The sequence below is a fragment of the Aristolochia californica genome, unplaced genomic scaffold (assembly GCF_029961685.1).
Source record: "Aristolochia californica isolate CCGP_79_NKW_82.1479 unplaced genomic scaffold, dmAriCali1.0.hap1 SCAF_1, whole genome shotgun sequence".
Classification (NCBI taxonomy): Eukaryota; Viridiplantae; Streptophyta; class Magnoliopsida; order Piperales; family Aristolochiaceae; genus Aristolochia; species Aristolochia californica.
The window spans coordinates 7,900,569-7,952,968 of NW_027181770.1; the positions used below are offsets into that span (position 1 = coordinate 7,900,569).

At 38.7% G+C, this 52,400-nt stretch overlaps 2 protein-coding genes across 4 annotated transcripts; one reads left to right on the top strand and one right to left on the bottom strand.

Annotated features, from left to right (window-relative positions):
• Nucleotides 1-29,426: 29,426 nt before the first annotated feature.
• Nucleotides 29,427-31,401, bottom strand: LOC137958318 (peptide-N4-(N-acetyl-beta-glucosaminyl)asparagine amidase A-like). The gene has a single exon (XM_068805291.1). It carries the CDS (start codon nucleotides 31,284-31,286, stop codon nucleotides 29,505-29,507), a length of 1,782 nt encoding a protein of 593 aa, XP_068661392.1. The 5' UTR covers nucleotides 31,287-31,401; the 3' UTR covers nucleotides 29,427-29,504.
• A 13,195-nt stretch (nucleotides 31,402-44,596) lies between these two features.
• LOC137958323 (protein TIME FOR COFFEE-like) lies at nucleotides 44,597-51,985 on the top strand. Of its 3 annotated transcripts, XR_011113969.1 has the most exons (16): nucleotides 44,597-45,280; nucleotides 45,381-45,613; nucleotides 45,692-45,740; nucleotides 45,820-45,974; nucleotides 46,638-46,679; nucleotides 46,781-47,051; nucleotides 47,185-47,680; nucleotides 47,775-47,838; nucleotides 47,919-48,002; nucleotides 48,121-48,403; nucleotides 48,517-48,598; nucleotides 48,925-48,991; nucleotides 49,072-49,428; nucleotides 49,721-51,260; nucleotides 51,581-51,675; nucleotides 51,909-51,985. XR_011113969.1 is itself a non-coding variant. In XM_068805293.1 (15 exons), exons 1-15 carry the CDS (start codon nucleotides 45,181-45,183, stop codon nucleotides 51,583-51,585), a joined length of 3,828 nt encoding a protein of 1,275 aa, XP_068661394.1. In that variant the 5' UTR covers nucleotides 44,597-45,180; the 3' UTR covers nucleotides 51,586-51,816. The 3 variants fall into 3 exon arrangements, 2 of the variants coding, with proteins under 2 accessions (XP_068661394.1, XP_068661393.1); XM_068805293.1 differs by lacking the exon at nucleotides 51,909-51,985 and having other exon boundaries at nucleotides 51,581-51,816; XM_068805292.1 differs by lacking the exons at nucleotides 46,638-46,679; nucleotides 51,909-51,985 and having other exon boundaries at nucleotides 51,581-51,816.
• The last annotated feature ends 415 nt before the right edge of the window (nucleotides 51,986-52,400 follow it).

A 52,400-nucleotide genomic window follows, 5' to 3' on the forward strand; every position in this document is an offset into this window, starting at 1 on the left:
TTATTTTTTTCAGTCTCTCTCCCACACTCTTCCCTCTCTTGGTCTCCTTCTCTCGTCTCTTCTTCCTCCGAAATTTTTTTCCTCTCCCTCAGCCTCCATCTCCCTTCTCCCTTCTCCCTTCTCCCTTCTCCCTCTCGCTTCTCCCTTCTCCTCTCGCTGTGAACGTCCTCTTGGCCTCCCTCTCTCTCTCTCTCTCTCTCTCTCTCTCTCTCTCTCTCTCTCTCTCTACCTCTAGGCCTCCCGCTCGCTTCTACCTCTCTCTTATCCCTCTTTGCCTCCCTCTCTTCTCCCTCTCAACCTCCCACTCCTTTCTCCCTATCACTTTTCTCTTTTCCTTCAAAATCCCTCCCGATTTAGTTCAATTTCCCCCATTTTGATTTCGATTTTCTTTGATTTCCTCCATGTTGATAAATCGGATGAACCCGAAAAATCATCTCCATGGTTTAAATTTGGTACCTCGCTTCTTAATCTCAATTTTTTTTTATCCACATATGCATTAATCGTAGTAAAATTAGTTGTTTAAAAAGAAGTAAGATATATCTCATTTACCACACTTTAGTTGCAAACTAATTGTTGCTACTGTTCAACAACTTTTTACGCAGTAAAAAGATTACAAGAAATTACTTTCAAAAGAATAAAAAGCTCATAACAATTCTATTCTCAATGACAATTCAGTCATTCTTTTAAGGCAACAGATTTGGGATTAAGGCATCTGAGATATTTGAACTGTAACTACCTAACGTACTATGAAGAAAGAATAGGAGTGTGCAGCTATGAAAAGCAACAGATACAGGAGGATAGTACAGACTTAGATATGACAGCAAAACATCCAAAATTGTTCAAATTTGATAACTCTGATTACTTTTCATGCCATTACTAGCAGCATTATGTGCACATTTGTGGAGGAAGAACAAACAAGGCAAAGCACTGCCCAATAATATCAATCAGAAGAACGTTCAAATGATAGTCATAATGCTCTACCCAATAATATTATCACTGACAATTTAGAAGAACTGAGAGCAGATAGAAAGTTCATTGATAAATGACACAAAAGCAATCTGAAAATCCTAGAAAGCACAAGACATTGAAACCAATGAAAGAGGATAATAAATGAAGAACAGTTTTATGTCCAACGCAAAACCAAGTAAGAATAATATAAAAATATTGCTCTATTGGTTCTCCAACCATTAGTGATTGGAACCATGGTACCCATGCAACTACACAGGAGTGAAAGTGTGAATCATCCCTGTTAGGCATTTATTTCAATCATTAAAAATTTGGGATACTCCAAACACAAAACTGGAAAGAAAGGTCCAAATGTAACTAGATTAGTACAAACACTGTGCTGCATTGATACCAATATTCTAGTTATCTGTACACTACAATAAGTACAAAAACTCATACTGTCATTATGGTGGGTGGACAGAGGCTATCCAATGTTGTAAACTCAGGTTCTGCACATGGTATAGTTATTACTTGTTATCAAATAGCTCATGTATGGCAATACTACACCTTTATCTCTTGAAATACAAGAAGACTCTAATGGAATATCCCTTTCTCCATTGCCTGATACATTATCAGATGGTATTTTCAAACATTGAAATCCCCTTGTGTGAACTACTGAAAGATACAGAAAGAATACAAAATTGTTTCTTAACAATTTTGTTCTCAATTACAATTCGAGAGCACAGATTTGATATGACCCCTCCCAAAAAAATACTCACTGGCATAAAGGATTTACAACAAAATAAGCAAGAAAAAGAATTGATAAAAAGTTTACCCCATGAGCATTCCCAAAGGCTAAGTATTTTGTGCCCTGAAAGATCATATGCACTAACAAGTCCACCAACAATCTAACCACTTGAAAGATTAATTTTTCTTAGTTGAATAAGATAGTTTATTCATCCCTAATAAAAAAGTCTTGAGGCATAATGCTCTATATCTAGAAAATTATTACAAGTCTGATATTGAGGAGTTGCCATGAAAGATTGGAAAATGCTTGTGCTTACAGGAAAGTCTGTAAAAATGACAGTCATGAAAAACCTAAGGAACATTCAATCAGACTACATAAGACTTGCAATCTTAGATGAATAATAATATCATCACCGACAAGTTATAATTCTCTGCCCAATAATATCAATCAGAAGAACATTCAAATGATAGTCATAATGCTCTACTCAATAATATCATCATTGACAATTTAGAAGAACAGAGAACAGATAGCAAGTTCATTGATAAATGACACAAAGCAATCTGAAAATCCTAGAAAGCACAAGACATTGAAACCAATGAAAGAAGATAATAAATGAAGAACAGTTTTATGTCCAAAGCAAAACCAAGTAAGAATAAAATAACAATATTGCTCTATTTGTTCTCCAACCATTAGTGATTAGAACCATGCAACCAAAAGAAAATTTTAATCACTAGACCTGGTGGAGTAAAGAAAATACAGAGAAAAACCACAAAGGGGGGAACATTAACTACTCTGCCCAATAATATCATCACTGACAATTTAGAAGAACAGAGAGCAAATAGCAAGTTCATTGATAAATGACACCTAAGCAATCTGAAAACAGGAGTTAAATCTTGTTCTGATTCCGATGGTGGCCACTAATTGAAGATAAGACTTTGAAAAACAATTGTAACATCTTTTAGCCAATACGGATCAGAAGTAAATAAATGATATAATGAAATTCACTTCAAGAAGCGAGAATAGAGACGGAGGCTCATAAAATCGAGGAACAAAACCATTGACCTATCCAAACACCAGAGCAAATAGTGATCAATGACTATAATATGAGTTGGATTATTGATTCTGGAAAAAAAATAAAGGAGAAGGTAAAACTAAATACTCTGCCCAATAATATCATCAGAGGTTCTGGTACAAGTGGAGAGGATAACAGAATATGGTTAGTTGATTGCTCTATCTTATATGCAACGTAAGTGTTGGAGAATAACTTACACAAATACCCTCCCTTATAAATGAAGCATGTAAAATTAAGTAAACTGACAAGAATATTGTTATTCTATGACATTTGAGACCCTTTCGAGCTTTGGCATATGCATCTATATTTTTTGCCCTCAAAACTCAGCTTTCATGTTCGGTATTTCTGAGCCAAGTTGCTTATTGTCGAGTATAGGAACTCCCTGAGGACAGGCTCTCATTGGAGTTGGTGAGACAACAAGCAGTAGAGACTTCAGATGGAGAGTGAATCTCTGACAGCGGCTAGCCAATACACCCAACAGACTGATCTGTTAGATGCGGAAAGCTACCACCTATAAGAGTGGACGGAACCACTCTGACACCCACCCCGCCCATTCTTGACCGCCTCTCACGGGATTCGAACGCGGGACGTGGCCTGCCCAGCTTTGATACCATGACAGCGGCTAGCCAATACACCCATCAGACCGATCTGTTAGGTGTGGAAAGCTACCACCTACAAGAGTAAACGGAACCACTCTGACAGACTCTCAGGTCAAGTTGAGCTCCATGACAGCTGCTGCGCTTGGGGCTTCTGTAGGGGCTGGCCTAGGGGTTGTTTTGGCAGTTGTTATGGGTGCCACAATACAAATTTGCAGTACATATGAGTAAATTACATAAAAGGAGCATAACACACAAATTTACAGTACATATGAGTAAATTATAATGTGTCTCTGCTTCTATCTATCTATCTATCTATCTATCTACCTATTTTTTTCTACATATCTACAACTAATATATCTACATGTGGACACACATGCAATTAATATGCCAAGGATAATCAAAGCTTCAAACCTGTAATGCTTCACAGCTTCGGTTTTCTTTCCTTGTATCCAAGCTTTCAATAAATACTCATAAAGGGGCAGTAAGACCAGAGAAGTTAAATATTCGGTGTTATGGTTTGTCAGTTATTGGCCCAACTCCCATTTTTTATTTAATGGCAAGATCAAATTCAAGAGAGCAAGAAGTTATACAAGGCAGCTCCCGCAAACCATGGAGGGCAAAAGTTAACATAGACAAAAAAATACAAAGCTACCCAATAGAACAATCAAACCTAGAAAACCATACATCAGTATGCTACCCAGACAAAAAATCTCATGTTTGTTCCTCAGCCATCCAAGTAACTCCACTTCTCTCATGGAGACCCCATCATTAGCAAGCTTATCTGCTTCTCTGTGAGCGGATCTAAGGGTGTGATCACAGGGAATATAGAGGTGATGAGCAATATCAAGAACTTCTTCCATCTGGGCAGCAACTTCCAAGCCACAATACATTTTGAAGTAACTTTGAATCTCCCTCCAAATATAGGGAAGCACTGAAAGGCTAATCGGTATGCACATTCCAAGAAGCAAGGCAGTGGGTTCCGCTGCTAAAGTATCCAAGTTGTCAAGAGGCCCCATGTACTTAAAAATTACTATATCTTCAGAATTTCTAAATATACCTCCAGACCCCAATGGAATAGGGCATCCCTTGTTGCTGCTATCAAAATTCAACTTCATGGCGCTGGGGGGTGGGGGAAAACAGGTGACCACCATCCTATGCTTGGGGCTCTTCAGAGTGGTGTCATTCATTAGCCACTCAAATGGACCAACTTCACAGTTCACAAGTGCAAAGCAGAATGGTCAGAAATTTGCAGGACCTCATACTCAAACAATGCCCAAACTCATCTTTCTAATAAACAAATTATCATCAAGCAAAACTTAACTACCTCAAACACTAATGGTGAACATGGATTTAGTGATAATACGTAAAGTTTCATTCTCCTGGGTCATCAAATAATATTTTTTCTAGGCATTTTTTATGCAGATTTCGTAGGTGTAACCAAGGACAGGAGGATCCATTCCATCTGGTTTGCATTTCTTCTCTAGACTTTCCTGTGCATTGCAGAAAAAGACTGGGAGCTATATACCTAAATTATAACAAGAAACCACCCATGTAACCATAACTATTTATAAATCCAAAGCATATCAAAATCCACTTTCATGAGTGAGAAGAGTAGAAAAGACCAAAGTGTCTTCATTGCTACCATAGAGAATTGATGCTTCAACCAAAAGTTTGACAACAACACAATTGAAAACTTTGCTGGCAAGGGTCCATATCCATAGACTTTCAACTACGCTGGAGTGAAAGCATGAATTATCCTTGTTAGGCATATATTTAAATCATTAAAAATTTGGGATACTACAAACATAAAACTGGAAAGAAATGTCCAAATGTAAATAGATAAGTACAAACACTGTGCTACATTGATACCAATATTCCAGTTATTTGTACACTACAATAAGTACAAAAACTCATACAGTCATTATGGTGGGTGGACAGAGGCTATCAAATGTTGTAAACTCAGGTTCTGCACATGGTATAGTTACCACTTGTTATCAAATAGCTCATGTATGGCAATACTACACCTTTATCTCTTGAAATACAAGAAGGCTCTGATGGACTATCCCTTTCTCCATTGCCCAATACATTATCTGATGGTATTTTCAAACATTGAAATCCCCGTGTGAACTACTTAAAGATACAGAAAGAATACAGAATTGTTTCTTAACAATTCAGTTCTCAATTACAATTCGAGAGCACAGATTTGATATGACCCCTCCCAAAAAAATACTCACTGGCATAAAGGATTTACAACAAAATAAGCAAGAAAAAGAATTGATAAAAAATTTACCCCATGAGCATTCCCAAAGGCTAAGTTTAATCCTATTATATGGAATCCCAGAAGGGGTATTCCAGGCAGGAAGCAGCCCATCAGCAATATCTTTAGCCTTTTCAAGAAATATTTTGTCACCAGAAAGATCATATGCACTAACAAGTCCACCAACAACTCTGAAATGAAAAGAGACAAAAATAGGCAAGTTGAAGCAACGGATTGAACACGATTAGCACACTATGAATAAGAATATTGAAGAAAACAGTAATGAAAACCACATAACTGACTTCTTTCACTATTATGTTTGAGTTTGCACACTTCTGAGAGAAGGTAATCCAAAAGATTATTGAAGAAAATGGTAATGAAGACCACATAAGCGTTGAAGAAAATGTAAGCAATGAATTTGCTACACGTTTGACATACATTTAACCTTACTTTCTTATTGGGATTGATACATCCGCTGTCTTTTTTTCCCCTACAGAAAGAATTACAGCCAGTAATAGAAATAATGAATTTTTTATGACTCGGAACTCGTATAAATTGGTACTTACAACAGAGCCGACGAAATTAGAGTGACTCAAAAAGAAAATTACGCACGCACTGGCTTCTTGAATCTTGATGCATGTCGTCCTTCTCGTTGAAAAGCTACAGAGGGATTCGTTGAAGGATGAGGCCGAGCTGGTTGTTGGGGCCATGGCGGTACGCCCAGATGACAATATGGTCTCCTTCCCGTAGCTCGTTGACGTCAACGAGCACCTGCCAGCCTTGAAGGAGAGCCCACTGCTGTAGACTTGGCCACCGCTTCAACTTCAGCTCCCTTCGCCACCCTAAGGGATCCATCACGGAGACGTAAATGCCCGGACCATCATGGGGTTCGATCTCACCTCTCTCCCAACATTTCAGGTGAGGCTTCAGCTTTTCGACAATGGAGCGAGGGATAAAAAGCCTCTGATGATGGGGATGTATGTCCGTCTTGGTGATCCTCTTCTGACCCAGCCATACGGGCTCAGTGAAATCGCTGTACAGCTTAGCAAGTGATACCAGCAACTCCGGTTCGGCTCTCCTCTTCGGCTGCCGCTCTTCCTCTTCTAGCTTCAGCCTCTTCTTCTCAAGAAACGCCAGTAAGTCAGCTTCTTCGTCTGTAACGACCTCTCGCTTGCGGCAACGCTTTCTTTTCCCACTCTCTGCCATCTCAGTCTCACTGCAGTCTCCGGATGAAGGAAACCGAAGAGAATGGGGCAGATATTTATAGGCTTGGGCACGCGCTTAATTCTTTCCTCCAGGCTTACTACGCGGCAAACTACTTCCGAGTTAGATCCTGATTCTGATTCAAATTCACATAGAAATCCAAATAGAAATCCGATGAGGAAGGAAAGTTGCCTGAATTGGCTCAGTTCGAAACAGCCGTCACTCTCGTATTCTACTGATGCGAGGAAGTAAGTTAAACTGTTTCGGCTTCTAAATGCGCGGGGTGAGTTTGAATTAATCAGAGGACTGTTCCCGGTTTCTTCGGAACCGAGAAAAGAAATTTCCTCAGTCGATACCTCTGTTTCCCGTTTCCTTGGAGAGATGCTTTCCCGAACATAGGCGAAGAGATGAAACTAACATGGAGATAAAATGGTTAATTGTATGAAACCTGGGAGGTGGGACCAGGTTAAACCATGATCAACACCGGGTCTAGTCCGGAGTACGATAACATTACCTCGTTACCTAAGGGTAATTGCCCAATAATGAAATATCGTAGAAAGGATATTTTAATATCTAATGTGTTGTCAAAAAATACGATACTAAGAGGTTATGTGTCACGTAATGTTTAACATAACTATGCAAAAAATGTGATAGCATTGTAATGTGATGATACAGAAAATAAGAAAATATTACAGAAAATGGGAACAATTCGTCATGCAAACTTATTACATGCACATACAAAAATTACGAAAAAAGTGTCCTTGTAATAGTTTTGGGTGAGCCCCTTTTCTTTCATGGTTGTTTCTTCTGATATCTAGAGTTTCTTGTTGTGGCCTCCCTTTCCCTTTTCCCTCTCGCTGCAAACGTCCTCTCGGCCTCCCACTCTCTCTCTCTTTCTTGCACTCACTCTCCCTCTAGGCCTCCCGCTCACTTCTCCCTCTCTCTTATTCCTCTTTGCCTCCCTCTCTTCACCCTCTTGGCCTCCCACTTCCTTCTCCTTGTCACTATTCTCTTTTCCCTCAAAATACCTCCCAATTTTGTTCGATTTCCCTTATTTCGTTATCGATTTTCTTCGATTTTTAACATTTTGGCGTCAATTTCTTCAATTCAGCTTCGATTTCCCCATTTGACTTCGATTTCACCCCTTGTCTATGGGTTTCCCCAATTTAAGAAGGTATGCCTAAATTTTTTGATTAATTTAGTGTTGTATTTGATTTAATTTTAATTTTTATGCATAATTTATATTGATTGTTGCATAATTGTGGGATATAGGGTTAGGGTTTATGGTATTTATGGTTCAATTTCGTCTTTATAGGGTTTAATTTCGGGATTAGGGTTAGGGTTTAGTGTATTTAGGGTTTGGTGCTTGGTATTTCAGTGTTTAGTTTTTTAAACAAAAATTCAGGTTCTTCTCCCCAAAGGTTACTTGTGTCCAGGGATGTAAGTTTTTTTTAAGACTCTTCATACTACTCTAACAATGCCCCTCCAGGTCTCTCTTCTGTACCAATCTCTCCTCGACTGGTTGTGCCCCTTGCTACTGAAATTATTCAACCCTCTAAAGCATTGGCTAACACTACACCTACGGAGTTTGCGGATCCCGTCAAGGTAAGTTCATCTTCTCTTGTTCCTTTTGGACCACAATATGATACTTGACCCATCACCTTAAGAAAAAAACCCAGAACTTGCACTATGCCCTCTATTTCCTCTTCAATCGGGAAAAAAACTAATCGACTATAAGTGAGTCTATACAGTTAATCACAATCCGAATGGGTCAGTTGCTCGCCTTAAGGTCCACCTCGTTACCTAAGGCTATATGCATGTTACAGGATCGATTATGAGGAAACATTCTCTTTGGTGGCCAAAATGAACTCGGTACATATTTTATTATCTCTTGCTGCTAATTCTTCTTGGCCGGTCTATTAGCTTGATGTGAAAAATGTTTTCTTCAATGGGGATAAAAAGGAAGAAATTTATATGCAACAACCACCTGGGTTTGTGGTTGAGGGGGAGTTGGTATGTCTATTGAAGAAATCCTTTTATGGTCTGAAACGGTCTCCTCGTGCATGGTATGATAAATTTGGCCAAGCACTGATATGGGTTGGATTTCATAGATGTTCTATAGATTACTCTGTGTTTCTTAAAGACAGACACACCTAAAGGGAAAGTGATTTTTGACATATATGTTGATGATATTGTCTTAACCGGAGTGATCTCAAGGGCATTCAGGAAATCAAGGAAAAGATATGTGAAGAATTCAAGACAATGGATCTTGGACTACTTAAATACTTTATGGGTATTGAAGTACTACAATCCAAACGTGGGATTATACTATTTCAAATGAAGTATTTCCTTGATTTACTAGAGGAGACAAGAATGATAAGGTGTAGACCAGCAGAAACCCTTATGGATTCAAATAAAAAATTATCTACAAGCACTAGAGAAGATGTGGATATTGGAAAATGTCAAAGACTTGCAGAGAAATTCATTTACCTCTACTTAACAAGTGTGGTGAGTCAATACATATATAAACCACAACTTACTCATTAGCAATTACTAGAAAGAATACTGTGATATTTGCAAGGAGTTCCAGAAGATGGTTTCTCTATAAGAACCATGGTCACTTCAACATAGAAGGGTTCTCAAATGTATACTGGGCCGAATCCCTGAATGATAGAAAATCTATTTCGGAATATTGTACAATGGTTGGAGGGAACTTGGTTACATGGAGAAGCAAGAAGCAGAATGTAGTTGCAAGGTCCAGTGCAGAAGCAGATTACAGGGCCATGGCACACACAATTAGTGAGCTTCTATGGATCAGATCCCTTCTCACTGAATTGGGCTTCTATAAAAAAGCTCCTAGGGATCTATATTGAGATAATTAGGCGACGATACATATCACCTCAAATCCAGTATTTCATGAGAGAACAAAGCATATTGAGGTAGATTGTCATTTTATACAAGAGAAATTCCAAGAAAACATATTATCACTCAAACAGATCTCCTCACAAGGGCAAGTTGCAGACATTCTCACAAACCAGTCACTCATAAAATCTTGTCCACCATTTGCAGCAAGCTATACATTATTTATGATATTTTCTCACCCCCAGCTTGACAGGGAGTGTTACAAGGTGGGACCGAACCCACCATGACAACATGAGGTGGCATGATGAGTCACCACATGAGGTGGCATGATGAGTCATCACACGAGCTGGAATCCTCATCATATGAGTTGGAAGATTTGGCAATCTTCCTTGATTAATGTAATTGATTTATCTTTCCTTGACTGATGTAATTAGGGATATTAGGGATCCTAATTGGTTGAGGAGTTTTCCTAAATATGTAATGGAAATAGTATAAATAGGGGTCTTGGTTTAAGGATTCAATCAAGCTCTCCTCTTCTCAACTCATGGAAGAATCTCTCTCTAGCCTAAAGTCTATTTTCTCTCTTTTCTCTTCTCTCCTCTCTACTCTCTCTCTCTCTCTCTCTCTCTCTAGCCTAAAGTCTATTTACTCTCTTTTCTCTTCTCTCCCTTCTCTTTTCCCTCTCTTATCAGAGTGTACATTGCAATCAATGGCTTCCACAAGTGGAGAAAATGCTTCAAGAGGCAAAGAACAAGTAAGTGATGTTAACTTTCGTTTTTCAACTCTTGAGCATCGTTTGGACAGTGTTAAAAACTTTTGTACGAACTGGGAGGAATTCGTTCAAAGGACGATTCAGGAGCATCAACCAACTCCGAATTGGCTGAGAGGATTTGAGGAAGACGTCCATTCAGCCATGGCAGTCATGAGGGTGGAGATAGAACAATTGGGGAAGGACGTCAAAGACCTCTCCAGAGAGTTGCGTGCAAGACTCTCTTTGTGCGAACAAGCCTTGGCAAATGGAGGGGTTGTTCACACACAAGCAAAGATAAAGGTGCCTGAGCCAAAGTCTTTCAACGGAAAGAGAGACGCGAAGGTCATAGATAATTTGCTATGGCAAGTGAAGCAATACTTCCATGCTAGCAAGCTCACCAACGAGCAAGCTAAGGTTAGTACGGCTGCCATGTTCTTATCTGATGATGTTATTCTCTGGTGGAGAAGATGCATGGGAGATGAGCAAGAGGGAGAGGACCCCGTCCACACTTGGGAAGATTTCAAGAGGGAGTTGTGGAGGCAGTTCTTTCCAGAAGATGTTGAGTACCAAGCAAGGAAGGAACTTCGTGCATTGACGTAGAAAGGCACTATTAGAGAGTATGTACAATCCTTCACTTCCCTTATGTTTTGTATCTCCAACATAACAGATGAGGATCGTCTCTTTTCCTTTCTTGCTGGCTTACGTCCATGGGCTGAGCAAGAATTGAGAAGATGGGAGGTAAAAATACTAGTTTTAGCTTTATCTACGACTGAAAAGTTAACCAAATATGAGAGAAGGAATGATTCGGTTAACAAAGAGTCTAAGGAAAATAACAATGGTAAAACAAATTTTAAGAAGGAGAAATAGGAGAAGAAGCCATGGGTAAAGGACACCAAGGCTAGGTCGGAAGAGAAGAAGAGAGGGGAGAAACAGAGAAAGAAGGTCCATTGTTTCATATGTGAGGGATTGTCCTAAAAAGAGACTCATCAATGCTGCTCAAACTGTGACGGACAATGGAGGAATTGAGCCTAAGATGGGCTCTCTAACCCTTCTCAATGTTGTTGTCTGTTCCAAGGAGGAAAAGGCTGCTCCACTTCCGGTAAGACCCTCAAGAGAACTTCTTTATATCTCTCTAACACTTGCTGGACATACTGTTAAAGCAATGGTGGACACTGGCGCCACGCACAACTTCCTTTCGGAGGAGGAAGCTAGGCGCCTAAGGATATGAGGAGAGAAAGATACTTAACTTATTAATCAAAAAGTTAAATAAATTTGTTAGTATTTTATTAATAAATTTCTTATGTACTTTCCACTATACTTTTTACTAAACGCTACCACAAAAAATTACTTTCCATTATTTTCTTTTATTGTGTACACTAACATAAAAAAATAATTCACTTTCACTTTCACTGGGTAATTCATTTTTATTTTCACTTTAAGTAGGTAATTCATTTTCACTTACACTTTCAGTAGGTAATTCACTTGCAAAGTAAACTAACCCCCCTATCTCATTTCTTAAGTACCTACTCCTTTCTTTGGTTTCTAGCTTTTGTGATGGAAAACCAATGGGGGGTTGGTTCATCTCTTGACGTTGTTAGTGGTGCACGAGTGCCTGATTCATGTTGAGGAATCAGATGAACCCAAAAATCATCTCCACGGTTTAATTTCTAGAATCCAGATTCCGTAGTATATTGTGAATCATCCGAAGGAAGCGGGCAGGATGTCTCGAACCCTCATCGAAATTTATTTTTTTCAGTCTCTCTCCCACACTCTTCCCTCTCTTGGTCTCCTTCTCTCGTCTCTTCTTCCTCCGAAATTTTTTTCCTCTCCCTCAGCCTCCATCTCCCTTCTCCCTTCTCCTCTCGCTGTGAACATCCTCTTGTCTTCTCTCTCTCTCTCTCTCTCTCTCTCTCTCTCTCTCTCTCTCTCTCTACCTCTAGGCCTCCCGCTCGCTTCTACCTCTCTCTTATCCCTCTTTGCCTCCCTCTCTTCTCCCTCTCAACCTCCCACTCCTTTCTCCCTATCACTTTTCTCTTTTCCTTCAAAATCCCTCCCGATTTAGTTCAATTTCCCCCATTTTGATTTCGATTTTCTTTGATTTCCTCCATGTTGATAAATCGGATGAACCCGAAAAATCATCTCCATGGTTTAAATTTGGTACCTCGCTTCTTAATCTCAATTTTTTTTTATCCACATATGCATTAATCGTAGTAAAATTAGTTGTTTAAAAAGAAGTAAGATATATCTCATTTACCACACTTTAGTTGCAAACTAATTGTTGCTACTGTTCAACAACTTTTTACGCAGTAAAAAGATTACAAGAAATTACTTTCAAAAGAATAAAAAGCTCATAACAATTCTATTCTCAATGACAATTCAGTCATTCTTTTAAGGCAACAGATTTGGGATTAAGGCATCTGAGATATTTGAACTGTAACTACCTAACATACTATGAAGAAAGAATAGGAGTGCGCAGCTGTGAAAAGCAACAGATACAGGAGGATAGTACAGACTTAGATATGACAGCAAAACATCCAAAATTGTTCAAATTTGATAACTCTGATTACTTTTCATGCCATTACTAGCAGCATTATGTGCACATTTGTGGAGGAAGAACAAACAAGGCAAAGCACTGCCCAATAATATCAATCAGAAGAACGTTCAAATGATAGTCATAATGCTCTACCCAATAATATTATCACTGACAATTTAGAAGAACTGAGAGCAGATAGAAAGTTCATTGATAAATGACACGAAAGCAATCTGAAAATCCTAGAAAGCACAAGACATTGAAACCAATGAAAGAAGATAATAAATGAAGAACAATTTTATGTCCAACGCAAAACCAAGTAAGAATAATATAACAATATTGCTCTATTGGTTCTCCAACCATTAGTGATTGGAACCATGGTACCCATGCAACTACACAGGAGTGAAAGTGTGAATCATCCCTGTTAGGCATTTATTTCAATCATTAAAAATTTGGGATACTCCAAACACAAAACTGGAAAGAAAGGTCCAAATGTAACTAGATAAGTACAAACACTGTGCTGCATTGATACCAATATTCCAGTTATCTGTACACTACAATAAGTACAAAAACTCATACTGTCATTATGGTGGGTGGACAGAGGCTATCCAATGTTGTAAACTCAGGTTCTGCACATGGTATAGTTATTACTTGTTATCAAATAGCTCATGTATGGCAATACTACACCTTTATCTCTTGAAATACAAGAAGACTTTAATGGAATATCCCTTTCTCCATTGCCTGATACAATATCAGATGGTATTTTCAAACATTGAAATCCCCTTGTGTGAACTACTGAAAGATACAGAAAGAATAAAAAATTGTTTCTTAACAATTCTGTTCTCAATTACAATTCGAGAGCACAGATTTGATATGACCCCTCCCAAAAAAATACTCACTGGCATAAAGGATTTACAACAAAATAAGCAAGAAAAAGAATTGATAAAAAGTTTACCCCATGAGCATTCCCAAAGGCTAAGTATTTTGTGCCCTGAAAGATCATATGCACTAACAAGTCCACCAACAATCTAACCACTTGAAAGATTAATTTTTCTTAGTTGAATAAGATAGTTTATTCATCCCTAATAAAAAAGTCTTGAGGCATAATGCTCTATATCTAGAAAATTATTACAAGTCTGATATTGAGGAGTTGCCATGAAAGATTGGAAAATGCTTGTGCTTACAGGAAAGTCTGTAAAAATGACAGTCATGAAAAACCTAAGGAACATTCAATCAGACTACATAGGACTTGCAATCTTAGAAGAACAATAATATCATCACCGACAAGTTATAATTCTCTGCCCAATAATATCAATCAGAAGAACATTCAAATGATAGTCATAATGCTCTGCTCAATAATATCATCATTGACAATTTAGAAGAACAGAGAACAGATAGCAAGTTCATTGATAAATGACACAAAGCAATCTAAAAATCCTAGAAAGCACAAGACATTGAAACCAATGAAAGAAGATAATAAATGAAGAACAGTTTTATGTCCAACGCAAAACCAAGTAAGAATAAAATAACAATATTGCTCTATTGGTTCTCCAACCATTAGTGATTGGAACCATGCAACCAAAAGAAAATTTTAATCACTAGACCTGGTGGAGTAAAGAAAATACAGAGAAAAACCACAAAGGGGGGAACATTAACTACTCTGCCCAATAATATCCAAATGACAATCATAATGCTCTGCCCAATAATATCATCACAGACAATTTAGAAGAACAGAGAGCAAATAGCAAGTTCATTGATAAATGACACCTAAGCAATCTGAAAACAGGAGTTAAATCTTGTTCTGATTCCGATGGTGGCCACTAATTGAAGATAAGACTTTGAAAAACAATTGTAACATCTTTTAGCCAATACGGATCAGAAGTAAATAAATGATATAATGAAATTCACTTCAAAAAGAGAGAATAGAGACGGAGGCTCATAAAATCGAGGCACAAAACCATTGACCTATCCAAACACCAGAGCAAATAGTGATCAATGACTATAATATGAGTTGGATTATTGATTCTGGAAAAAAAATAAAGGAGAAGGCAAAACTAAATACTCTGCTCAATAATATCATCAGAGGTTCTGGTACAAGTGGAGAGGATAACAGAATATGGTTAGTTGATTGCTCTATCTTATATGCAACTTAAGTGTTGGAGAACAACTTACACAAATACCCTCCCTTATAAATGAAGCATGTAAAATTAAGTAAACTAACAAGAATACTCTTATTCTATGACATTTGAGACCCTTTCGAGCTTTGGCATATGCATCTATATTTTTTGCCCTCAAAACTCAGCTTTCATGTTCGGTATTTCTGAGCCAATTGCTTATTGTCGAGTATAGGAACTCCCTGAGGACAGGCTCTCACTGGAGTTGGTGAGACAACAAGCAGTAGAGACTTCAGATGGAGAGCGAATCTCTGACAGCGGCTAGCCAATACACCCAACAGACTGATCTGTTAGATGCAGAAAGCTACCACCTATAAGAGTAGACGGAACCACTCTGACACCCACTCCGCCCATTCTTGACCTCCTCTCACGGGATTCGAACGTGGGACGTGGCCTGCCCAGCTTTGATACCATGACAGCGGCTAGCCAATACACCCATCAGACCGATCTGTTAGGTGTGGAAAGCTACCACCTACAAGAGTAAACGGAACCACTCTGACAGACTCTCAGGTCAAGTTGAGCTCCATGATAGCTGCTGCGCTTGGGGCTTCTGTAGGGGCTGGCCTAGGGGTTGTTTTGGCAGTTGTTATGGGTGCCACAATACAAATTTGCAGTACATATGAGTAAATTACATAAAAGGAGCATAACACACAAATTTACAGTATATATGAGTAAATTATAATGTGTCTCTGCTTCTATCTATCTATCTATCTACCTATTTTTTTCTACATATCTACAACTAATATATCTACATGTGGACACACATGCAATTAATATGCCAAGGATAATCAAAGCTTCAAACCTGTAATGCTTCACAGCTTCGGTTTTCTTTCCTTGTATCCAAGCTTTCAATAAATACTCATAAAGGGGCAGTAAGACCAGAGAAGTTAAATATTCGGTGCTATGGTTTGTCAGTTATTGGTCCAACTCCCATTTTTTATTTAATAGCAAGATCAAATTCAAGAGAGCAAGAAGTTATACAAGGCAGCTCCCGCAAACCATGGAGGGCAAAAGTTAACATAGACAAAAAAATACAAAGCTACCCAATAGAACAATCAAACCTAGAAAACCATACATCAGTATGCTACCCAGATAATAATTCTCATGTTTGTTCCTCAGCCATCCAAGTAACTCCACTTCTCTCATGGAGACCCCATCATTAGCAAGCTTATCTGCTTCTCTGTGAGCGGATCTAAGGGTGTGATCACAGGGAATATAGAGGTGCTGAGCAATATCAAGAACTTCTTCCATCTGGGCAGCAACTTCCAAGCGACAATACATTTTGAAGTAAATTTGAATCTCCCTCCAAATATAGGGAAGCACTGAAAGGCTAATCGGTATGCACATTCCAAGAAGCAAGGCAGTGGGTTCTTCTGCTAAAGCATCCAAGTTGTCAAGAGGCCCCATGTACTTAAAAATTACTATATCTTCAGAATTTCTAAATATACCTCCAGACCCCAATGGAACAGGGCATCCCTTGTTGCTGCTATCAAAATTCAGCTTCATGGCGCTGGGGGGTGGGGGAAAACAGGTGACCACCATCCTATGCTTGGGGCTCTTCAGAGTGGTGTCATTCATTAGCCACTCAAATGGACCAACTTCACAGTTCACAAGTGCAAAGCAGAATGGTCAGAAATTTGCAGGACCTCATACTCAAACAATGCCCAAACTCATCTTTCTAATAAACAAATTATCCTCAAGCAAAACTTAACTACCTCAAACACTAATGGTGAAGACGGATTTAGTGATAATACGTAAAGTTTCATTCTCCTGGGTCATCAAATAATATTTTTTCCAGGCATTTTTTATGCAAATTTCGTAGGTGTAACCAAAGACAGGAGGATCCATTCCATCTGGTTTGCATTTCTTCTCTAGACTTTCCTGTGCATTGCAGAAAAAGACTGGGAGTTATATACCTAAATTATAACAAGAAACCACCCATGTAACCATAACTATTTATAAATCCAAAGCATATCAAAATTCACTTTCATGAGTGAGAAGAGTAGAAAAGACCAAAGTGTCTTCATTGCTACCATAGAGAATTGATGCTTCAACCAAAAGTTTGACAACAACACAATTGAAAACTTTGCTGGCAAGGGTCCATATCCATAGACTTTCAACTACGCTGGAGTGAAAGCATGAATTATCCCTGTTAGGCATATATTTAAATCAATTAAAATTTGGGATACTACAAACACAAAACTAGAAAGAAATGTCCAAATGTAAATAGATAAGTACAAACACTGTGCTACATTGATACCAGTATTCCAGTTATTTGTACACTACAATAAGTACAAAAACTCATACAGTCATTATGGTGGGTGGACAGAGGCTATCCAATGTTGTAAACTCAGGTTCTGCACATGGTATAGTTACCACTTGTTATCAAATAGCTCATGTATGGCAATACTACACCTTTATCTCTTGAAATACAAGAAGGCTCTCATGGAGTATCCCTTTCTCCATTTCCCGATACATTATCTGATGGTATTTTCAAACATTGAAATCCCCGTGTGAACTACTTAAAGATACAGAAAGAATACAGAATTGTTTCTTAACAATTCAGTTCTCAATTACAATTCGAGAGCACAGATTTGATATGACCCCTCCCAAAAAAATACTCACTGCCATAAAGGATTTACAACAAAATAAGCAAGAAAAAGAATTGATAAAAAATTTACCCCATGAGCATTCCCAAAGGCTAAGTTTAATCCTATTATATGGAATCCCAGAAGGGGTATTCCAGGAAGGAAGCAGCCCATCAGCAATATCTTTAGCCTTTTCAAGAAATATTTTGTCACCAGAAAGATCATATGCACTAACAAGTCCACCAACAACTCTGAAATGAAAAGAGACAAAAATAGGCAAGTTGAAGCAACGGATTGAACACGATTAGCACACTATGAATAAGAATATTGAAGAAAACAGTAATGAAAACCACATAACTGACTTCTTTCACTATTATGTTTGAGTTTGCACACTTCTGAGAGAAGGTAATCCAAAAGATTATTGAAGAAAATGGTAATGAAGACCACATAAGCGTTGAAGAAAATGTAAGCAATGAATTTGCTACACGTTTGACATACATTTAACCTTACTTTCTTATTGGGATTGATACATCCGCTGTCTTTTTTTCCCCTACAGAAAGAATTACAGCCAGTAATAGAAATAATGAATTTTTTATGACTCGGAACTCGTATAAATTGGTACTTACAACAGAGCCGACGAAATTAGAGTGACTCAAAAAGAAAATTACGCACGCACTGGCTTCTTGAATCTTGATGCATGTCGTCCTTCTCGTTGAAAAGCTACAGAGGGATTCGTTGAAGGATGAGGCCGAGCTGGTTGTTGGGGCCATGGCGATACGTCCAGATGACAATATGGTCTCCTTCCCGTAGCTCGTTGACGTCAACGAGCACCTGCCAGCCTTGAAGGAGAGCCCACTGCTGTAGACTTGGCCACCGCTTCAACTTCAGCTCCCTTCGCCACCCTAAGGGATCCATCACGGAGACGTAAATGCCCGGACCATCATGGGGTTCGATCTCACCTCTCTCCCAACACTTCAGGTGAGGCTTCAGCTTTTGGACAACGGAGCGAGGGATAAAAAACCTCTGATGATGGGGAAGTATGTCCGTCTTGGTGATCCTCTTCTGACCCAGCCATACGGGCTCAGTGAAATCGCTGTACAGCTTAGCAAGTGATTCCAGCAACTCCGGTTCGGCTCTCCTCTTCGGCTGCCGCTCTTCCTCTTCAAGCTTCAGCCTCTTCTTCTCAAAAAACGCCAGTAAGTCAGCTTCTTCGTCTGTAACGACCTCTCGCTTGCGGCAACGCTTTCCTTTAACACTCTCTGCCATCTCAATCTCACTGCAGTCTCCCGGATGAAGTAAACCGAAGAGAATGGGGCAGATATTTATAGGCTTGGGCACGCGCTTAATTCTTTCTTCCAGGCTTACTACGCCGCAAATAACTTCCGAGTTAAATCCTGATTCTGATTCAAATACAAATCCAAGTACAAATCCGATCAGGAAAGAAAGTTGCCTTAATTGGCTTCAGTTCGCAACAGTTGTCACTCATATTATACTGATGCGAGTAAACTGATAAGAGTTAGTAAGTTAACTGTTTCTTTTTAAAAAAAAAAAAATCTTCTGTTGTTTCTGCTTCTAAATGCGCGGGGTGAGTTTGAATTAATCAGAGGACTGTTCCCGGCTTCTTCGGAATCGAGAATTTCAGATGCTTTCCCGAACATAGTCTAAGAGAATTTTAAAGGAAAAACATGGAAATAGATGAAACTAACATGGAGATAAAATGGGAGCTACATCCCCTGTCGCCACCACCCTTCGCCCGAGCCTCGTCGTTTTCCCGTGCCGAATATAGCATCACGGAGTAGCCACTTGTGATTGGAAACTAATGAGGAAGAATGTAGATACTGATTTTAAAATGTTATTCCAGAATTTTTAATAATTGCATGATATAATGGCAGAATCTGAGAAAAAATTATTCATAATGTGTGTTTTTGGGTAGTACATACTTAACTTATTAATCAAAAAGTTAAATAAAACCATCTTAAAAAAATAAATCAATTTCACTTTCACTAGGTAATTCATTTTCATTTTCACTCTAAATATATAATTCATTTTCACTTTCACTTTTAGTAGGTAATTCACTTGCAGAGTCATTATTCTCTTTTCCCTCAAAATACCTCTCGATTTCTTTCGATTTCTCCATTTTGATTTCGATTTTCTTTGATTTTTCCCATGTTGATAAATTAGATGAACCCGAAAATCATATCCATGGTTTAATTTCTAGAATCCGGATTCCGTAGTATATTGTGAATCATCCGGATGAAGCGGGCAGGATGTCTCAAACCCTTGTCAAATTTTTTTTTCTTTTCAATCTCTCTCCTGCACTCTTCCCTCTCTTGGTTTCCTTCTCTCATCTCCTCTTCCTTCGAAATTTTTTTCCTCCCTCTCGCTTCTCCCTTCTCCCTCTTGGCCTCCCTTTCCCTTCTCCCTATCGCTGCAAACGTCCTCTCGACCTCCCACTCTCTTTCTCTCTCGCACTCGCTCTCCCTCTAGGCCTCCCGCTCGCTTCTCTCTCTCTCTTATCCCTCTTTGCCTCACTTTCTTCTCCCTCTCGGCCTCCCACTCCCTTTTCCCTGTCACTATTCTCTTTTTCCTCAAAATACCTCCCAATTTTGTTCGATTTCCCCCATTTTGTTTTATATTTTCTTCGATGTTCAACATTTCAGCGTCAATTTCTTCAATTCTGCTTCGATTTCCCCATTTGACTTCGATTTCACCCTTTGGCTTAGGCTTTCCCCAAATTTCAGAATGTATGCCTAAACCCTAATTTTTTTTATTAATTTAGTGTTGTATTTGATTTAATTTTAATTTCTATGCATAATTTATATTGATTGTTGCATAATTGTGGAATTTAGGTTTAGGGTTTACGGTATTTATGGTTCAATTTCATCTTTATAGGGTTTAATTTTGGGGTTAGGGTTTAGTGTATTTAGGGTTTGGTGCTTGGTATTTAAGGGTTTAGGGTTTTTTCTCTCCAAAGGTTACTTGTGTCCAGGGATGTAAGTTTTTTTTTAAGACTCTTCATACTACTCTGACAATGCCCCTCCAGGTCTCTCTTTTGTACCAGTCTCTCCTCGACTGGTTGTGCCCCGTGCTACAGAAACTGTTCAACCCCCTAAAGCATTGGCTAACACTACAAAGCATTCTCCATCTTCTCATGTTCCTTTTAGACTACAATATGATACTCGACCCATCGCCTTAAGAAAAGAACCCAGAACTTGTACTATGCCCTCTACTTCATCTTCCATCAGGAAAAAAAACCAATCGACTGTAAGTGGGTCTATACAATTAAACACAATCCGAATGAGTCAATTGCTCACCTTAAGGCCCACCTCGTTGGCTAAGGCTAAATGCGTATTATAGGATCGATTATGAGGAAACATTCTCTTTGGTGGCCAAAATGAACTCGGTACATATTTTATTATCTCTTGCTGCTAATTCTTCCTGGCCGGTCTATCAGCTTGATGTGAAAAATGATTTCCTCAATGGAGATATAAAGAAAAAAATTTATATGCAACAACAACCTGGGTTTGTGGTTGAGGGGGAATCGGTATATCTATTGAAGAAATCCCTTTATGGTCTGAAACAGTCTCCTCATGCATGGTATGATAAATTTAGCCAAGCACTGATATGGGTCGGATTTCACAGATGTTCCGTAGATTACTCTGTGTTTCTTAAAGACACACCTATAGGGAAAGTGATTTTTGACGTATATGTTGATGATATTATCTTAACCGGAGTGATCTCGAGGGCATTCAGGAAATCAAGGAAAAGACATGTGAAGAACTCAAGACAATGGATCTTGGACTACTTAAATACTTTATGGGTATTGAAGTACTACAATCATAACGTGGGATTATACTATCTTAAAGGAAGTATGTCCTCGATCTACTGGAGGAGACAAGAATGATATGGTGTAGACCAGTAGAAACTCCTTTGGATTCAAATAAAATATTATCTACAAGCACTAGAAAATATGTGGATATCGAAAAATGTCAAAGACTTGCAGAGAAACTCATTTACCTCTGCATAACAAGGTCGAATATATCATATGCAGTAAGTGTGGTGAATCAAAACATGCACAAACCATAACTTACTCCTTAGCAAGTACTAGAAAGAATATTGTGATATTTGCAAGGAGTTCCAGAAGAGGGTTTCTCTATAAGAACCATGGTCACTTCAACATGGAAGGGTTCTCAGATGTAGACTGGGTCAGATCCCTGGATGATAGAAAATATATTTCGGGATATTGCACAATGGTTGGAGGGAACTTGGTTACATGGAGAAGCAAGAAGCAAAATGTAGTTGCAAGGTCCAGTCCAGAAGCATAATATAGGGTCATGGCACACACAGTTAGTGAGCTTCTATAGATCAGATTCCTTCTCACTGAATTGGGCTTCTATAAAAAAAGCTCCTAGGGATCAACATTGAGCTAATCAGGCAGCGATACATATCACCTCAAATCCAGTCTTTCATGAGAGAACAAAGCACATTGAGGTAGATTGTCATTTTATACGAGTGAAATTCCAAGACGACTTATTATCTCTCAAACATATCTCCTCACAAGGGCAAGTTGCAGACATTCTCACCAAACCAGTCACTCACAAGATATTGTCCACCATTTGCAGCAAGCTAGACATTTATGATGTTTTCTCACCCCCAACTTGAGGGGGAGTGTTACAAGGTGGGACCGAACCTACCATGACCACATGAGCTGGCATGATGAGTCACCACATGAGGTGGCATGATGAGTCACCACACGAGCTGGAATCCTCATCACATGAGTTGGAAGATTTGTCAATCTTCCTTGATTAATGTAATTGATTTATCTTTCCTTGATTGATGTAATTAGGGATGTTAGGGATCCTAATTAATTGAGAAGTTTCCCTAAATATGTAATAGAAATAGCATAAATAGGGGGTCTTGGTTGAAGGATTCAATCAAGCTCTCTCCTCTTCTTAAGTCATGGAAGAATCTCTCTAGCCTAAAGTCTATTTTCTCTCTTTTCTCTTCTCTCTCTCTCTCTCTCTCTCTCTCTCTCTCTCTCTCTCTCTCTCTCTCTCTCTCTCTCTCTCTCTCTCTCTCTCTTTGCTCTTTTTCTCTTCTCTCTCCATTTTCTTCTCCCTCTCTTATCTTGCTCGAGGTTTCATGCATGGGGTCCTAAATTCAACAAAGAGTCGTTACTCTTCCCAACCGCTACCAGTGTCGTTGCTCTTCCCAGCTGCTACTAATGCTGATGTTCTTCTCAGCCGCTATCAGTGCTGCTACTCTTCCCAGCCACTACAAGTGTCGTTGCTCTTACCATTCACTATTTGTGCCGATGCTCTTCCCAACTGCTACCAGTGTTGCTGCTCTTGCCCGGTGCTACCAGTGCCACTGCTTTTCCACATCTCACAAGACAATGCAATTCCATCCACCCCAACCGCTACCAGTGTCGTTGCACTTCTACATCTTTCCATTAGATGATGCAATTTTGTCCGACCCAGTTGCTACTTCCACATATCTTCTCCAGATGATGCATTCTCTTCTATTATGTCTGTCCCAACCGCTACCAATGCCTTGCTTTTCCACATCTCTCCATTGAACTATCCGTTCTCTTCCATTTTGTCTACCCCCATCGTGTTAAGCACCTAGCCAATACTACCCAAAAGACCGGCCTGTTAGGAGCGGAAGACATAGATACTTAACCCAGGCCCATAACCAGGATGTCCCATAACATCACACCCCCCCTTCGCAAGCCGACGACCACGGCGGCGCAACGACACAGGCCCGACCCGGGTTTTTATCCTACGACCTACCTGTATTTTAATCTAGCCTTTGCGCGCGATGCAGCGACACTGGCCCGACCCGGGTTTTTATCCTACGGCCTACCAGTATTTTAATCCAGCCTCTGCAGCGTTGCCGGGAATCGAACTCGCGACCGAGGGTCGGCTCTGATACCAAATGTTAAGCACCTAGCCAATACTACCCAAAAGACCGGCCTGTTAGGAGCGGAAGACATAGATACTTAACCCAGGCCCATAACCAGGATATCCCATAACACATCGCTACCAGTGTCACTGCTCTTCTACATCTTTTCAGTAGATGACGTGATTCCGTCCGCTCCAACTGTTGCTCTTCCCGTTATTTTACTTCCAAGAACCCTCGAAACAAACCTCCTTATATAGCCAATGCCAAGTTCACAATTCAGTTGCTATGAGATAAGATTGGCCTCTCTAACAAGTGGCCTATCTTGAAGGGACATGATAAGGGATAAGCGTAATCCGACCCTTACTCAATTGTAAAGGTGTGGTTCAATTCATCCTCTAATGTGGTTCAGTTCATCTTCTTATATGATTCATTTCAATATCTAACATTTACAAATTAAGTGTTTTGCCATGTTATTCTATCCATGATCATTCAAAATTTACAGCTTGGCGTTCTTGTTGCTGCTTTTGAGTTTTGATGCTTTATAGTCATAGTTATAGCTTTTGACATGAAATCAAAGGGATTCTTCTTCTTTTTTATGCTTTTTTTTTCGTTAAAGTCTGGAATCACCATCAATGAGTGTTTGTGTCACGAGTCGATCTAATATCAACTATCAGTCTCTAGTTCCATTAAGGAGGGATTTGTCAAGGATGAGCTTCAAGACCAGTACATTGAGCATGCTATTGAAAAAATAATAGAAAAAATAAATCTATGTAGTTGAGCAATTTTGAGGATGAACTAACTCCTTAAATTCAAGAAGCAGCTCCTTCGAGCAAGCGTTTGCAGATGATGTAGTCTGAACATTGACCCTTATCCACAACTGAATGGTGCGCCAATAAGTCTCATAATTGCTCTTTAGCTTTAACTCTTTGGGAGTAACTATGAACACATCAAGAATTGACTTGTCCATATCTAGTAATCCTTCGGCATTACAGAAGCAGTGTTTGAGCCTTCTCAAGTTTTGGGAGAATGATTCTCGAAGATTATTTTTGTTACAGTATTATAGAGTCTATGGAGAAAATATAGAATATATTTAAGTTAAGAAAATCTCAAGTGGATCATTATGGAAAAGACAGCCCCTTTAGTCCTTTTCTGGTCAAGCCAACCCAATGAACTTGGGAGCCTTTGCATTTAAAAATACCTATACTAAGTCATTTCAAGCATTGCAGGTATCTTGTTGCTCTAGAAATCCATGCCTCGGTCCCTAAGTTCCCTCCACTTTTCTGCTTTAAACTAGAATTTTATGGCTCCAAGGTAACATGGGGGGTGGGGGGTTGTGGAGATACAGGGATCATGAAGGAAGAAATTTTGTTTCATGTTTGGCTTTCTTGAAATTCTCAAATGAAGTTGAGCTTCTATGTTAAGCACCTAGCCAATACTACCTAAAAGACCGACCTATTAGGAGCGGAAGACATAGGTACTTAACTCAGGCCCATAACCAGGATGTCCCATAACATCACACCCCCCCTTTGCGAGTCGACGACCACGGCGGCGCAACGACACAAACCCGACCCGGGTTTTTATCCTACGACCTACCTGTATTTTAATCCTGCCTTTGCGTGTGATGCAGCGACACTGGCCCGACCCGGGTTTTTATCCTACGACCTACCAGTATTTAAATCCAGCCTCTGCAGCATTGCTGGGAATCGAACTCGTGACCGAGGGTCGGCTCTGATACCAAATGTTAAGCACCTAGCCAATACTACCCAAAAGACCGGCCTGTTAGGAGCGGAAGACATAGGTACTTAACTCAGGCCCATAACCAGGATGTCCCATAACATTCTAGTCATCCTTCAAAAATCAAATTCTTTAGGGAAATTTCCTCAAGGCCACTATTTTTGTTGTTTATGTTATTTTATTAAGTAGAGCCACTACCATTTTTGTGGACATAAGTTGGTTGGAAGGGAAAGTTCGGCACGAAGTTGTGTTCTTTGAAGATCCCTTTGATCTTTATTCTGCTCTTATTTAACTTGGAGCTGATTGTCCAAGATCACTTCACTTGTGTCAAATAAAAAGGAGAGAACCAAAGAAGAAATAGAAACAAGAAAATAAGAGTTTGAATAGGAAGAGAAGCAAGGGAGGTTCTGGGACAAGCGGAGAGGATAAAAGAATATGGTTAGTTGATTTCTCTATCTTATATGCAAGTTAAGTGTTGGAAAACAACTTACACAAATACCCTCCCCTATACCTGAAGCATGTAAAATTATGTAAACTGACAAGAATATTGTTATTCTATGACATTTGAGACCCCTTCGAGCTTTAGCATATGCATCTATACTTTTTGCCTTCAATACTTAGCCCTCGTGTCTGGCATTTCTGAGCCAAGTTGTTGTACAGGAACTTGCTGAGGAGAGGCTCTCACTGGAATTGGCGAGACAATAAGCAGCAGAGGCTTCAGAGGGAGGGCGAGACTCTCAAGGTAAGCTGAGCTCCATGACAGTTGTTGCACTTGGGGCTTCTGTAGGGGTTGTTTTGGCAGTTGTTATGTGTGCAACATCCAACTTAGAGCATTTTCTACTTTTCATTGGATGAATAATTTTTTTGTTTGGTGGGTCCAGTTAGAACCTACTCGCGGAAGATTTCCACAATAAAAATTTGTAGTTCATAGGATTAAATTATATAAAAGGAGCATAAAATACAAATTTGTTGTACATATGAGTAAAATTCTTTAAATGCAAACACGTAATGAACTATAATGTATCTCTGCTTCTATCTATCTATATTTGTCTACACATCTACATATGGACAAAGGGTAATCAAAGTTTCAAACCTGTAATGCTTCACGGCTTCTGTTTTCTTTCCTTGTATCCGACTTTCAGTAAATACTCATAAAAGGGGCAATAAAACCAAAGAAGTTGAATATTGGAAAAAAGACACCCAGATTTTTATTTTTATAACAATTAGTTGGAAAAAAAAAGAGTTCTTTCATGAGGAGACAAGGAGTAACATGATTGGTGAGCAAAACGGTAGTTCTCAAAGTAGCCAGAGGAGCCCACATAAGTTTTAGGGTTTCCATGTCATCGCACGCCATGTATCCCCTCGTTGACCTTCTTATTTTTTTTCGGTGTGCCTCTCGTCGATTCCCTTTTGTCGCCACTCGTCCTCACCCTCGATGCCCCCCTCTCAACTGCCCCATTCCTCTCAACCTAAACTTCGTCTCAGCCACATCTCTCTCCCTCTTCTTCTCCGTTTCCCTTTGTTCATCCTCTTGTCGCTCCCTTTCTCAAAATCGAAGCCTATAATTTCATCTCATTAAACCCCCCCCCCCCACCCCTCAAAAAAAAAAAAAACGAAGCCTATCATTTCCTCTCAACGCCCCTCTCGTCGTCACCTCTTTCAAAACTAAAGCCCTACTCACCCTCCAAACACAAATTTTTGAATCCGATTTAGCAGGGTGATTTTTTAGGGATTTTTTTAATTGAATCTAATTACTATGTTTAATTATCATATTGATTTTAATTTAGGTATTTAATTAGTGTATTATTTTTTGTGCGATTTACTATTTAATTTCTGATTTTATATTAATGATTTTTTTGTCAATTAAAGATATATTAAAGTTATTGCTAAGTTTAATTGAAAGTTGATTGAATTGATCTCGGCATTTATTAATTTTTAGTATTTTAGTTTATGGATTCCTATGTCATTGAATGTTGTATTTGATTTCGATAACTTAAGAAAATTATTCGATAATGATGATTTTGAATGTAAAGGCTCCATGCCCTATGCCCTATGTCGATTTCAAATTTATGAAACTGTAGTTTACTCTATTGAGATAAGATTTGCAGGATTTTCAGTTGCTAGTTGTTGTTAAATAAATATGAAGTGCCATGAAATTATCATGTCATGTGGTGAATAGATTCAGGTGTTATAAATATTCACCACATGTTTTTTTTTATGTTTTCTTGTGTTTGCCCTAGTTACTAGGATGGGAACAAAGTTTGATTAAGAGTCGGGTGGGTTGAGTTCGATTAAGAGAAGGTTGGGTAATGGAGGGTGGGTTGAGTCCAATTCAAATTAGGTTGAGTCGCTTACATGAGCATCCATTAACCAATGAAACCCAACCCCCATCACTAACGAGGTACGGTTTGTAGTGACTGCAAAGTCATATGGGGCTCTACCAAGGGTGTTCGGTGAATTTGGACTTAGGTGTGTTTTTGAATTGTGAGAACTAATCATCTGCTATGGAATTAGTTTGATTAATTTTTAAATGTTATAGAATGTTGTTGAATAATTTTGAAGTGTTATGGAATGATCTTGTCAGGTGGTGAGGAGATTCGGGTGTTATAAATATCTACCACATGGTATTTTTTGTCAATGTTTTATTGTGTTTCCATGTGTCCCTAGTTACTAGGACAGGTAGAGAGTATGATTAAGAGTAGGTTAGGTTATGGAGAGTGGGTTGAGTCCAGTTCAAACTAGTTTGAGTCACCTGCATGGGCATCCATTAGCCAACGAAACCTGACCCCCATCACCGCATTCGCTTTCGCAATGTTCATGCAGAGAACGATAACTTGAACTCAGATGTGCTTGGCTACTACTTTTTCGTCTGGTGCTTGAAAGTAGTAATAATGATTATTTTCATCTGTTTCTTTCAACTCGTCAAAAGGCATGCAATAGAGATATTTTCGTTAGTGATAATCTCCAGAATTTTTTCACTGTACTCAACTGCCATTGTTGGACATGTTATTGGACTTGAGCGAACTTTAACTGTATCAAATCTACCCAGATGCATTACTGTAGCTCTGGCACTCAGCATTGCCTCACTCTTTGATGGTAAGCACTAAGCAACAACTCATACTTTTTTATGTAGCTTTCCAACACTGGTTTGCCTACACTGCCAAAACAACTCAGGCATCAGGCAAGTGTTTGCATGGATTATAGTCTTACATTCGATAGTAGTTGGGAATTTTTCGGTTCTTAAGATTGGACGATTAGCTGGATTGTCATTTTGGATAAAACTGGATTTTATTTCTTTGATGCTTAGTGGGATGAATGGGGAGCCTTGGCCAAGTTTGATGGTTCTTCATCTTTTAATCTCTCTCTAATCAATTTCTCATCCACCTCTTTCTTCACACTGAATTAGTCACATTTTCCAGTTTTCAATATCAGTGTCTTTTTTCAAAATTTGTCCTCTATTAACTATGATGTACTCTTACAAAGTGGAAAAGCCTCGTAAAAAAGTCCATCCTCTCTAAGAGAGACACATCCATAGGTATCAGGAAGGTTCTGAATTTTACCATCAAATGTATATTGTCACTACCTCAAAAGGGTCCTACTACATTTCTTCTTGTCCATAATCCACATGACCTATCAGTGTTTTCAAATTTCCACCAAATGTTAATTAAAAATGCAAGCTCCTTTTTTATCCTCAGCCTCCCAGCATCTGTGTCAAGGTTGTTGTTTAATGTATCTTTGTCTTATAAATATATTAAGGTTTGAAATTTTTATTTTATTTTCTTCCTCTGTTTCTCTTTTTCCCTGAAACCATCCAATCCCTCAGTTTCTTTCCCTTCTTCTCCACCTTGTTTCTTCTATGTTTTAATTGTGTTAGTTTTTCTCCTTCATTTCAGATGGTAAGCGCCGTTTTTAGGCGAAACGGACCAAGTTCAATCTCTCACGCCTTTCGTATCCTACAAGGGTTATAACTCTTCGAGCAAAAAACAGTTCTAGAGGAGGAATCGGAGGATTGAGGTTTTGAGCTCATACAAGGCATTGGAGGCGTCCAAGAAAAGCTCAAGCAGTCCAGGAAATGTTCAAGGTTATTATTTTCAACCAAAATGCTACGAGAATATCAACCACTGCAATCAAATGATTCTATTTCCCGTTCGTTTTACCGAATCCGAAGCCATGAAATTCCTTGCCACAAGTCTCTCCGGATTCATCAGTAAGAACTGTGTAGTTTTTACTTCTCACTTTCCTGAAGTAGCAGCCGTTATTACTGAAATATCTGTAAGCTTGTCGAGTTCTGGCTAATCCACTCACCACTAAATTTCCCTTCACAAGCATTGACCCCTGACCCTTCTGCTTGTTTCTCAGAGAAGAATAAGAAGCACCAAATCTAGAACTTGAAAACTTACCCTCATTAAATCCCATCGAGACTTTTGAGGCCAAAGAGTAGCTTCCGTTGCCTTCGTCCACGGCGTCGGTGAACAAATAGAGGGGAAAGTGATAAAGCACGTGGCTTGAATACACGTTAAAAAACGGAAACTCCGCATACATGCCGTAGTTGGCAAATATCGTCTGCTTCACAGTCTGCTCATCACCATCCTTTTTAAACACTATCTGGTTTACAAAATCATAACTCTGGAATGAATGCGTTGTGATTTTACCGTGAGAAGACTTCACCCATCCTGTAGAAGAGATGCTCCTTCTTGCAACAGTCACGAAGGTCCCGTTCAATCCCCTAAAATGTGAGACTACGGAAGGGGTAAATGGTTCTGCGCTGGATTTGACAAGACGTCCTTTCGTTCTTGAATTTTTGCTATCCAACCAAAGATGCAAATTTGCATCTATGAACCACACACTCAAAGCATTCGTGACACCAAATCCAAACTCATGAAGCTTGCCATCTAAAATATTTCCCAAAAACGGCGTAATCTCAATGTCGTAGGCAGGGAGATCGAAAGACCCAATTCCTGTTATGGGTCTCCAAAGAAGGGGATTGACACCTCCTGTGTAAATAACAGTAAAAGGCCAAACAGCCCCCACCGTATTTCCGTCTAGGCTAACAACAACCTCACGGAAAGATCCATTTCCCGGGACGCCGGTCAAATTGTTCGCCTTTATGTAATCATTGGGGGGATTCGTATACCAGAACTCATCACTTGAATGAAAAGAGACAAACACCTCCAAAACTGCTCGATAAGTATTTCTCGGAACTGCGAATTCCTTGAACTGAGTATCGGTCGAGTTCTCAACTACAAACCATAATCCATCATTAAGAGGGAGATTTCTCGAAATGGGTATGATTAAATCAGCGTAAGAATCAAAACCGGTACCAAAGTATGCCGCTGAGTTTGGACGTTCTTCTTCGGCTGGATAAAAATGGACGGTTATATTAACATGGTATATTCCAGTATACGTTTTATCGACAATATTCGCAAGATAGACAGCCAAAGTTTGCGGGTTTTTGAGCAATGAGGAATACCTAGTAATGTCCTTCTCAACAGTCCAGACAATTCCAGTAGCCCTTGGCTCCGCTGTGCAGGAGCGCAGAATTTCGACGCCTCCCAACCAAACGCCGAAAATGCGATCAAATTGTCTTCCTTTGCAGGTTGCCGTCCATTCCATCACAATCTTAGAAAAGTTCTGGAATGGGCAGCGTGTTGGTGGAGTATAAAGGGTAGTGACTGGAGGTTTTCCGTAAGTGCGGCCAAAATCGTGTTGTAGGATCAGATAAGAGTAGGGTTTTGTTTTAGGGAGTTTGATGGGTCTGGTAACTTGGAAGAATCGCGAGGGAACATCTTCTGCTTTCTGGGTTTGTAACAGGGTTTCAGGCTCGAGCAACTCGCCTCTGCGGAGATTGGATAGAGAGAGGAGAGGGTTCACCAGTTGTAGCAGAAGAAGGAGAGTTAACGAGAAAGAAGGGAGAGCCATGACAGGTGAGGTCGGTCTCTACTTTGAGATTCTCGCCCTTTCTAAGCAGCAGAATCGCAATAATTTAAATCGAGGCGGAGGCATGCGATTCTCTAAGAAACTGCAGAAAGCTGGAATAGCATCTGTGATGAAGATCGAGGTTCAGATTTGGGAAATCGTATTGGTATCGAGCCGCAAAAGAAGCAGATAGGCTGCCCGGGCAGAAAATGTCCGAGGGTGAAGTGGCGTCTCTTTGGTTCGAGCTATGGTTCGAGCTAAATAGGGAAACAAAATAATCACAATTTTTTTATTAGAAATTTTTTTATTAGATTTAAATAATTTACTTTTAGGGGTTTTCTGGATATGCAACTAATTAGGAAACATAAAAATCTATTTTAGTATTTATTTAATTTATTTTTTAATGAGTCGAATCAGGTGTTATCCATTTCTGGACGGAGCTTCAAGAGCCGCGACGACGGGTATTTCTGCTGGGAAAATGTTCAAATTTCATCCGAAACATTTTTTCCCCATACGAATGTCGAGAAATGCTAATTTTTCTCGGTAGATTTTTTCCGGGTAAAATTTATTTTTTTAAACCCAGTTAGTGCCCCTAGAAATGATTTTCCAGATACACATTTCTAAGAAATTTTTTGATAAAATTTTATTCATGCCTTATTAGGAAATTACATGAAAATTTTTAGAAAATAGACCTGGAAAATAAATAAAAATTAATAATCAATCTCATACATTACCATACTTATTCTAAAATTTTCAGTAAAATAAATTATCAAATACAAAGTTTCCTTGTGCTAAATATAGTATTACAACATCAATTGTCAAATACTTATTAAAAAAAAAATCATATAGGTTTCCATCTTGGCTGAAAAATCTTCTGGTAAAAATTTCTAGCGAGAAATATATTTCTAGGAAACATAAGGCACTAATGATCCCTGAAAATATTTTTTTATTAAAAATATTTTGGAAAATACATTAACAAGGCCTTAATCATCAAATTTTTTTGTTGATATATAAATCTATTTTTTTAATGTTTTAAGGCTTATTGTTATCCTTGTGTAATATTCTACAAATAATTGGAACAACAAAAAAATTTCAAAATACTTTTTTTTAATATACAAAAAATATCGATTAAGTCACAATTTCTTTATGAGGAAAAATATAGTACAAAAAATTAAAAACACAAAAATACTCTAGAGCAACTATCTGATCATGAGGAGGAAACACCGACAAATCGAGTAGAAGATGCACCACCAACAACTATGAACAATCTCATATGAGTCATCTTCATAAAATGCTTGGGATACTATCTCTCTATAGTTCATCTCAATACCGACTGCCTCAGCCTTCATACCACTAAAATTAATATTTATATAAATTTAATTCAAAATAAAATTTAAGTAAATAATATTATGCCTGCGTATGCAACTCCAACATGAAAATTATTTTCTGGAATTTGACTGTTTTCAATTCCATTAAAAATCGAGACTTTTAGGTTTTTATCTAATTTTTTAAACTTAATTAGATAAATGACAAACTTTTGAACTTATTTAGAAAAAAAATACCTAATTTTGACTGGTCAATTGTATATGTGTACAGTCAAAAGTAACATGTAAACTTTAACCGATTATGTATCACCACGTCATCATGCCACATCAGTATTCTATGAGTCGATTGACATATCATCTTATAGACATGTCATCACCAACGTAAGATGCCACATCATTAAATGACACAAAAACCTTGAGTTTGAAATATTTCATGGCAAACCACATCATCATCCATATAGTACTTTTTATCATCGATTTAAAATATTTATAAACTTCAAAAATTATTCCAAAAAATTATTTTCGAGTTTAAAAATCAAATTTATCGATACACATTTTATTATCTTATTTTTAAAATAATAAATTATTAAAAAAATATTAATTAATTTAAAATCTTAAAATTACCTATTTAACACCATTTATTATCGATTTAAATTATTTATTAGGTAATAAAAAGTATACAGATAAATTTAATTTTTAAACTCTAAAATAAAAATTTTAAAATTTTTTAAGTGAATAAATATTTTAAATTGATAATAAAAGGTGTTAAATTGGTAAGAGTAAGATTTTTAATTAATTAATATATATTTTTAATAATTTATTATTTTAAAAATAAGGTAATAAAAAGTGTACTGACAAATTTAATTTTTAAACTCTAAAATATTTTTTTGAATAATTTTTTTAATTTATAAATATTTTAAATCAATAATAAAAGGTTTTAAATAGGTAAGAGTAGGATTTTTTAATTAATTAGTACACTTATTTTATTTTTTATTATTTTAAATAAAAAGTAATAAAAAGTGTACCGATAAAATTTATTTTTAAACTCTAATGTAAAATTTTCATAATTTTTTAAATTAATAAATAATTTAAATTGATAATAAATAGTGTCAAAATAGGTAAGAGTAAAATTTTTTAATTCATTAATATATTTTTTTAATAATTTATTATTTTAAATATAAGGTAATAAAAAAATATCGATAAATTTAATTTTTAAACTCAAAAATAATTTTAAATCGATGATAAAAAAAGTACTACATGGACGTGATTTCCCATGTAATATCTTAAACTCTGGGTTTTAATATCATTTAATCACGTGGCATCTAACACGAATGATCGTGTATCTATAATGATGTGTCAATTGACATGCCATTTGATTGATGTGGCATGATGATGTGGCGACATGTAATGGGTCAAGGCTTACGTGTTATTTTTTATCGTATTAGGTATTTTTCTAATTAAGTTTAAAAAATTGGATAATAACCTAACAATTTCTTAAATATTTATGAAAACAGATAAATTTGCTGCGTCGGTGTCTCCTGCTGGAACTCTGGATTCCATTGCTGGAAAAACCACCTCACAGCCTCATCCCACCGTGGGATGATGAACCGAGCGGACCACCCTGGGGCCGTCTTCCAGAGAGGCGGCACTATTTCTGGACAGCGTCCCTGGCTAGACATCGTTGTCTAGTTTCGGTGAAACTCTTTGTTCGGCGTAAGCCTCGACTGGACGAACCAAGGCGCACGTGTCGACAATCGATGGCTTCGGCGAGAGGGGCGACGCCGACGCGTGGTAGGTTCCGACTCCTACTGCAGAACCTTCTTCAGAACCAGTTCGGTGCCCCTCTGCTCGTCCTCATCTTCGTCCCCGTTCTTTTCTTGAGACGAATCAGGGCCTCATTTCAGACAAAAAAAAAAAAAAAAACAGCGTCGAAGGAAGAGAGGCTTCTGAGGCGCTGTGCGCACCAGTTGAAGGCGCTGTGTGCTCCGACGTCGCACTCTCGACGGGCTGCTTCACAGAGCGTCGAGAGAGACGTCATAACTGGAGCGGTGTGCGACCGACGCACCAGCAGATTGCGCCGAGAGAGCGCTGTGTGCGCCGGCGTCGAGTCCCATACGAACGAGACGCCTGCATGGCTGTGACCAGGGATATGGCTTCGTCAGAACGCAGCCCAGACCAGCCCCGTGTGCGCCAGCGTTGACCTCACGTCAGAGCATAGCCAAGGGCAACGCTGGGTGCGCCAGCGTAGGTCACAAGGTGGCACTAAGAAATAGGTGTTGTGCTTGAGTACTATAACTAATTCATAAGAAAAAATCAAGAAAATAAAATTAATATATGTCTTCTTATCTCACCCAGTAAAGCACATGGTTTTTTACCATGTGGTCGTGGGAACCGAACTCTCAACCACACGGTTAAAAACCATGCGCTCTACCAACTAAACTAAAACGACATATATTAACTTTGTTTGTTTGCATATAAATTAGTTATACATGCATATTTTTGTTTATTTTTTATTATGAAAATTTTATTTAAGTTTTATGCATACTTAATTTTTTATGCATATTTTTGGTTGACCTAAATATAAGGAATTAAAAATTAAAAATTTAGTCAATTATTTTGATGTTATTTCTTAGTTTACATTTGAGTAATTAAGTAAAAACCACAAAATTCTTTATTTTGTAAATATTTGGTGACATTGAGCTTACTCACATAGAGTTAATGGCATAAAAAAGTATGGTTAATCATAAAAATATAATAATTTAACCCCACGTGGTAATTATTATATTTAAGTGATTAATTAGGATGGAATAAAAATATTTTGACAAAAAAAATGATTTTCTAGTTGCTCATAAGCCTAGAAAATTCTTTAAGAGATAAAGCTTTGATCCCATCGTAAAGTAATATAAATTGCTTATGTGTTATAATTTATGCCCACATAAAAGATTATAATGACATGTTGATTTATTTGTTTGAATGTATTTACATGGATAAATATTTAATACTTAACTTCACTACATATTTTAGTAAGCATTATTGTTTATTTTGAAGTTGTTAAAATTTTATTTGTTCTAAATTTTGATTCTTTCAATATTGTTCTTGTGATCAGTATGATAATTTGTATGAGAAAATCCTCCTTGCATTAGGGTGTATGAACCTTAATTTGGCACTTTGTGTGGATGAACCTCCAAGGCCCACTGAATCAAACACCCAAGTTGAGAAAACATCATATGATATTTGGGAACGAAATAATCTCTTCAAGCTATTCAGGATCAGTTTGAGACTTATGACAAAGCATTAGCGAGCACCTTGATGACAAAAATACGTTCGATGAAATTTAATGGCACCAAAGGTGTGCATGAGCACATCATGAAGATGTGGGATATCGTCGCTAGACTGAAATCGTTAGAGATTGTGAAGTCTGAGTCATTTCTTGTTCGCTTCATCTTTTACTCATTCCTGTATGAATACGGACCCTTCAAGATATCTTACAACATACATAAGGAGAAATGGTCAATAAATTTTTGACCATGTGTGTACAAAAGGAAGTGAAGCTGAATCAAGAGAGGATTGAAAGTGCACATTTGACGACTTGTGATATTAAACGAGTTAAGAAAGAGAAGAAAAAATGCCCCTTAATTAAGTTAATAAGGGCGATGTCAAATGCTTGTTTTGAAAGAATAAATGACATATAAAGAACTCTCATTCCAAATTCAAGTATTGGTTTGAAAAGAAAGGTAATCTCATCTATTTAGTGTGTCTTGAATCTAATATGGTTTATATTTCTTATAATAGTTGGTGGATTGATTTTGGTACTACAAGCCATGTTGCCAAAATCATGTAGGGTTTCTTAAACCAAAAAAAATCAACGAAAAGTTAATGTTCTATTTATTCGGGAATCAAGAGGGGTTCACATGTAGAAGCAGTTGAAACTTATAAACTTGTCCTTAGTTCCGGTTTATTTTTAGACCTTGAAAGAACTTTTTATGTTCCATCTTTTTTAAGAGACCTTATTTCAGTTTCAAGACTTTTACCTTGTAGTGTCAGTTTCAATTTTGTTAGTAATTCCTTTCATTTGTATTAAAACAAGGTTCTTGTTGGTAATGGTATTTTGGATGATGGGTTGTTAAACTTCTATTAAATTCTACCCTTGATTTTAGTTTTAAAACTATGCATGGTAATAATGATGGCATTAAGTGTAGTGTTATAAATGAGAAATCCTCCAAGTTGTGACATAGAAGATTAGGTCATATCTTCATTGATAGAATTAAGAGATTGGTAAATATAGTCTTTGTGGCTTTTGGCTTTACTAAATTTGGTACTAGTGTGAATTGCACTAAGGAAAACAAACTAACAAGTACAATAAATGTGCCAAAAGGACTTCTAATGTTTTAGAGATTTTTCACATTGATATTTCTAGTCTTTATGATCATGTTTTAATGGTCAAAAATATTTTATTACCTTTATTGATGACTATACACACACACACACACACACACACACATAATTATTTATTTTATGATAAAAGTGAAGCATTATATGCTTTTAAGGTCTATAAAATAAAGTAGAGAAACAATTGGGCAAATAAATTAAGATCGTGAAGTCAGATAGAGGTGGTAAATATTATGGTAGGTACATTGAAAAAAGGATAATTGCTATGTCCATTTGCAAGTTTTCTTGAGGAATAAGGTATTGTGGCACAATACACAATGCCAAGTTCATCATCTAAAAATAGAATAGTTGAAAGGAGAAATCAAACATTAATGGGCATGTTGTGGAGTATGCTTAGTAACTTAGATATTTTGTTGTCTTTGTGGAGTGACTCTAAAAACTACAACATATGTGGTGAATAGTATTCCAACTAAGGCGGTGATTAGAAATAAGCTCCTCCATCGCGGTGTCCCAACCCAGGGCACCGACTCTCAAAGGTAGAAATGAGTGATAAGTGGGTAATGTTTGTCATTCACAAGATGTCGATAAAAGACCCACGGGTATATATATAAAAAAATCTTAATGGACTTAAAACACCCATATATATGATGGACTTACAACGCCAACTGAAGCAACACATAAGAGGTTGGCCCAAAGATATATTTGAGAGTCAAATAAAGGATGGTAGGAGAGAGGATGCCAAATAACTAATGGGTAATGGGTAAAGAGGAAGACAAGATGCTGAGGCCACCACTTCTTCAATAATAATGTCTCAAGAGACGTATTAGCAATAGCTAAAATGGTCCTGGGCTCATATAACACAAACCAAAATAATAAAAATCATTGTAAAGGACCCATAAAATAATCTGATGCGAGTATCTTCACCAAATAATATGTTGACCAAGAAATATGTTGCGAATACCTCAAAATAATAATCTATCTGGAGAAATAGAATTGAGTTGCGCTGAGTCAAATAGTAGACCAATATAGCCGAGTCACGAAAGGAATATGTATAGAACTCTGGACCCAGACGCGTATAACAGGTAGAAAATATGTGGGTCGAGTCAGGTTGACCCAGACATGAGTTGGCTCGAGTTAACTCGACAAAACAGAACAAAGCTTGGGTTGTGGGGTCGCTGGGTTAACTTGGCCTAGTCTGGGTTGGAGCAGATATTGAACTAGCGCTTGATTAAATTTTCCTAACTTAGGAAAAAATTAATCGCAATAGTCTTCTTCTTCTTCTTCGGCAACGACGCCAAACAGAGTGGACTCATAACCAAATTAAACTTTCTTTTTCCCCCTCAGTGGAAGCTCTAATGGACAGCAACTCAGTAACTCAGTAGAGGATGCGGTCCTCGTCCCCTGCGACACCAACAAAACTGTAGATGAACAGAAAACAACGTCAATGTCTTCTAGTGCTATGCTGGCATAACCGAATAAGTTGCACTAGCTTGGAAGCAATTTCCAGAAATAAACTTGATTCCAGTAGAATGCTAGGACAATAGAAAAACACACCAAGTAACAACAGTTCCAACCACAACCTGCTATAGTCGTTCCCACTTTTGAACAGAGCAGAGAACCAGAGATGACAATGCTGTCGTTGAACAGATCTTTCCGAAAATAATTCTATCCTATAGAGAGTCAATCACCGGCGCAAAAAAATCTAAGGTAGAGTTTCCGAAAGTAGCAGAGAGGATATCTCCTAGAGAATCAGCAGTAAATCTTCCCGAACAGAGCAAATATATTTTCGACAATCATGGCAGGAATGCTCGACGACTTCCTTGTCGTGAGAAGTTATTGTCTTCGACACAAATAATGTCTCTGGTGTTTCCAATGAGCATGTCTTTGGAAGATAAGGCCAGGCTGGATGAAACAAAGCACGCTCTTCTCTAGCGATGTGAGAAATTTTTCAGCGAGCAAAAGATTGGTTGGCAAAATATGTTGAGGATAACTTACAATAGATATCTCAAAAGAGGAGAGGCAACAACAACTCAAAAATCACAAGAATGGTAGCTTGAATAATAGAGATTAATCCAGATATGGAGACGTCCAAACTACAATATATATCTTCTCATGGACCCCGAACAGAGCTAGAGAGCAGCTTCAGAGACAGAGAGGGATAGTTGCAGTTAGCGGTCATGAACCAGAAACTCTTAGAAATATAATAGTAGTATAAAGGTGAAAATGTAAAACAAATAATGGGTATAGGGACAGAAAAAAAATAAATACGAACCTAAACTGTTAGAGATAATAATAGATCAGAAAATATCACATTACCTCTATGATAATAGATCAGAAAATATCACATTACCTCTATGGGTTGACCGAGTCAACTCATAGAACTTGCTCTGATACCATGTTAAATTATGGAAAAGAGAAATATTTCATTGACTTTATGTAATCTGATTACATGAAACTCTATTTATAATAGAAGAAGGTAGTAGAGTCCAATTACAATTAAACTATCTTTGTCCCAATTACACCCAAACTCTAACATTTAAAAATAAGTCCTAGCATAATTAAATAACTCAATATAAATAGAAGACTAACATGACTAAAACACCTTTAAATTGAAACTCTTTTGTGAGACATGTGATCATGGTAGGCCCCATAACTCGTGTGATCATGGTGGGTCGACATCGTATGGGTTTAGGCAAGATTCCTTGAAAATGATGAAATTAGTGGGAATAACCAACCTCAAAACTTAGTTTTTGAGGAGCATAGTAGTTATTGACTTGATCCTACATCTTCACGTAGATTGGTTGTGTTTCATGATAATCATCATGATTTGTTTACTCAAGAACAACCAATAGTTGAAGAACCACATCATTATGAGGATATTCTTATAGATACAATTACTCAACATTCTCAACCAGAAAATGTTGATGTAACTTTGAGAAGATCTTCAAGAGTTAGAAAACCTGAACTTTCTTTAGATTATGTTGTGTACCTACAAGAATCTGAAAATGACATTCCTCAATGGAGACTTATAGGAAGAGGTTTACATGAAACAACTAGATGTCTTCATTTTAGAGGGAAATGATCACTTGGTTTGTAAGCTTAAAGAAATATATATATATATGGGATCAAACAAGCATCCCCATCAATTTATTTAAAATTTATCATGCGCACGCTACCAACACTTGCCATTCTGTGGCCAACAAATCGCTTGTTGGTTGAGTGGCTATTTGTTACTCAAATTCAAAATTTGAGGCTCTCCTACCCAAATAGCTTTGGAACAGGGTAGTTTGAGACAAATAAGAGCACGTGGTGTTTCACTCATTTAAATTTTAATAACATGGGATTTGCCTTACTTATGTGGCATATTTTCATTGGGTCGTGTATTATAGGGGAAAAGGATGGCTTATCTTTGATTTACCTATAAATATGCATTGTAAACTTGGTGTTTTCATCTTGAAATTTGTGCAAAGAATACCTCAAAAACTACCTTACACTTACTATGAGGAAGGATGCGTAGTTGTGTTCAAAGATCACTCTTTGGTCAGGTGAGGTAAGGAGTAGTATCAGAATGGCTCGGTCATCGATAAGCCTCTCCTTATTCATTCTGTAGGGCAGGGCTGCAAACCAACAATCCATAGTAGAGGGTTGGCTCATCAATCGAACACGGAGTGGAGCATTTGAGGCCCATATGGCTCCAAATGCGTACATGTGCTTTCTACTTCTTGCAATAGGTGCGTCAATGAATGGTTCCCCTGTATCGCACAATCACACGAAGGGGAGTAGGATAAAGAATAACAAGCAAGAGGGAAAATATAGAATTGAACAACGTTATATGCATATTTTTTTGTGCATTGCATATGGCACCTAAATGGAATGTCTCGTTCCCTTCAATTGAAGAAAGAGACAAATAAGATTCATCAATTCCAAATCGTTGAATGCTCCATGTACTATCCTTCCTTTCGGAGGAGCCAAAAAGACTTGCGTCCTCTAGTTGATGACTTGATTTTGACATATTTGGATTTCATACCTCCTGTAAGTAATCACTCATTCTCTCGATTGAATAACCATCATATGAACCTTCTTTCTCATCGTTAGGTGTTGAATTTGAAGGTGGCAGAATTCCATATCTGACACGCATGGGTGGACTAAGTCTTTCTTGGTTCGTAGTCGAACCTTGCTTTAGGCTCGTCATGGGCCACACTAGGCTCCCTTTGAGGATACATTTTCAATCAATATATTGCGCGAGCGATCGCACCAACTGGAGTAGGTGCTCGTCTCGTGAACAAATCCTTTATTGCCAGAGCTGAGTTCTCCCCCTTTTGCCTCAATTTCCCCTTGAAAAGAAGGTTTACTAGCCTACTTTTCATCCAAAGTCAGCTAGGCCACACGCCGAAGCTTTAACATTGCATCCTAGCCCGATATAGCGGTGTGACAAATGATATCATAACTCCAGTCATAGCAGTTAAATTCCAAGAATTTCCAGAAAATGCTTGTCTAGTCTATCCATTGTCCAATTTATGCATAATAGACCAAAGATCCTCTTTTAACTGATCATGACAAATCTTCTGAGTACAACTTCTCAAAAAACTTTTTCCCATCGAAAGTAGAAAAGTTAACTAATGGTCAATTACAACTGTTCCATTATCCTCCCCTCCCCTTCCAAACATACACAACCATACTACAAGAGAACATGATTATATACCATATATACATATGGACACATGATTAATCAAATAAAATTCAGGGGGGGTTAGTCCCCCAAATGGATACATGAAAATCAAGTTCATGCCCAACATGAAGATCATGTTAGGGTCATCTTCGCACTTGGTGTTAGTGTTGACAACTTCATGTGCACTGGAAAACAGTTTTTAGTGTTAATGCCCCGACATGAGAAAAACATAAAAAACAAGAGAATCTCTAAACCTTTACAGTACATTTAATTACAACATAATACTTAAACCCCAAATTAGGTAAAACAACCATTATTACTACACGAATAAATTATTTAATGTATAATTAAATATATTAATATATTTATTAATTAAATTAGATATTTTATTGTGCATTAATATGGTAATTACATGAGCCAATGAAATACGCACATGATTAATTACAAATCATAAATAAATAACGTTATAAATAACAAAAACGAAAGTAATACATTGAGTTATTAATTTATTAATAACATATGATATACTTTAACCTAAAAATGAATAATTTAAGAGAAAAAATTGATCTAATCATAAATTTAACACACTATATATTTGTACATAATATATTTTATGTATTATTAATTAATAACACAAAATTTAAAACCATTGGTTTAATTAACTATAGCAATCGGATAATTATGCCAAAATAATTTATCAAATATTTATTTAATAATATTTTAATTATGAATATTAAATCACTAATTTAATATAGTAATTATAAAATAAATATATTAAATAAATAAAAATAATTATTTTATAAATTAATGATTTTGATGACGATAGTTTAATTTTTTCTAACTTAGGAAAAATTAAACCATCGTCGTATTCCTTAGCGGCGAGCTGACGGGCAACGACGACGGCGATGATGACGGGCCAGTGGGCAACGGCGATGGTGGCGGGCAACGCCGATAGAGGCGGCGCTCCGACGGTACGCAGAGAGGGAGAAGAGAGGGAGGCCGAGAATCTCTGCAACAGATGCTCAACCTCCCGTGCTTTACGACGGAGGTCGAGAGGGAGAGGAGAGGGAGGACGGTTGTTAAACCGAAGCCAATGGCTGAAATCAAAGCCGAATGGGTAAATCGATGCCAAATCGACGTAGAAATTAAGAAATCGAAGCCCAAATGTCAAAATTGAAGAAAATCGAAACTGAAATAGGGGAAATCACAAGAAATTGGAAGGTCTTTTGGGGGGAAAGATAATAGCGTGAGGGAGAAGGGAGTGAGATGCTGAAAGGGAGAAGAGACAGAGAGATAAGAGAGAGGGAGAAGCGAGCGGAGGTTCAAAGGGAGAGCGAGTCCGAGAAGGAGAGAAGGACGCCGTAGAGAGGGAGACCGGAGAGGGACGGTGGAGACAAGAGAGGGAGCAGAGAATGAGAGAGGGCTGCGAAACGAAAGAGAGCTGCGGGAACTAGAGAGCGAAAATGAGAGTGATGGTATGTGAGAGACAGAGGCCCGAGAGAGCGTCCCGCAAGTGTCATGTACATGATTCTCAAAATCGGGCAGAAAGTGCTTTCCACCGTTTACTCTTGGGACATGAACTTCTGAGTCATGGATAATCATGTACATGATATGATCTTTGGCGCTCCCTAACGATATTAGGACATAAATTGAGTAATACACTTGATCTTCATATCCTGAGTCATGTTGACTAACCCTCCTAATGCATTGGTTCATTGTATTCCTCCGTCCTCACGACGGAAAAAAAAAACTCCCCCATCCCCGCGGGCCAAAACCAATCATGGATAATAATAAAAGAAGCTAACCAGAAATGCCAACATAGTACGGAGAAATCGCCAACTTCGCCTGAGGCAATGCAACAGGAAGAACCACCGACGTCATTTGGGGCGGTGCAGCAAGGGAAAACGATCGACGGAGAACCGAGATCGGAGATTGTAAGGAACTGCTACGGAATTACGGACGCCGAATGAGGTTAAAACCAAAATTACCGGAAGCGGAATACGACAGCCTGCCCAGCGTCTGAGTCTCCAAGTAACGCCACGTTTTTGTCAAAAACGACCTCTACGCTGAATCCCATGTCGCTTTCTCTCTTCTCTCTTCCACGTGCCACCAGAACCGTTCGATCGTGTCCCTTCCACCTCCGATGTCATGGCCGGTATCTTTTATCCCTCTTTCAATCGTCTTTCCAGCCTCAGGCCCTTGACGGTTGACTGACGTGTCAACTTCTCTCGCTCTTTAACGAATTTGGCTCTTTCTTCCCACGCTCACGATTGTCTCGCCGTCAACCAGGCCTCTCTCAACCGTCTATGTCTCCACGTGGGATCTACGGAATCGTGCTCCTACTCTTGATAGAGGCAGCTCACACGTGGCAGTCAATGCTGAGTTTCTGTGGCCTTTGCCCGGCTGCGGGGCTCACCGACTTTCCCTCTCAACTTGACTCTGCTAAATGCTCGCTCTGCTCAAGCCGACATGAAGTGGATAGTGTCACTGTGTAAGGACCATCTTTTGGGGATTTTGCAGATTCTTACTCCAGCTAAAAAATCTGGCGCATATCCAGCCGCTGAAGCCGTTTGATCGAGTTACGGACTTTTTCTGGTACGGCCAACTCGCTCACGACAACTACTCCGTCACTGCGTACCGGCTGGTGCCGGTGGGGAGTCTATTCAGCCAAAACGGGATTGTCTGTGGCTGGTCGGATAACTTAGTTTCTTCCATTTGTATCCAGCCACGTGTGAATAAAAAAGGTCGACCTAGCCTAACCTGTCTCTTAGAGCGGAGCGATCGTCTGCCACATCAGCACGCTTTTTCAGAAGCACCGTCGATCTAAGTCTCCCGATTCGACGGGCAGATTTCTTCTGGCAGAAGCAACTAAATATGGGAGCAGACTGTCGAGGGATTTGTTGCGCCTTTCGTGAGACCTTCGTAAAGAACTGAAGAATATTTGTGGAATCTTGGAGAGAGCTGAAGAAGAAGACGGAGGAGAAGAAATGACGCTTCTGAATTAGGGTTCTTCTTCTCTCTCTTGGCAGACCTTTCTTTTTTGTTCTCAATTCGGAAACGGCGGTTCTGTTTTCGGATTTAGCTTGAAATTGCTACACAGATGCTGCAGCTTGTACATTTTTGGTACTTGGAAAACTAAAACGTCTAGAATTTGGCAATCCTTCGTTTCTTCTCGTCATAAATCTGGTCGAATATCCTTGAATTCAAGGAGGTATTTCATTTTGATTCCGCGTCGCATGATATTTTTTGCTATTATTTCGAGCTTTTGGGTCACAACGGCATCAAGACTCTCCGCTGGGGAAGCCGGCTTCCTGGACAAAGATGAGATAACAAAACTGATTCAACTGGTTTCCACTATCGCCATAGGGTGGTTACTCTTCGTTTTGCTGGCTCAAATCCTCTAAATTAAGTTGAAATTTCTAAAGAGTACGACTTTAATTGAGTTTAAGAATTCGAAGCTTTTTAACGAAACCTTCAGGGTAATACGGAGGATATTGTGAAGAACTTCTCATAAATGGAGAGAACTAGAGATACCAGAAGGGGAACTGCAATATCTAGCAACTTCTCGTCATCGCGACGCAGATCTCGCGGAGGCTTTTTCAAGGACTCTTTTGGTGCGCAGATCTGCAATTATCACGAGATTTGGGTGTAGTGTTTCTTGTGTCTTCTTTTCTTACTGGACCTAATTGTTGTGATGGTTTTTATTCCTACTAGGTGTAAGCCAAGCTGATGACGGAGGAAAGGATTCCGTTAGAGACCGATCTAATGGAGGTAAGAAGGACCGCAGGTCGAGTAGGAGAAGGAGACTTAGCTCGAACAATGGCTTCCATGTCGACCGAGATGGAAGCACGGACGAGAGCTTGGATGAAGACCAGAATGAAGAAGATGAAGCTATTCGAGGCAGTAGTTCTTTGCGAAGAGCCAACAAAACAAAGCTATCATGGAAGGTACATCGAAATTTGTTCTACATTATTTCATTTCAATTCGTTGCTTATTAGAGTTGTTCTTTATTGAGGTCCTTGCAGGGAACAGATGAGATGATAGGGGTCTTGGTTCCTAGAAAGGCCCGCTCTGGTGTGTGTTTCCTTCTATTGTTTGCTTGCTCTGTCTGTATTTAGAGAATAAGTTAATTGAGGGGCGTCATTTTTTTCAGCTTCGGTGAAAAGATTTCAGGATTCTGTTGCAAATGCTCGGCAGTCTTCTTCTTCATCACCTGCCCGACATAGTGTTGCATGTATTTCTCCGCCTTCGTCAAATGCATCAACGAAATCCAGCAAAAGAGTGATGGATTCTCCAGTTTCTTTGAAGGTGATTATTTTGCTATATTTAACATTGAATTTTTTCCTTAAACTTCGTGAACGGAGGCGTGTAAACAACCGCCAGTGCCACTTCTGGAAACTTTTTCTATTTAGATGTACTTAAAACTTTTTGCAGAATGTCACAAAGTTTTGAATCTTTTATTACGTTTTGTTTTTCTTTTCTTCCTCTTTTCTAATTTTGCTGGAGAGAACTGTCAAGTGTACCACTCTATGGAATTCTGGTGTCTTTCTTTGTTAATCACTATTTACCATCATTTGACCATCTAAAGAGTTGGTTTTCTTCCCATTTCTTACTAATGCTCTTTTCTGTAATGCAAAGACTGAAACATTTGTATTTGATTTTTGTTGCTAACTAATGATTTTTCACCTCATACTGTTTCTTTGGCATTTGAATTTAATTCTGGCAATCTTGAGAAGTGCCAATCCACTGAGTAGTACTGAAAGTTTAGGCCATTCTAGCTCTTTAGGGTTTTCCTTCTTCCTTTTTTCCTTTTTCGATAATAGAATTTTAGGGTTTTGAAGTATTTTATTGTTACTTCCAGGAGTTACTTTATGTTCCAAGTCTCTAACATGCTTTTTTTATTTTTATTTTTAAGATTTCTATTCTTGTGTTAAAATCATGACGTTTCATGGTTAACATGTTTATATGCAGAAGCCTGTAACGACAAAACCAAAGCCTCCCAAAACATCAAAGGTTGCAATGCATGATTCTTTTAATGCTGCTATGTATATTCCATACTTCTTTTGTTCTTGAACTAGTTTTTGCTTCTAATTTACTCCTTTCCTCTCTTGTAGGTCTCAATTTCTGAGAGTGAAGTGGAAGTTGCCCAATTTCTGTATGGTCTGACAAGGCTTCAATCTCAACACTCTCCTGCCAAACCAGATCCTTTTCAGGGTTCTTCCCCCCAAAGGCATGACATTAAGCAGAATTCATCAAATGAATGTTCACATTCTTCTATAAGCAAATCCTCTACACCGGCATCAACTCCAGTCTCGTTACCTTCATCTTTGCACCCTCAGGTGTTGCCACAGCGTTCAAGATGCACCTCTTCACCGACTGTGACTGGTAAATGCAACAATGAGAAAAATAGCAGTTTGATTACTTCACCGGAAGATTGGCAAGCTATGTGCTTACTTAATTTGAAAATGACCCCTAATTGTATGGTGGAATCTCAAGTCATGAACTCATCTTGTTGCAGCTCCGAAGAGGAAGAAGCCGCGGCCCGTGCTACCAGATGACAAGAGCAACTCTGCTCTAATGCCTTGCAGTTCCAAGCCTGGAAATCCTGCAGAGGACTTTCTTAGTTCAGTTTCTAACATTGAAGAAACCAAGGATTCACAAACAAAAAAGCTGGAGGCATCATCCCCTAAGGCTGATAAACATGCACCTCCGAGTATTTCATGTTCATTGGACTCACAAATTCCTTTATCAAATTCATCTCCCTCGTTGTATCCTTCTCAGTTTTGTAAAAGAAAAGAAGAACACCAGACAGAGGAGAATCCAAACCCTTGTTCTTCTTTGGAACCAAGACACCTAGTAGACCAGGAAGCAAAGCTGCATCCAGCTGTTCCTGTGGCAACAGAAATGTGTGCTGCAGAAGCTGGCCAAACACCTCATAGTCACAATCTTGAAAGCACTTCCAAACATGGTGTTTCAGCATTTTCCATACCAGATGCAAAGACCAAAGTTACAAGGCAAGAATGATTTTGTTATTAGTCCATGGCATCTATATCTTTACTGACTTTTAACTGATATTCTTATTTGCTTCTAATTACTTATGAAAAGCAGCAGTCCTACCGCTCATGAAACTGTAGAGGGTGTCAAGGTACCAAAGCTTGAAATTGATTTAATGGTGAGCAACTTAAAACTCAGTTGTCTCAATTCTCAATTATTTTAATCCATTTCAGATGATAAACATCTACTTTGTTTCAGGCTCCTCCTGGCAATCCCTTTCGTGATGAGAACGTGCTTGATGTTGCAGATGGAGGTGCTTTGGAGGAATCTGCAAACAAACATGTGAGTAAATTACTTTCTGGTTGTAGATTTCAAAAGAGTTATCTTAGATTGGTCTTTGGTGTTTCATCTTTTGTACAGTTTAGAGTCCTTTCTTATGGCTCTTCATTTAAAAAAACAGAGCCTCCTTGTCAGTGAATCTATCCAGGAAAGCCAAGTGGATGTAAATCTGACTGAGAAAGTTGGGGCAGAAGAAGCCAAATTAAAGAAGGATACTGATGTTCTAGATACTGAGGAGAAAATTCTAACTAGAGAAAACAAGGACGCAACATCTTTAGACAAGCAATCTTTTCATGAAAGTGCAGTTGAACCATACAAGGATGAAAGTAATTTGTATAAGGGCGGCAACAAGCAAATCCTGCAGAAACTTCCAAAAAGCACAGCAAGACAAGCAGAAAGAACAGGTTTGAGAATTAGATTTGTAATAAAAATACCAAATACTCATTGTTAGGAGTTCATGCTGAACATCTGTTTCTCATTCTTTCTTCTGCACTATTTTGTTTCCTGAAACTTTCAGTTGCACCTTCTGGTGTTATGCCTTCTACATCGGCTCCCCCGGTAACAGTTCCTGGTTGGTCTGGAGGTTTTCCTCCATTTGGGTAAGTTGTACTTCAATATGCAAACATAACTTTACCTATCGTCAATCTAATTCCTTTGTCTGTTTATAAATGTGATTGAGACTGCCTGAACCTCATATTGCAGCACTTGTTTATTGTGAAAATAAACAGCAAATGTTAAATGAGAAAAAAACTTGTGTGGCTTAATTTTACACATATAATCAGCTGTCCTCTGAAACGGTTTTATTGTTCTTTCTGGAAATTCAAGGTGGTTTAATTCATTTTTCCTGAATGTTGCGGAGTTTCTGTTAATTTGGTAACTGTAATGTTAGCAAGAAATGCTAAGTGATTATATGCTCTATGATCAGGTATCCAGGCAATCTTTCTGCAGTGCCATCTATCTATCCATTGGAGGGAAATGCTGCCATTCCAAATGTAACTCCATTTCTTTTTATCACTCTTAGAAATCTAATTTTCAAGATTTCTCTTTGAAGGAAGATGTATTCTCTTGGCAGGCACCTCTTGTCATGCCACCTCAAGCAAGACCAAACCGATGTGCCACACATTGCTTCATTGCCCGGCTTATTTACTATCAACAGCAGCTAGCAAAACTGAATCCTTTCTGGCATGCGGCCAGCTCGGCTACACACTATGGTGTTAAACCATACAACTTGAATATCTTGCCTTCTAGATCTGATGCTATGTTTTTTAGTGGTCATATTATGAGGAATCCCAGTTTACAACCTGGCAATCATCTAGGCGCTACTTCACCAGCAAATCTGAATAGTCAGAATGCAAAAGACAAGGATGCCAATATTTCTGCAGACACCCAAAGAACGCAGCAACTTCTACTTCCCCAGTCAGCACATCCTGTGAGTAATTAAATTTTAAATTTTTTGATGGAACAATCCTGAAAATATATCACATATTTTGTACAAAAAAAAATCTCTGTTTTACTATTCTTTGGGAGTAATTGAATATGTAAAGATGAAATATATAATTAGTCTTATTTTTTCGCCAAAGGGTGAAATACTGCATGTTTTACGTATTTGATTCAAGTCTGACTTGCATGCTGGTATGTTCTTTCTTTATGGCTCCTCTTGACTTTACTTTTATGCAACAAATTTTAATATCAGGTTCTCATAATATTATATCTTGAACCAGGGCACTACATTCATTTATCCTGTCAACCAGCCTAGAACGGGAGGACGAAACCATGTGACCTCAACAGAAAATGCTAGTTTACAATTAGGACCTGCTGTGACAGCTCCCATTAGTGCTAGTTACAGCAACATATCAACAACCTCAGATCCCCCCCGGTATCTGGCAATGCTTCATGGCAACTATCCATTCCCAGTCCCTCCAGCTTACGGGGCACAAATAACTCCACAACAGCAACAAACACCTCCTTTCTTTAGTGGTTCTTTCTACCCTTCCCTTGTTCAGTTCCAACCGCACTCTTTTCCACAAACTCAGAACATGATCACCTCAAGTGGAGCTTCCTCTTCTCAAAAGCATCTCCAAGCTCTGCAGCAGCATTGTGCCTCAGCATCTAGTCAGCCACCACCAGAGTCTAAGCTCAAATTTCCACATCCTGTAGAAGACGTTACTGAGAGTCGGGTCCCACATACCCAAAAGAAGATCCAGAACCAGAATGCAGTTGGAAGTCAGAACTTCAACCCCAACTTCCTTCCAAATTTTGCTATTGTGTCTGCAGCAATGGGTGGAAAACAACAAGCACAGCAGGTTGGTGGCCCAAGCCTCCTGATGAGATTAAAGAATATCGAAGTGCCTGGCACTGTCCCATCTGGTCATCCCATGTTTCAAAATCTACATGACATTAGACACCTCCATTACCAACTGGGCGATCACCTTCAGTCTCAAGCAGCTAACCAGTCGAAAGCTCCATCAAAAGCTGCTTCTGCCTCTAACAAGATGCCAGAGTCAAATGCTTCTCAGTCAACAGCAACAGCTGCTCAGCAGCTGCAGCAACAGGTAATGGCTCACTCCAAACCAGCAGCTCCTTCAACCTCGGATTCCTCGACTTCACCGGGGATTGCATACAGTGATATAATGCCTGTTGTCTACTCAAATGCTGCAACCATCTTTCCAGTTGGGTCCAGGGAATTTCCTAACATGCAAAACTCTCCACAATGGAAGATGTCATCTTCGCAGAGGGCAGGCCAAACAGCCGTGCAGGGAAATGTTTTTGTTGAGTCATCAGTTTGTACAACAGAAGTGGCCACACCAGGTGTTGGAAGCCCCAGTAGAATAGGTGGGGTGGTAAAACCACTGTCTTCACCTGTAACTACGAGCAGGAAAGTTAGTCCTACAGGACCTGGACCACTGCTGTTGGCCCAATCAGTTGGTTCACAGAGCCATGCAAAGACACAACAGCCGTTCTTGTCCCCGTTCTTGTCCAATCCTGAGACGTCACAAAAAAGGCAAACACAATCAATTTCCATGCCACAAGGTATATTTCCCGTCAATGTGAATATCCGAAGACCTTCCAATCATCAAACCCAACCAGGAGCACCAGCTCTTTCAGTGGCAGGTCCTGCTAGTTATCTTGCTGGTGGGAGTAAGGGTTCTAGTGTATATGGTCCAATTAATGGTGGATCCATGGCGGTGATGGCTGCTGCATCTTATGCACAGTCAGCTGCAAACTTATCTGTGAAGTCAGCTGAGCAGAAACCAACAACAGGTATGCCCTTGTTTTATTGTATGTATATCGCTCCACCATTGCTTCACCAAATCGTTGAATTATTTTACTTCATTTTACATCTTCACATGCTTCAAAGCATTAATTAATTGAAGAATTAGTGATCTAGTTTGTGGTTATGTATATAATTGGCAATTTCTAGTGATGAGGTGACCAACAATGTCTGAGTAATCATCTCAAGTTGATAAAAGTGTGCCCCTCTGTTTGCACTCACTTTTCTCGGTGGCTTTGTTCTGTTGCTTCCAAGAAGACCCTCACTATTCTAAGTATAACTCATTTCTTGTGCCTTGGGAATGTCGCAGCTTAACAGGAAAGCTAGAAGGCCAAGTAGAAGCAGTGTTGTGCATGGTGCGTGGCAATTATCACTGCTCATGCTGGAAGATGTGCTAGAAAGGAGGTGAGATCGCCAAGCTGACACGGAAATGTATATCTATTAAGCGTTTTTTGACCCACGCGAGCCAGAGATGATGATTTTTTTCACGTTTTGTACCATATCTTGATGTTCCATGTCTTCCTCCAATATGTATATTTACTTTAATTCTCTTTGGACACCATTTATAAGGTAGGTAGTAGCTGTACATTTTTTATGATTAAACAAAGGTCCTAACTTGTGGCCTCCCGTTGCTTCAGAGAAACAGAAGAAACATAGCAGTGAATGCGCCACTTATGGCTATAAAACGATTGGCAAATGGCTCCACGAACGAGGGAAACAACAGATATGAAGTGTGAAGAAGAGACGTGTAGTATTGGCGTAGTGGAGTCCAGGAGTGGTGGCTAGTTGGATTAATGGGGAATATCCAAATCCATCAACATATAGTTGGTGCCACTTCGGTCATGCTTATCGCTACTTTAAAGAGCACGACCCAACCACTTCTCAAATGGGAACCACTTATCTGATGATCCTACAAGCACTCCGAACCATATTGGAAAGAAAAACACAACCAAAAGAAAGATTTCAAGTTCTTCCGAGTATCCGAAGATCCCCTGTAAAAAACGCTGTTCTTCTTTTGGCTTTTCCGGAGGCTTATCTGTTTATAATGCCGACGCCATCCTCCGTTTCTTCGTACGCAACCAATGGAAGGCCTTTCTGTCCTTCAGTCTTGCTTGATAGGCTACGTGAAG

Bases quoted from the DNA above. Each gene is read 5' to 3' on its own strand.
- LOC137958323 (XM_068805293.1), top strand. From the start codon at position 45,181: ATGGAGAGAACTAGAGATACCAGAAGGGGAACTGCAATATCTAGCAAC. The intron at 47,052-47,184 runs GTAAATGCAACA...ATCTTGTTGCAG, and splicing joins CTCTTCACCGACTGTGACTG to CTCCGAAGAGGAAGAAGCCG. The intron at 48,599-48,924 runs GTAAGTTGTACT...CTCTATGATCAG, and splicing joins GGAGGTTTTCCTCCATTTGG to GTATCCAGGCAATCTTTCTG.
- LOC137958318 (XM_068805291.1), bottom strand. From the start codon at position 31,286: ATGGCTCTCCCTTCTTTCTCGTTAACTCTCCTTCTTCTGCTACAACTG.